Below are 62,589 nucleotides of genomic sequence, written 5' to 3' on the forward strand. Positions count from 1 at the left end.
ACTTGAAAGTCAAAAAATAAGGTGTATAATTAGACCAAGACATAAAACCAGATCCTTCGCTGGGTACCTGTATTTGTAACTTAGTTCAAATTTAAACAATAAATATATCACCAGATCAGAAAATACTATGCAGTTTTAAATGCTGCTTATTAAACATATGCTTTCTTGGAAATAAAGCTGGAACTGACAGCGCCCTGGGAAGACAGCATATCGAGGAAGCTAACGAGAGGAAACACGCCAAGTACCAGGAGCTGGTGGAGGAGTGCAGGGATAGAACTTGGCTGCAGAGGATTTGCAGGACATGGCTGGGCATAACAGGAGCGGCCAAAAGGAGGGCCATTAAATCCGCAAGCGAAGCCACAGGGAAAGTCTCTTTGGTGGCTTTGGGTAAAGGGGGAGGATCCATGGATTGCTAGTGGGATGCAAGTTGGGTATTGATCAACCCTGGCCGGGTCGCCTGAGCCAAGTGTGTATGATGTTGCGAGACCCGAAACGCCGGATGACCTCAGGATACATCACCGATGATGCATCCCAGTGCATCCAGGTGATCTAGTATAAAAAAAGTACAAATTTTGATTTGTGTCTTCCCACTGAAACCTGGCTTAGTAAAATTGAGACACTGTTCCCCTAGCTGCGGTGTCACCAGATGACTACACATCTCTTTATTATATATATATAAAAAAAATCCTTTGACACGATGAGACTTTTTAGAAGAGAGATTTTTCTCAAATCCCACGAGAAGAGACTTTTGCCTTGAAATTTTTTCAAGTCACGCCCTCCTCTTAAACATTTTCAAACACGACCACGGTCCCCTAGCACCGAGAAACAAGGAAGTCAAAAGAATTAACGCCAAAAATGATGATCGGTTACACAGCAAATTGGTTAAATGCGTATCAATAGACTATGCTAAAACTGTTGGTGGTGATCGTGCGGAAGATGAAAACAACAACTTACAATATCCCGAAGAATATCTACAACCATTTACAATGTCCGGTCTTCCAACTCACAAATTACTGGAGAAAGAAGGATGTATCCAAGAAAGGTAATGTAGTACATCTTCTGCGGATAACAGACAACAAAGGAGATCTTGATATGCTATTCATATTAAAACATTAATAGTTTCCCTGTTAGAATAGCTTTTGCAAAGACAATTAACAAATCTCAGAGCCAAACATTCTAAAAAGTTGTTTTATTTAATAGAGAGAAAGAAACGAAATTCAATCACAGGCAGTTATACGTTGCATTGATGCATATGTAACAATTCCCATGAAAATAAAAATCTGTTTAAATTGTACATCCACATCCCCATACGTGAGTGGCACAACCGCAAAGAGGCTAGCATGTAGCACAGGCCCAGGGGGTTGGCGAGTGAAGCGAGCAGGGGGCAAAGCCCCCTAGTTCCTTCATAAATCTAGAGACACATGTCGATTTGGTGGCCCTGGAATAATTGTGACAAAATGCAAACTGCTTCTAAAAATGTTGGCAACTTCACATCCTTTGAGGCTCTCATTTTAAATATTAAAATAGATTTCAGTATAATTGTAGTGCCAGTGTACAGACCACCAGGGCCATATTCATTGTTCATGACCGAATTTGGCAATCATTTATCTGATTTGGCTATAAACAGATCGTGTAGTGATGATGGGGGATTTTAATGTACACATTGATGTGGAAACTGAAACTTTTAGCAAATGTTTTACAGTACTTTGTAAGTTGCCAAAATCTTTCACACCACAGTAAAATTGTAACCGGGCAATGATGACCAAAAACAGTACAGCATGGGTAACATAGATGACTATATTAAAACACAAATGAAATATAGCTTTACTGCAATTGGTGCATGTCTTTATTCAATCTTTTTAATATATATAAACAATTTCCTTTTCTTTTAAATACACCTGGACTTGTTTTACAACAGTTATTGTACTGGTCATTTCAAACATGCCAGCTTGACATACTGTAAATGAAAATGCTGCTGCTGGATTTTCAGATACAACATAGTCTTAATGTAAGATTATGGTCTTAGAAATTATAGAGATTTATAGATTATAGTTCTATTGACTTCAATAAATAAAGAAATATGCCCATTGCTAATGCTCATCTTGTGCAAAATTCTCTATGCTTTAATAAATTTTCTCAAAATTTAGCAAACAGAAAAAATAGCTTTTTAAATTTCTCATAAGCAATTTTTAAGTATTAAAATGTTTTTCTTTGTCACCTTTACAACAAAGGCAACAATGCCTTTCCTGCTTCAAGTCACACACGTGTTGCTGCCTTTATTGTCACGGTCTTCTGTTCAATATTGCTTGAAAGCCAATTTGTGTCCTAAACTGAAACTCGTTTACACATGGAGATCTTATTACTGCGAAGTACAGTTATGTTTTCTTATGTTTATTGTGACTTCTACTTTAACTTCTTTCCAGACGTTTATTAATCTGACTTGGAGAAAAACACTTTCTGCTTTTTTCCAATGAACCAATAAACATGAAACATGTGCATGCTGTTTTTATTTTAATTTTGTGAAAAATATCTTATTTTCCACAATGGCGTTGAACGACAAGATAGAAAAGGCCTGACAAATGACAAAATGACTCTTGTTCAGGACAGTCAGTTGATTTTGGTGCTGCTGGAGATGAAGCTGCAGAGATCATGTGAGCAAACAGTACGAGGCAGTGAAGAGCAGAACATCTCCCGAACTTACCAAAAAAAAAAAAAAAAAAAAGTAGTCAAAGAAGCATGGCAAATTTGTTTTCTGAAACACTCTGTCATTTGAAGATTGGATTAAATAGCACCATTGAACAAGGAGACACTGGTGACAAAGCAAAGCTGTGTATTTTACTGCAAACTCCACGCCTCAACTTTAAGTTCTATCCTTTCTCAGCTCAGGATGACATGCACTGCACATGATCTGGGCCCATGTCGTCCTCGTCAGATGAGTCTTCAGAGGTCCAAGACTCATCCGAGTCTCCTTCAGTGCCTCCTAACTGTCCATGGCGAGTCTAGTGGGAAAACACAAAGATGAAAAAACACATCTTCAGTTTGAGTTTTGTAAACTTCAACCAGGAATAACTACAAATCATGGCTGAACAATATAAACAGCTATGTTTGGACTTGGGGCTGGGCAATGTAAGCAAAATTTTATATTAACACTAGAATCCCTGAAACATATGATTTTTTTCGAAATCCCTGATCTCCTTAAATCTTCCTGACCTACACTAAGAAGCTCGTAGTTCCTTAGCACTGCACTGTTAGCCGCTTTCGTTTTGCAAATATGTGGTTTAGCAGAATGCAGCCTGCTACACCTCTCACTCCCATTCAGTCAGATCAAGGCATCACCCTACTGCAAACCTCACAGCTCAAGTCTGTGTTGAAGTTTTTATCTGGCAATGCATTTGCAAGGAATTACACAGGTAATGAAATAGCGTGATTTGAAATACATACATTTCTTGTGTGTTCCATTTCTACAACGATCTGAGTAAATATAAAATGACATGAGGAAAAGTAGGGAAAGAAATGCAGAACAGACAGCTAAAACAGAAAATATTTTCATATGTTACAGTAGTAACAGCATAATGTTGACATGTAGGATGTTTGAAGACTGAAGCCCAAATATCCAATAAACTCTTTCATAAAAGGTGCAACAAAACAAGTATGCTTTTATTCAAGAATAAAACCGAAGGAAAAGAAATTGCTCAACTGACGTGTTACTGAAGCCCAACTATCAGTTGGTACAAAGTAAAAGACATTCGCGTGTGTATGATTGTGCGTTTCAAACACATCACCAGATAAACACTTCAACACAGACTTCAGCTGTAGGATTGCAGCAGGGCGATGCCTTCATCTGGCAGAATGGGGGGGGGGGTTTTCTATCAGGCTGCATTCTGCTAAACCACACATTTGCAAAACAAAAGCAGGCTGTTAGTGCAGTGCTAAGGAGCTACAAGCTTCTTGACGTACGTCAGGAAAGTTTAAGGAAGTCGGGGACAACAAAAATAACTTTAAGCTTCAGGGATTCTAGTGTTAAGATTATTTACGAAACTTTAGATGGTTACAGTATATTTCAGTATAGACCTAAAAATCTATCAAACAGTATTTTTTTTTTCTGTTGTATGTGAACAGTCATGTAAACTGCAAATAAACCAATCAAATGAAGAGCAAATTTAGCAAAAAATAAATACTGTTTTTGAATGAAACCTGTCTGGCAGCAGTCCAAAAATCTTTTAAATAAAAAGTCCACAACGTGCAATACAAAGTACAAGTGTGTGAGGAGTCTGTCAGCATACAAAGCATATGGCCAGCACCGGTTTGACGTGGGGAATGGAGAACACACAAGGTGGCACATTATGTGCTGAAGAGCTCAACACACATCAGACTGATACTGGTGGTCGACTGTGTGTTTGAAGGTGTGTGAAAACGTTACAGCATACACACTTCATACCCAACAGTGCACTGTACGTAAAAGCTTTCTTTACTTGGGTACGCATCTGCCCTAAAACGGTGTTTGTGAGATATTCAGTATATGCAATTCAGGAAATGCACCAGTATTTCAATATAGCTGTGCTAAAATCGATTTATTTATTTATTTTTTCTAAGAGGAACCCTCTTCCATCCGTCCTTCCATATTCACCAAGAAAGCAAACTGTTCATTCTCACATTTGCATACATCATTAGGTCCGCAGAATCACTGTAAGCTGCTTCTTTATTGTAATTTTTTTTTTTTTTTTTTTAAACCACACAAAACATGTCACCCTCTCTTGTTCTCCTTCCCTCACAGCAAACTGATGCAGACAGTGTGCTTTGTATTCCAAGAGTGTGAAAACAATGCCATGCATTTTCAGGAGAGTTAAGATATTTTTGCTAACTGAAATAATTGGAGCACTATAAGTTTTCAGATTTGCATATGATCTTTATTATTACATGTACTGAAAAAAATAAGAGTGATTATAAATGATATATTATTTCTGTGATTATTGTGTAGTTGTCTAGAGTAGAGTGAGACAGCAATTCACATTTGTGTCACATCATACAATATGTGTGAGTGTGTGTATGTGATTCAGTACATGTGCTAACATTTCAGTATAGTGGTATTCATATCTCTTTTCTAAAAAGAAAGCCAACTGTTCATTCTTCACCTTCTTTTCAGATGCTGCGTTGTGTCAGAAGGTAACAGAATGCTCATTACCGCCATGCCACAAGAACATGTGCATCACTTAAGCGACAAGTAACAAAGGCAGCTTCTTGATGTGCTAAACTCTGTTAAAAATAGCATACGAAAATTTGTCCCAGTTGACAGTTTACCGGTTCACTACTATTCAGACTATGAAAGATTTTGCTTGAGCTGTGAAGTAAAGGCACATTTCTGGCTTCACTACTCACCCTCTGTGGCCGTCTATGCCTCATGTGTCTCATAAGGAACCACAAAAGCTGTGTATCATAGTGATCACCATGTCGTATGCTGTCTTCGTCTCGTTCTCGTTTATTCTTTTTCATCATCTAAGAAAAAGAAAAAAAAAAAAAAGTACAAGCTTAAAACAATAACCGACTGCTGTTCTGCAAAGATCTCCTAAGTGAAGCCCAACAAATACTGGATTTTTGGGTATGATACTAGTGCTGGTAAATGGAGAACAAGACAAATTTACAGTTCATCTATTTTTTAGAACATTGAGTCATTTGCCATATTAATCACCCACAATTCTGACATAAACATTAGAGGTAAGTATTAAATTGTAATAAATAAAACCACTTTTAATGTTTTAAGCATAAAGATAATGCTGCAAACAAAAATATCTGTGATCCGCCAGCACAAACCTGAGCGCTTAGAGCAGTTGTCCCTGAAAAGAGCCGAGCCTGTGCTTACTAGGACATGAAAGAACGCATGCTGTACTTCAGCAATCAGATTATTTATACAACATAAGACAGACATGGACATGAGTGGCTCTGAATGTGCGAATCATGAGATGTTGAATACACTTGAGCACAGTGGACCTGCACACTTGTCTCCTCAAGTATGTGAACTGTGCCATAATTGAACTTTGAAGCTCATTTGCATAACACAAGTTCAAGCAAACCTGATACAATTTATTTTTGTAAATCCCCAAAAAAAAAAAAAAAAAAAAAAAAAAATCACACAAAGGAGTGCCATAATGGGCTTTAACAGGCCATGCTTTTTGACAGCCTCAACTCTCTAAGACAAGAAACATTCTTGCAGGGAAAAAATGGAAGAAATCTTGGGAAAGGCAATTCAGAGAGACCCCTTTCCAGGTAGGCTGGGTGTGCAGTGGGTGTCAAAAAAAAGGGGGTAAATACAACAGAATCCACAGAACAGAACACAAGTATTCCTCAATACAATATGATAGTACAATAATAATGGTACAAGTACAAAGCAAAATGCAAGAGCAGATGATATCACAGAATAGGATTCAGTAAACCTGGCATTAAAAACGGACACCATCATTTGTCATAATGTTGTCACGATATTAAAAAAATCTGATACAACTGTGCACCACACACATACACAATATTGACACGAGATATCAAAATAGACATTCAGGTCCTATCTTATGGTGGCTGGTTTTTATGTTCCAATGTAAAAGCAGAAATACCTTATTTTACACACTGTTTCACTACTTTTAAATTTGTGTTTTTATTTTACACTCATCAACAAATGCTCTTATTTCAGACTTTCCTCTAATATGCTGTAGCATGTTTATGAGCTAACAAAACAAAATTTTATTTTAACCCAGTCTAAAATGAGTATATCTATAGTACTCCAAGACAGATGGAGATGGCATGAATGGTGGTTAACTTAATGAGAATCATTCTGTATTAGAAACTCCTAAATGCTTTGTCATTAACCTTTCAACTCTTTAAGCCCGAGTACTAGACCAGGTTTTCACAGGAAGTAATATGCCATCTTGGTGGTGGTTAGTGGAACTGAAAGGACTCTCCAGAAAACAAATCACAAACTGAACAGCAGCTGAAACGATGGGGACGTGTGCTGCAAGCTCTCGAACAAAATGGTATAAGTCTCCACACACTACAAATTCAGAGGTACAAGTCAGACAATTTGGACAAAGGAAAGCTACCCAAATTGTTGTCATACAATGCTGACCTCTTACCTTAGTCAACTGTATTGAACAAAAAAATATAACCTGATCAGCCAGAAAGGCAATTTTTGTTCAAACTGCATTTAGAGCAAAGTGATACACATTTAATACTTTTAACTGTTTATTTTTGTGAAAAATGCCATTCTGACACCACTCACCATCCAGAGGGAGGACATGGAAGTGGTACAGAGCTACAAGTACCTGGGGGTTCACATAAAAAACAAACTGGATTTGTCTGACAACATAGTGGCACTGGAAAAGGAGGGCCGGAGCAGACTGGACTTGCTAAGGAGACTCCGGGCTTTTGATGTGTGTAGCAAGCTTCTGGAAATGTTCTACCAGCCCACAGTAGCCAGTGTGGTGCTCTACGCTGCAGTACCCTGGGGAAGCAATTGGAGCTCAGAAGAAGCACAATGCCTGAAGAATCTTATCAGGAAAACCTGCTCCATCACAGGGCGAACCCTGGACACTGCTGTATAAAGGAGAAAGGTGGCAAGACTGGATATCATCATAAAAAAAAAACCCTCCAACCCCTCCAGGAGGCGCTCTCAGAGCACTTTTAGCCACAGGCTCATTGCACCATGGTGTGCTAAGAGGCGCACTGGGGGTATTTACTGCTCACTACTATCAGGCAATTCAATGCTACCACCCCAGGTAACTTGTTTATTTTTATTTATTTATGACAACTGGTTGGCTGTATTATCTGACCTATATTCTTGTTTATGTTTCTGCTGCTGAATGGGTTTAAATTTCCCCGTGGGATTAATAAAGTTTTATCTAATTTATCTGAAATTGCTTTTTTGTCTTGCAGACCAAGTAACAAATGAAATCTCATATTTCCTTAAATAATCTGACTAAAGGATTGCATGAACACACTGAAATAGGAAAGTTAAACGTTACACCTGGCAGCTCCAAATACACAGCTTAAAGAGGTTTTAAAAGCAATATATGTAATATTAAGTGAGCTAGGGTCATATCGAAATCAACAAGTAATTTTTTAAAACTTGTGTTTTTTTTTTTTTTTTTTTTAAAAGCATTGATACACATTTTAATGGATGCGCATTGATTCATTTTATTACAAAATCTCAACTTTTTTGGACACATTATTTCCATTGCTCTGGTAGCTTGAAGATACCTTCATAGAAGAACTCTGTTGAGGTCATCCAAAGGTACTGATGTACAGCTTGTTGGGTTGCCTCAGTGCTCTTGAAGGGTCTGCCTTAAAATCTGGTCATTTATGAATCCAAAAAGATTGTACATCAGATGGTGCCAGATTATGACTTTAAGGAGGGCGGGTGAGAATTTCCCAATCCTTACTCTCAATTTATTCCAAGGTCAATGGGTGTTACCATGCTGCAGGATTATTTTTTTCAGCGTCTGGAAATAACAGGTGACATCTTTCTAGGCTGCAGAGATTCATACAGCACACACCTGTCTGCATCGCTAAAGATGGTACCCAATCTGTTTGCTGCTGATGGATATGTCATTGGCTCCACACACAATACAATTCCATGCTCTGGTGTTTTGTTTCAGGTTCAAAATGGTAAAAATCAACTTTTCTTGCCTGCCACAAAACTGAGCAAAATAACACATTTCCTTCCTTTAGTTATCATTCAAGTAGTTATGAAGGGATGGTTTTGGACGGTCAGTAAACATGGGACCCAGCAGGCACAAATTTTCTGATAGGCCAGCAGCTTCAATTATCTCCTGAACTGTATGGTGTCCTTTTACCTAGCTGTACTGCTACGTCTCTCACTGTTACGTCCCTATTGACTTATTGAGCACAATAACCATTTCCTTTTTTTTTTTTTTTCCATACAAGCTATTCGACGGGAACTGTAATGTGGCCGATATGAGATGTCAGTTTAACCATCTTTAAAATGCTTCACCCACCTTCTCACAGTAACGGATGCCTTACATTCAACTCTATACACATGCTAAAGAATTTAAAGAATGATAGATGCAGGATGCTCTGTTTATCAATAACTTCAGTTTCAGCATACAGATGGAATTATGTTACACCGTCGGTCACACTGTCTAATATTGGTATGGTTACATAATTTACACTAATGACATCATTAGAAACTCAAGGGTGTGACAGGGGATGCCTATCAAACAACATTCATACTTCCAAGGCTAAATGTATGTGTGTGTATTTGCTCATTAAATTACAAAATGATCCTAGTATAAAAGAACAGAGGCTAGAATGGATTGTCATGAAATGTCATATTTTACTTGAAGGATGGTTTTGCTTTACCTCTTTCAAGCCCCTGAGTACTGTTGGATTCTCAGCGATGGGCGCCCATATCTTAACATCATGGTCCAGACCACTAGTAGCTAATACTGGCAGATGTGGATGGGGTTCCAGGCAGTTTACCTGAAAAACAAGAGGAATTTTATTCATGAAGATTTAAATCTATACTAGTCTTTTCATCGCCATGCCTTCCATCTTAACTTGAATTGTATCAACGATTGACTCAAGACAAATTTAAAATAATAAAAAAATAATTTTTAGGCTGTTCCTCACCCTCAGAAAATATAGAAATATTAATTTAAAAGGTTCTTTAGGACCATCTTAATCAGATGAAGGTTATTACGGTCCATCAGAGTTTGTAGACATTTGAAGGAAAATCTTAATTGTTGCTAAGAGCATGTTATGCTAACTGATGTTTAGCTTTTGTCTTCATATTGACGTCCATTAAAAGTTAGCTGTTGTAGAGCTAGGTTGTTGCAAATGGTGTTGCAGCTAAAACCACTTTCTTTGCCAAAAGTGGCTAGGCATCTGTTCAATCAACACCTTTATAAATGTTTGTGCTCACAAATAATCTTTGTTTCAGCCGAACTTTACTCCACAAATAAAGTGGTTGTTGTGACTGCCATTATCACTCACAGGTAAGAAAATCAAATATACTGGTCGTTTTTTCTTATGTTCAAAGAATTTATCCATAGGGTTGACGAGATTTTCCATATGCTTCAAAATATGGTCTTGAAACGCCACTTAGACAAAAAAAAAAAATCAGTTCAGACCTTTGAGGTTTTTTGAACTCATTCAAATGTGTGAATGTCTCTGCAAAAGAGGCCAATAACATAACGACACCTTGGGTGTCCTATAGTGTACCACAATAACAATCAATAATTAGTATATTACTGTGAGTTATGTTTAAATTGTTCTGCATATTGGGTGTTTTGCTCCACTGACATTCAAATTTAGTTTAAAGGTTAACATCTGCTGGGAATATGGGACACGTTTTGAAATGTTGACATTCAGAGAGAAAACAGAAAACAAGATCATAGCAGAAGGCTTAGATCGGTTTTCCCCTTTCAACAAACAAAGAATATTCCCATTGCCAGAAGCCTGCTCCAAAAAGACTTGGGACTCAAATCAGAAGGTTTGAAGTTTGCCTCAGTGTAAAATTGTGTGGCATTTTGGAAAGCAAACAGAGGATACATATATGAAAAATAGTGAGAGGTGACATTCTTTGTTGAGCATAAAAAGGGATTGCCTATTCTGTCAAGTTATCTGTGATATATTAATGAACGGGTAACAGTACATCAAAACTTACATACAGTATATAAAACACAAATAAAATCTCTCCTTTAACAATCACCCCTATTTGTGGCTGAGTGGAAAGATGACCAAATTAAAGTTTTAGCGACTCACCACTCCGCCTTTGTCTCCTTCCATAAACTGTACGATCTGAGCAGAGTTTTTCTCCCACAGGTAGATGTGACCACAATCACTTCCGCTCACCACATATTCACTATGTGGGCCATAGAAATTGACGCCTTTGACTACCCCCAAGGAAAAATAAAAGAAATACATTTAAACTCGGAGCACACAAAAAATGAACATTTGTTTTGGACAGTAATGCCATGTTGATTATAAAGTGTAAGGTTCAGAAACGTACAAGAGATACTTTAATAAACTTTTAAAAGACAGTTTATGTAATAAAGCAAAAGTGCGACACAGGAGTTAAACTGGTTGCCTCATGGACCAGTGGCCTGGCTAAATCCCATGCTTAGTTACTATCAGTGTGGGGTTTACACATTCTCATCATCGGTATTCTTTTCTGGGCTTCACCCCCAAATTCCTAAAATTTCATGGGTTGGTGCTCTATCTATCCTATTTGGAAATGGCCTCTCCTTGCTGGGAAAGGCCCATTAAAACAGCTCGGACCATCCAGGTACACATGTGACCTGTTAAGCTTACCAAATCAGTGATGGTTCTAGGCTTTGGAAACAATCTCCACTATAAATTTATTTCTGGCTTTCTATTGCACAAAACTTATGTTCAGTTAAAGGTTTCTTTAGTCATCATTTTATGTATCTACTCTATCTTTCTCATATACACACAATCACACACACATATATACATACATACATACATATACACTATATTATAAAGTATTCACAGCGCATCACTTTTTCCACATTTTGTTATATTACAGCCTTATTCCAAAATGAATTAATTTTTTTCCTCAGAATTCTACACACAACACCCCATAATGACAACGTGAAAAAAGTTTACTTCAGGTTTTTGCAAATTTATTAAAAATAAAAAACTGAGAAATCCCATGTACAGAAGTATTCACAACCTTTGCTCAATACTTTGTCGATGCACCTTTGGCAGCAATTACAGCCTCAAGTCTTTTTGAATATGATGCCACAAGCTTGGCCCTCCTATCCTTGGCCAGTTTCGCCCATTCCTCTTTGCAGCACCTCTCAAGCTCCATCAGGTTGGATGAGAAGCATCGGTGCACAGCCATTTTAAGATCTGTACAGAGATGTTCAATCGGATTCAAGTCTGGGCTCTGGCTGGGCCACTCAAGGACATTCACAGAGTTGTCCTGAAGCCACTCCTTTGATATCTTGGCTGTGTGCTTAGGGTTGTTATCCTGCTGAAAGATGAACCGTCGCCCCAGTCTGAGGTCAAGAGCGCTCTGGAGCAGGTTTTCATCCAGGATGTCTCTGTACATTGCTGCAGTCATCTTTCCCTTTATCCTGACTAGTCTCCCAGTCCCTGCCATTGAAAAACATCCCCACAGCATGATGCTAACACCACCATGTTTCACTGTAGGGATGGTATTGGCCTGCTGCTGAGCGGTGCCTGGTTTCCTCCAAACGTGACACCTGGCATTCACACCAAAGAGTTCAATCTTTCTCTAATCAGACCAGAGAATTTTCTCTCTCATAGTCTGAGAGTCCTTCAGGTGCCTTTTGGCAAACTCCAGGTGGGCTGCCATGTGCCTTTTACTAAGGAGTGGCTTCCGTCTGGCCACTCTACCATACAGGCCTGATTGGTGGATTGCTGCAGAGGTGGTTGCCCTTCTGGAAGGTTCTCCTCTCTCCACAGAGGACATCTGGAGCTCTGACAGAGTGACCATCGGGTTCTTGGTCACCTCCCTGACTAAGGCCCTTCTCCCCCGAACGCTCAGTTTAGATGGCTGGCCAGCTCTAGGAAGAGTCCTGGTGATTTCGAACTTCTTCCACTTACGGATGATGGAGGCCACTGTGCTCATTGGGACCTTCAAAGCAGCAGACATTTTTCTGTAACCTTCCCCAGATTTGTGCCTCGAGACAATCCTGTCTCGGAGGTCTACAGACAATTCCTTTGACTTCATGCTTGGTTTGTGCTCTGACATGAACTGTCAACTGTGGGACCTTATATAGACAGGTGTGTGCCTTTCCAAATCATGTCCAATCAACTGAATTTACCACAGGTGGACTCCAATTAAGCTGCAGAAACATCTCAAGGATGATCAGGGGAAACGAGATGCACCTGAGCTCAATTTTGAGCTTCATGGCAAAGGCTGTGAATACTTATGTACATGTGCTTTCTCAATTTTTTTTTTATTTTTAATAAATTTGCAAAAATCTCAAGTAAACTTTTTTCACATTGTTATTATGGAGTGTTGTGTGTAGAATTCTGAGGAAAAAAATGAATTTAATCCATTTTGGAATAAGGCTGTAACATAACAAAATGTGGAAAAAGTGATGTGCTGTGAATACTAACCGGATGCACTGTATGTATGTGTGTATATTATCATATTCATATATATTATATATATAATAATAATAATAATAATAATAATAATAAATTACATTTATATAGCGCTTTTCTCAGTACTCAAAGCGCTATCCACACAGGGAGGAACCGGGAAGCGAACCCAAAAGCTTCCACAGTCTCCTTACTGCAAAGCAGCAGCACTACCACTGCGCCACCTGTGAGGATACACACACACACACACGTACACACACACCCCTTTTCTCACAAAAGTGAATACACCCCTCACATTTGTGTAGATATTTTATTATATCTTTTCATGGGACAGCACTGAAGATATGACACTTTGACACAATGTAAAGTAGTCAGTGTACAGCTTGTATAACAGTGTAAATTTGCTGTCCCCTCAAAATAACTCCGCACACAGCCATTAATGTCTAAACTGCTGGCAACAAAAGTGAGTACTCCCCTAAGTGAAAAATGTGCCCAATTAGCCATTTTCCCTCCCCGGTGTCATGTGACTCGTTAGTGTTACAAGGTCTCAGGTGTGAATGGGGAGCAGGTGTGTTAAATTTGGCGTTATCGTGCTCACACTCTCTCATACTGGTCACTGGAAGTTCAACATGGCACCTCATGGCAAAGAACTCTCTGGGGATCTGAAAAAAATTATTATTGCTCTACAGATGGCCTAGGCTTTAAGAAGATTGCCATCACCCTGAAACTGAGCTGAAGCACGGTGGCCAAGACCACAGAGCGGTTTAACAGGTCAGGTTCCACTCAGAACAGGACTCGCCATGGTCGACCAAAGAAGTTGAGTGCACGTGCTCAGCGTCATATCCAGAGGTTGTCTTTTGAAAATAGACGTACGAGTGCTGCCAGCATTGCTGCAGTATGCCACACACTGCAACAAATTGGTCTGCATGGCTGTCATCCCAGAAGGAAGCATCTTCTAAAGATGATGAACAAGAAAGCCCGCAAACAGTTTGCTGAAGACAAGCAGACTAAGGACATGGATTACTGGAACCATGTCCTGTGGTCTGATGAGACCAAGATAAACTTATTTGGTTCAGATGGTGTCAAGCGTGTGTGGCAGCAACCCGGTGAGGAGTACAAAGACAAGTGTGTCTTGCCTACAATCAAGCATGGTGGTGGGAGTGTCATGGTTTGGGGCTGCACGAGTGCTGCCGGCACTGGGGAGCTACAGTTCATTGAGGGAACCATGAATGCCAACATGTACTGTGACATACTGAAGCAGAGCATGATCCTCTCCCTTCTGAAACTGGTCCGCAGGGCAGTATTCCAACATGATAACAACCCCAAACACACCTCCAAGATGACCACTGCCTTGCTAAAGAAACGGAGGGTAAAGGTGCTGGACTGCCCAAGCATGTCTCCAGACCTAAACCCTATTGAGCATCTGTGGGGCATCCTCAAACGGAGGAGCGCAAGGTCTCTAACTTCCGCCAGCTCCGTGATGTCGTCATGGAGGAGTGGAAGAGGATTCCAGTGGCAACCTGTGAAGCTCTAGTGAACTCCATGCCCAAGAGAGTTAAGGCAGTGCTGGAAAATAATGGTGGCCACACAAAATATTGACACTTTGGGCACAATTTGGACATTTTTCACTTAGGGGTGTACTCACTTTTGTTGCCAGCGGTTTAGACATTAATGGCTGTGCGTCAAGTTATTTTGAGGGGACAGCAAATTTATACTGTTATACAAGCTGTACACTGACTACTTAACATTGTATCAAAGTGTCATATCTTCAGTGTGGTCCCATGAAAAGATATAATAAAATATTTACACAAATGTGAGGGGTGTACTCACTTTGTGAGATACTGTATATAAAATCCTTCTCCTAAAAGTGCAACGATTTTTTGTCATGCTTTAAATTGGGCTTATTTTAAAACCTACATATATATTTGGTATCATTCTTTTCAGAATTTATCGAACTTTACTGTGATGTTGTTAGATTTTCAGATTCCTATTCCATTTTTAAATTATAAACCAAAATATCAAGAAAGTCATTTTTAATATCAAGAAAGTCATGGTTTTTATTTTTGATAGTTTGTTCCTGTGAAAGAAAGTTTACTCTATTAAAAAAGAAAGTGTCTATTCATAACACCAATGTTTGTATTTAGGTGATTTAGTTAGCTGAAGGTCAAGTTATGACCCACTGCATACCACTTTAGTTTCCATGTGATTTTTCCAGTTATTTAAATGAGTATTTTTTTAAAAAAAAGTTTAACCTATAAGAATGTCAGTTAAAATGAATGGATTGTTTATTTAGTTTCTTATAAATACTCATCGAGCATAGTGGACCTCAGCTTAACAGGAATACTCCAATCGGTAAGAGAGTAAATATTTTATTCTCATTTCATGATTTTTACTCCGTTAAATAAAAATTTATTTTTCTTTTACATATTTATAGAATTTCGTGATTTTGACTCCAATAAATAATTTTTCTTTTGTACATTTACAGATTTTACTAATATTCTGGCCGCAACTGGGGGTTGGCTTGCCTCCCTAATCTTTTCTATAAAAAAAAACATTTAAAGCTTTCTATGATAACTAAAATATCATAAAAAACCCAACAAATTTCAATAGCAGTGTAACACATGCAGGTGGTTATTTTCTGGCAATGTTAAATGTTTTATCTTTTAAACAACCTTTACTTGTTAGTGGTTTACATTGTTTGAGCAAGTGACATGGCGACAAAAGGGGAACATGATGCGGTACTGTATATTACATATAGAGTATTATTTGGAATGAGTTGCCTTACTTTACATCAGAGTAGTGCTTAGAATGGCAACAATAAGTCTTCGTAGTATGGACGAGGGGGTGCTGTTCAATGAAAAAGTTTGATTCACACGCATAGTGGAAAAAAACATTTTATTGTAATTAGGGGAAGGAAGTAGAGGGAAGTGTGAGTGTTTAGCTTGAAGGTTTTTTTTTTTGTTTTTTTTCATATAAACACAATGATTGTGAATTTCCCATTGGGATTAATAAAGTATCTATCTATCTGATTGTACTGTTGTATTATTTATACAAGTTTACCTTTAAATGACCTGTGGGTTAATATATGCATTCTCATTTTATATTCTGAATTATAAGATTTAAGTACCTAAATTCTTTGCTTTTCCAACGTTTAAGTTCATGGAGGGTAGTCACAGCAGCATAGTGATTAAAGCTGCTGCCTTATAATTTTGAAAGGTAGGGTTCAAATGCCCATATTGGTTTTCTTTCCATATCTCAAAAAGAAACAAGTTGAGGTAGTTGGGAAGTGTATGACTATGTGTAATATAGGAATGCATATAACCTTGGGCCTCATGGTGCCAGGCATATAAGCCAGTCCCCACAACTGTGAAATGGATTAAGCAAGGTTGATGGTGGGTTAAGTGTTGTGTAGTCCTCAAAAGTTGTTCATGGAATGACCTTAAATACAATTATTTAAAAAAATAATGCATCCTCCAGAGAAGCATTATGTATAATAAGATAACTGTATAATAATCTGGATGATACATTTCAACTAAAGATTACAATACTATGACGAGACATCATGGTCTGAAAGTATTTTGGAAACAAACCCTTATTTGAAAAATTTGCCAGTTTCCTTCTCACTTCTTAATACTCAAACATGATAATACAGTACCTGGAAATCACAAATGGCACCCTTGTTTCACCCATTTGACAATCCAAGTTAGCCCACACTAACACATTTAGAAATCTAAACTTAGATTGTACAATACCCTTAAAGCTACCATCCATTAATTTAAATCAATTTGTGGTAAGCAGGCAGCATCTGCTTCTAGGAAGATGTGCTCTCTCACAAACCTGTAGCATTGTTCCGATGTCCTTTGTATCGGCAAATATACTCTGCTCCATCACTATGTCTTGTGTCAAATAAGTAAATGTCTTCATCATTGTAACTTGCCAGAAGTTCTACAAATAAAAAGAAAAACAAACAAAGTGTAATCCTAGCACTCTTGGTATTGGGTGGGGAAAACTTCACCACATTTTGAACAATAAAAAATAAATTGAATGAAAATGTAAAAGTATAGGCCTTGCTCTTCCTGAAGGTGCTAATCAAATTCAAACATTTGCACATATTGCCAGGAAAGGATTAGAATAGTGATAAAGTGCTCAAGTCTGCAGTCTACTTTCAATGCCAACAGACTGTGCAGGTTGGAGAATATTTTATTAATAAGGGCTATTCAGTCTCTGTATAAATCACAGTGAGAGCTGTGGCCACATACTTGCAAAAACTTCAGCACCATTTCCAATGGGTATGAGACTCTGCCAAGGCTGTACTTTCTTTCCTGTCCTGTTTGCGATTTTCATGGACAGGATATCAAGGCGCAGGTGGAATGGAGTGGGGGGTCCAGTTCAGTGGCCTTGGAACTGCCTCACTGCATTTTGCAGACAATGTGGCCCAGTAGGCTTCATCGGCTTCAACTCCAGCACGCATCAGGACAGTTTGTGCCTGACTGTATAGCAGCAGGGATGAATATTAGAGTCTCCAAATCTAAGCCCATGGTCCTTGGTAGGAAAAAGGTGAACTGTCTTCTCTAAGTGATAGATGAGTTAATGGCTCAAGTGGCAGAGCTTAACTACCTCGGGGTCTTGTTCACAAGTGAGGGGAAAAGGAATGGCGAGATCAACAGACAGATAGGGGCAGATAGCAGTCATGCAGTCACTATACCAATCTGTAGTGGTGGAAAGGAGCAGAGGCAGAAGGAGAAGCTCTTGATTTACCAGTTGATCTAGGCTCCTCACCTCTGGTCATTAGCTTTGGTTAATGATCAAATAAATGAGATTGCAGAAATAAGCTGCCAAAATTAGCTTTCTCCGCAGGGTGGCTGAACCCCCGCATTAAGAGGAGCCAACTGAGGTGATTTGGGCACCTGATATGGACGCCTCCCTGTCAAGGTTTTACAGGAATGACCAGCTGGAAGGAGACCTAGGGCTTATAGGGCACTATTCTAATATACATATACACACACACACACACACATATATATACACATACATACATGCATACATACATACATATACATACACATACATACATACATACATACATATACACACACACACACACATACATAATTATATATACACACACCCACACATACAGTTAGGTCCATAAATATTTGGACAGAGACAACTTTTTCCTAATTTTGGTTCTGTACATTACCACAGAGGCTCAAAAGTAATTGGAAAATTGATTCAAAGGCTATTTCATGGGCAGATGTGGGCAAGTCCGTCGTTATGTCATTATCAATTAAGCAAATAAAAGGCCTGGAGTTGATTTGAGGTGTGGTGCTTGCATGTGGAAGATTTTGCTGTGAACAGACAACATGCGGTCAAAGGAGCTCTCCATGCAGGTGAAAGAAGCCATCCTTAAGCTGCGAAAACAGAAAAAACCCATCCGAGAAATTGCTACAATATAACGAGTGGCAAAATCTACAGTTTGGTACATCTTGAGAAAGAAAGCAAACACTGGTGAACTCAGCAACGCAAAAAGACCTGGACGTCCACGGAAGACAACAGTGGTGGATGATCGCAGAATCATTTCCATGGTGAAGAGAAACCCCTTCACAACAGCCAACCAAGTGAACAACACTTTCCAGGGGGTAGGCGTATCGATAACCAAGTCTACCATAAAGAGAAGACTGCATGAAAGTAAATACAGAGGGTGCACTGCAAGGTGCAAGCCACTCCTAAGCCTCAAGAATAGAAAGACTAGACTGGACTTTGCTAAAGAACATCTAAAAAAGCCAGCACAGTTCTGGAAAAATATTCTTTGAACAGATGAAACCAAGATCAACCTCTACCAGAATGATGGTAAGAAAAAAAGTATGGAGAAGGCGTGTAACAGCTCATTATCCAAAGCATACCACATCATCTGTAAAACACAGTGGAAGCAGTGTGATGGCTTGGGCGTGCATGGCTGCCAGTGGCACTGGGACACTAGTGTTTATTGATGATGTGAAACAGGACAGAAGCAGCCGAATGAATTCTGAGGTGTTCAGAGACATACTGTCTGCTCAAATCCAGCTAAATGCAGTCAAATGACCCAAAATATACAGCCAAAGCAACCCAGGAGTTTATTAAAGCAAAGAAGTGGAGAATTCTGCGGTGGGCTGGCGCCCTGCCCAGGGTTTGTTTCCTGCCTTGCGCCCCATGTTGGCTGGGATTGGCTCCAGCAGACCCCCCGTGACCCTGTAATTAGGCTAAAGCAGGCTGGATAATGGATGGATGGAAGTGGAGAATTCTTGAATGGCCAAGTCAGTCACCTGATCTTAACCCAATCGAACTTGCATTTCACTTGTTGAAGACTAAACTTCGGACAGAAAGGCCCACAAACAGCCAGCAACTGAAAGCCGCTGCAGTAAAGGCCTGGCAGAGCATTGAAAAGGAGGAAACCCAGCATCTGGTGATGTCCATGAGTTCAAGACTTCAGGCCGTCATTGCCAGCAAAGGGTTTTCAACCAAGTATTAGAAATGAACATTTTATTTCCAGTTATTTAATTTGTCAAATTACTTTTGAGCCCCTGAAATGAAGGGATTGTGTTAAAAAATGCTTTAGTTGCCTCACATTTTTATGCAATCGTTTTGTTCACCCCACTGAATTAAAGCTGAAAGTCTGCACTTCAACTGCATCCGAGTTGTTTCATTTAAAATTCATTGTGGTAATGAACAGAATCAAAATTAGAAAAAAGTTGTCTCTGTCCAAACATTTATGGACCCAATTGTGTCTGTATATATTAATTATATTATATAAAAAAAAATTGTAAAATGTACAATGAAGATAACTGATCCTTAAAAAGAGAGGGGAGAGGGAAGTCTGGGCATCTCTGCTCAAGCTGCTGCCCCCGCGACCCGACCTCGGATAAGCGGGAGACAATGGATGGATGGATGGATGATCCTTAAAAAAGCAGAACCTCTGTTAAACCATGCTGCATTAATTCTGCTGCTTCAAGCATACAGTACATTAAATGTTAACTCCTGGTAGATTTTAGAAGGAAAGTAAGCTGACCTGTTCCATCATGACTGTACACAAGACACGTAATATTTGTTTTTGATTCACTATTCATCAAATGAAATGGGCAAAATTTCTTTAATACTCCATTATTTTCATTTTCATTTATCTTCCTTTGATCATATATCCTATAGCAACAAAGAGAAATTAAAATGTTAAAAAACAGTAACATTCAGGGTAGAAAGTTGTGACAATAGACTCAACTGCTATACTAAGAATATTTTAAGAAAAAGCTTTTCATTGAAAAAAGCTAATTAAGCTGAAGTTTAGCATGCAGAAAGCCAATTGGGTAAGCTATACTTTTTAGATAAAGAATAAATGATGGTGACTTCAATTCAGTTTAAAAAGATGAGTGAGCAAAATTACAACTGGAAGAACAGGCAAAATCATTGAATCCCCCATCCCTAACATTGCATTTTGGAATTTTAACAAGTGATTACTGAGAGTTTGTTTTGTGTGAGTGTGTCTTTTTATTTTTCCGAAGCATGACAAATGCTTTTTTATTTAAGAAAATCAGCAGATAGGACTGGAGTGAAGTCTGGTAGCAGAGAAACTATGAGGCATTGCAGCACGGTAGAACTGAAGCAAAGCTGAGCCTGTAGACTTGTGTCTGACTGCAAGGTTTGTTTTTTTCTCAGCTTCTGTTGTGTGTATATGTGTTCCCTCAGCTGTCACTTGAGAGTTGCTCTTGGACTGTACAATTTAAGAGCCCATAGCTACAGTCAGTAACTGATTTGATTTAGGACTACTTTATAGCCACTATTCCATAACATTTTAACTTATTTATATTTAAAAACCATTGGAGTTAATTTAAAGGTAATATTTAAAATTAGTCTTCTTTGTGGGTCTTTTTTTTTTTTTTTTTAAACAACATCAACCTTGGCAGGACTCCCACAGAATCCCAAGCACAGTATGGTGTCCCCCAGACTAAAACACCTGAATTAGACATGCAATCCTCGAAATAAGTGTGCAGGCCCACCTGATGTACTGGTCTCTGCCTCCAACTGCAAACTGGTGTGTTGAAGCTGGATTAACGTAGATAGTGTACAGACCAATTTTTTTCTCGTTCTCTTTTGCAACAACCACCTTACTGTAGAAAGATGAAAATGTTTAACAAGTAAAATAAGATGTAACAAAAAGAACCAAATGAACATCTTAAACTAGCTTATGGTTTAGGAAGGGGGGTGCAGGGGGAAATCAGAATTTTCACAGCAGGGTCACCAGTACAACACTCACACAGAGCACCTTCTAGGTGCCAGGTTTGAATCAATTATCCTGGCAAGAAGAAAATCATGAAAATGTACAGACACGGGAAGAACATACAAACTCCACACAGTGCAGCATTTCATGCTAGGGTGCTGGATCCCCAAGGGTGCAGTGTGCTAACCACTGTGTGGTCATCCAAATATTTATCTGAGAAAGGAACGGTCAACTCACAAATACAAAAATACACTCAAAATCTGCATAATCTATTTCAGGACTTCAGAGGGTTAAAGCCTTTCCCTGCAAACAAGACAGGAATACACCAGAGTGCCAGTCATGCAGACGGAGGGCTGATTTACAGTTGCCAATCCTCTTGAAATGCAGGAGGAAAAAATAAATCAATGCAGACATGTGGAGAAAAGGAGCTTTTTAAGAAGAGGGACTTTCATAAAACAGCAATTGGCCAACAGAAATGCAAAAGATTTATTGAGGAAATAGCACACAATTAGGCTGGACTACACAATGTAAAACACACTTTAATAGGTGGATACATTGTGCTTACTAAAGGTGGGTAGAAAAATGTATGCCTCCAGAATAGACACTGTCTGTATTTAACCTAGGAGTTTATGATTAACAATGTCAGTGTTTTGTAGAGATTCGTTCATGCATCAGTGCTGTGACTTGAGCACTATGTACAAAATTTATTTAATTATAAGACATACAATAACCAAAAGGGTAAAAGAAACAAACACATAAAAGCTGAAGAGCTTCATAATATAAAAGTACACAGATAGTCAACATCTCACACTGGGTCAAAGGCCAGGGAGTAAAAGTGTGTTTTTAAATAAGATTTAAGGACAGCAAGTGAAGGAGCCTGTCTAACGTCCAAAGGCAAATCGTTCCAGAGTTCTGGAGCTGCAACTGAAAAAACCCGATCACCTCGGAGTTTGCATCGTGTCTTAGGAACAAGTAAAAGCACCTGGTCTACTGACCTGAGAGAGCGAGACGATACATAAGGGTGCAGCAGTTCCGACAAATAAAATGGGGCACAACCATTAAAAGGATTTAAAAACAGATACAAAAATCTTAAAATGGATTTGAAAATGAAATGGAAGCCAGTGAAGAGAAGTCAGAATTGGGGTAATGTGCTCCTGCTTGCTTGTACCAGTTTCAAAAAAATCAAATCAATCGAGCAGTGGCAATTTGCACCAGCTGTAGGCAAGCAATGAAGGCCTAGCTAGTTCCAAAAAGAAGTGCATTGCAGTAATCTAGACAAGAGGTTATAGAAGCATGTATCACTGTTTCAAGGGTGCTATTAGACAAAACAGGTTTGAATTTTGACAGCCACCTCAACTGAAAAAAGCAACATTTTACCACTGCGTTCACTTGGCTATCAAGTTTTAAAGTAGAATCCATTTTCACACCTAAATTTGTGATTATGGATTTCTCATATTGAGCCACAGTGGAAAGGTTGATGCAGGGGGTCTGCTGGTGCCATTGGGTCTCAATAGCATGACTTCTGTCTTGTTCTCATTAAAATTTAGAAAATTTAAAGTCATCCAACTCCTGATGTCAATAAGGCAATCAAGGAGGGGCTGGACAGAGCAGAACCGGGGCACTTCAGAGGGAAATAAAGCTGTCAGTCATCCGCATAAAGATGAAAGGAATTACCATGTTTCCGGAAAATAGTGCCAAGTGGCAGCAGGTACAAGAAGAACAGAAGAGGTCCCAAGATGGAGAAATATGGTACCCCCAGGGGAGGTAAAATCATCGATTCGGACACAAAAGGACCTAAACCATTGGAGAGCTGAACCTGTGATGCCCACCCACTGCTCCAGCCTAGAGATGAGGACCTCATGGTCTAGAGCAGAGTTTCCCAACCTCAGTCCTGTGGCCCCAGGTTTTTGTTCCAACCAGATTCCTAATCAGTGACACCTGATAACAACACTGAATAATCAATGGCTGCAAGTACTTTAGCATCAGACCCACTAATTAGTAAATAATGGATGAATTAAACAATTAGAACACCTAGAAAAGCAGAATGAAAATCAAGATGAAAATACTGTTAAAAAGAAAAAAGAAAAAAAACATTCCCATATAACTGCTTGGTACATTTTAATTTATATGTTTATAATATATTTACCAAAACCTTAGTTTAATTTCTATATTTTCCCAAAACACAGAACTTGGGAAATATCAGTCCACTTAATTAGCCCAGGAGTCCAATTAAAAACAGAAGCTGGTTGGCACAAAAAAACCTGCAGCCACAGAGCGGGGCCCACAGGACCGAGGTTGGGAAACACTGGTCTGTAGAAGCATAAGTAGTACACAGTCACCAGAGTCCACTGTTAAAAGAGTATCATTAAAAAAAAAAAAACCTTAGTGTGAGAGACAATGACATCAAGAAACAAATTTTGCTCTAACAGCTTTCAAAACTTTCTGATAACACCAACTCTCTCTCAAAATTAAAAAAAAAAAAAAAAAAACACAACCTGCAACTTGTCCTTTTCCCACCTCCGTTCAGCTCTCCTGCACACCCATCTAAAGGCACAGGTATTAGCATTTAACCATGGCTCTGAGCAGGGCTTTAGTTGTCTGCTTTTTAATGGAGCAAAACAGTCCAGAACAGTTTGGCAAGCAGAATTAAATTGAAGTGTTAGCTCCTTAGTATTGGATAACACCAAGGGCTGTGAGGTCACTTGATAATTAAAAACAGCAGAAAATTATACATGTTAACAGCTCCTACTAAGAAAACAATAACCTTTACCATAACACACACACACACACACACACACACACAGAGAGGTACCTTAGAATATGAAAAATATGAAGGCTACATATAAGCACATAGATCACTATTAACTACAGAGACCGTCTTCAGTTCTGTCACACCAAGCATTGCTATTTAAAAGAAAGCTTATTCACTAAATGAGTGGAAAAAAAACCAAAAATAAAACGAAAAACAGTTCAACACCCCCTGACCTATCTGTCTGCCAAAAACAAACATTATCTCTAGCATATGCTTAAAGCACAGGAAATTATTAAGATTAGCAGCTTGTTATAATGCACGTTTAAAATCGGGAGTGGTCTCCCCTCGACTTTCTCATATATTCAGATATCCATCCCCATATTTGAGGAGTAAATGCAAGACATTTTTATATTACGTATATTAAAGAACCATCAACCACAAATCAAATCAAATTAATAATATATTGAACAATTATTATAAAAGTAAAGTTGAAAAAAATTGGACTCTGCAGCTGCATGAACAAAATGTAAAGTACCACTTCCGGTTAGCGGAAACAGCCCAAAAGTTGACAGAAATCTGTATTTTTTTACCTAATATTTGTATGCAAAATTTGGTTGACCCAAGTGAAAGCATACTCAAGTTATTGTGTGTGTATTATTTTATATATATATATATATATATATATATATATATATATATATATATATATATATATATATATATATATATATATATATATATATATATATATATATATATATATATATATATATATATAAATAAAAACACAATACTTTCTCGTATACGAAGTAAAGGGAAAGTAAAAAAAAATTTAAAAAAAACCCAAACTACATGTAAAGATCTACAATAAACTGCTGCTCACAAGCACAGATACATATTTCAATTTTGAATTGTTTTGCTCTGCCCCTGTTCTTCCTCAAAGTATCTATTTTGTGAACCTACTGAATCCAATTCAGGATCACAAAGAGCCAACATGTCTTTTGGCAGTATCAAACATGTGATGGTAGAAACCAACCCTGGAACCCTGTGTATTTAATTTTGTTCTCTACCAGGAGTACACTCAGTCAGAGTTCAGTTCAAATTCAGTTTCATGTAATGAAGTACAAAATACTAAATTCTGGCCAAAGCATTATTAATTCCCAATACAAGATGTGTAATACCGACCTATAAAAACCAATTTAAAAAAAGCAAATTAAATATTATTTTATATTGAAAGAAAAAAATTGGTGAAGACACTATTGAGATCATGACAGGTGTGTTATGTGCCAAGTATATCCTAGGGCTGACGGAGACATCAAACTCTTACAGTACATGCCACATGAATGAAAAGAATCACGTTTTTCAGGATACTGGCAGGACTATGAAAATTATTATGGAAATCTGGGAAATTACAAAGTCGTGTAGCCTGAAGAACAAACTTTAAACAGGTAAGTGGATAAGATATTAGCATCATCAAGTGAAAAATACAGGCTTCAATCAAAGACCAAGAAGTCAAGAACATTAAGAATTTTTAAATAAATTACAGCATATCAGATGTCAATTTTCCTGTCTGGTTTTAATGTGCAGTTTTACAGTTTGTGGGTGGTGATGAGCATACTAAGAGGTGGTGTGCTTCTTTTTTTTGTTATTTCTGGTATGAACTGCCTAGTATGTTGTCTACAGCACATCAATGACACTGCCCACATTATTAGAGTGGCTGTGCAATGCCACCCGGTTCTATGGAATTTTGAATAGTGCTAATAGGGGTGAATGATGTGTCTTTTGAAATGGGCATGATAAAATTGAAATTATGTCCAAAAAGTAAAAACATCTATGAAGCAGCCAAACCAGCATACCCCTCTTACCATCCCACACCATATTGGTTCTCAGAAAAATCTTCTCACCATATTTAAAATGTACAGTATGAAACCAAATACAGTACGTAAAGGGCCGCGCGTGACTGACATTTTAATTCTGCTTCCATGAAGAACCAACGTCAGTCTTGCCTGCTGCACTAAAATTACAAAAGTATCATGTCACATCCATTGGTACTCCTGCCAGCATGCAGGCCTGCAAGCATCAACAGGCACGTGTACATGCTCCTCAATGACCACATTATTCACAGAAACCTGGTTTCTAAAATGCCATGTAAATCCTTATTCCAATCTTGTTAACAGAGGTATATTTCTACAGAAATTACCCAATTATGTGGCCATGTAAATCCTTAAATCAGGTTACCATTAAGGATTTTGTAGCCTGCGCATGTCTGTTGCACTCGGTTTGCCTGCACACATATTTGTTTTGCACATGCATCCACAAAATAAATTTCCAGAGGCAAATATTCAGGCGATTGCACTATTCCTTCTACTGGCCAAAATAATATGTCACAATATTTCATAAATTGCTAAATTTATGTTGATGAGCTAAACATACAGGATTATGTAAACACTTTAATAAATTACAGAGACAGAACCATTATAACAGATAGCACAATATATGCCTTAAACACTGAACTTTGTTGGCCACATCTAAGAAGGTACTCCTAAAAGAACAAGCAATGGAGGATCTTGAGCCTCAGTCTTTAGACTGGGGATTAATTCTGCAGTTGAAATATTTGTTAATGTTTATGTTGCTTTGAGCCACATTTCCAAGAGAATCATAAATGTTAACTCTGATACCGTGCAAATTTGATGAAAGCTTTTAAATATTACTGGAAAAAACACTGCGTTTAACGTAGATTGATACTCGACAGCAAGGCTGATTAACCCGAAAAACACAACAGTGACAAAACCTGGAGAGTCAAAACTACAAAGTGAATAAGCCACTGAAATTCTGAATGTTTGCTCAAGTTGTTTTTTTTCTCTTGAATATATATTTTTTTAAGTAAATTGCTTTGTGCATTTCTTGTAAGCACTAGAGAACAAAGTGAATTAAAAGTCAAAACAGCTCATTATTAAAAAAAAAAAAAAAAAGGGTTTTGGGGAGGAATCAGAAGTTCCATCGGTTATCAAGAAAAACTACACAGTGCAGTGAGATTTGGGGACTAAGCTTCCATAATACTGCCAATTCTACAGGCCATTTACACCATTTATACAAAATATGCATGAAGCATTCATTACAACATTTATTTCTGGAATAGAAAATTCAGCTTACGTTGCAGGGCGATCTAGTCGTAGATCAATGCCAAACACAACAGCATCTTCACCCGCTGACAGAAAAGAGCAAGGAGAATCTGGTTCCAGGGCCAGCTGTAAGGTGACGACAAATAACAAAAAATCACCTAATTGTGACTCCCAATGGTTATGTAATGCATCATTTTATTTATGTTTGTGCTACTTTTATAATTAAAATGATTTGATTTTTTTGGATTTGTATTTTGTATCTATTGCATCAACTTCAAAACTGACCAAAGGTTTTATTTAATTTGAAAAAGAATTTAGATATTCAGACTAGATTTTGTGGTGCTATTTATTTTAAAAAGTTATTTTTGCAGTTTCTCAAAGGTTATATTAACCATCACTGGTCATCAGTGGATGTGTGTTAAATTCTAAATACTTAATTAAATGTACTGAAATAAAATCAGAAATTCAAATTCAAAAGACCTGATATTAAGCAGGAGCACCACTCTAGTGGTGCCCCTACCTGGGGTACAGGCATTACTACACAAAGCTTATAAAGACGCACCTTATGTGCAGCTCCCTTGTGCTGAGCAACTCTCTTAGTAGATTTGCATCGCTGCGTGGCAGAGAGTTCAGCCACACGAATTTGACCATCACGGGCACACATTGCAAGAGTTGAGTCACCACTGTGGGGCAGGAACTTGGCCTGTCGGTAAAGAGAGAGAAGGCGGCTAAGAAATGGCTTTAAGTCTGTCAGTCAATGTGGAAGCAGAGTTTTCACAAACACAGGGTTAACACAAAAAAGAGCATTAAAATAAAACACTGCATATTTTGGATATAAACTTTATTATATGAAAGGCAACAATGATTGTATTGGAGTGGTTTTAAATGTCTACTTTGCTTGTTTGTGGTTTCTTTGGTCCATCTTGTTTAGATGAAACACAGTTCTTTTTAAATTACCAAGAGCAATGAATGTTTTTAAATTTTATAATTTAAAAAAAACAAAAAAAAAAACAAAACAAAACACATTACTCTGTCAAATATGGATACTTGCATTGAAATGCTTACGATTTATAAATACAGTGATAACATTACTAAGTGCAAACATTAAATACCTTTTTGATACACTAATTTCATCAGTTGTCTTGTCATAATACAATTAAAAATAAAAACATACATTTTTCCCTAGATTACCTCTGCATTTGGTAAGAATTCCTGTTTGTCAACTTTAGTACAATATGTTACGTATTACGGTATTTTTGAAAAGGATTTTTGCAATAAATACTCCAGTAATCAAAAATGTTTTACTGATGAAGAAATTACAGACAACCAGTTATTATTAAAATGTACTTTCTAGGTTTTATGAAGAAGTACAACTGCAAACACCAAATTTTGACCCTAGCATTAATTCCACTTAAGGTCTTCAAACATGCATGGTGTGACTGACAAGCCACTGTTTCAAAGGATTATTCCAAACACTGCCAACCGCTTTCATTTCCAGTTCCAATTTTTATATTAGGTCTATACATTTTCTACGTTGTATACAGTAGATTCAGAAAAGATTCAGAGCCCTTCACTTTCTGCATACTAGATAGATACTTTATTAATCCCAAGGGGAAATTCACAATATTTTCACATATACTACATCTCCTTGTATAATTTTAAATGAATTTATTTTGCTTTTTTTGCCCATCAGCTTAAATTCATTAACACGTTTTGACAAAGTGAATGCATGTTTTCAAAAATGTTTGCCAATTTATTAAAAAACTGAGAAGTCTCATAAGTAAAACTATTCAGAAGCCTAATTCAGGATTGAATAGAAGCCCCTCTGGTAGCACACCCAGATTTGATCAGTTTATCTCATTCTTCCTGGCAGATCCTCTCAAGCTCCATTGGATTGGATAGGAATCACCTCTACACCACAACTTTCAGGTTTTTCCACAGATGTTCTATTGGGGTTTAAGCCTGGGCTTTGGCTTAGCAAGTCAAGGACAATTTCAGACTTGTCCCAAAGCCACTCCAGCATTGACTTGGCTGTCTGCTTCTGGTCATTAACATGAGGAAAGGTGAAGTCACCACCGTCTGTGGTTGCTTGTACTCTGCTGCAGGCATTCATGAAGGTCCTCACTACATTTGGCTGCATCTATTCTTTCCTCAGTTCTGACCAGTCTCTCTGCCTCCATAGCACGATACTGCCACCACAATGATACACTGCAGGGTTGATACTGGGCAGGTGATGAGCAGTGCCTGGTCTTCACCAGACATAGTGCTTGAAGTTCTGCCCAAATAATTCAGTTCTTGTTGCAACAGACCAGAGCAAAGTCTGGGCAGGTCGTCCTATGTCTTTTACTCAAGAGTAGCTTCCGTGTAGTCACTCTACCATAAATGCCCAATTAATGGAGTCCTGCCAAGATGGTTGTACTTCTGGCAGGTTTTCCCCATCTTAAGAGAGGGCTATGAAGCTCTGTTAGAATGACCACTGGGTTCTTGGTGACCTACCTGACCAAGACCCTTCTTGCCCAATTACTCAAATTTGGCTTCTAAGAAAAGTCCTGGTAGTTCCAAACTTCTCCCATCTTGCAATTACTGAGGCCACTGTGTTCTTGGTAACACCCATATCTTAAAAATGGTGACCTATGCCTCCCCATAATTTATTTGTGGAGGTCTACAGAGAGTTCCTTGGACTTCACGGCTTGGTTTTTCTCCTGACTGGCAGTTTGAATTGTGAGACCAAGGACAAATGCGCCTATTCAAATGTTGTCCAATCCGTTCAATTTGCCACAGGTGGACTCTAATCAACTTCTGGACACATCTCTAGGAGAATTAAAGCAAATAGGATGGACCAGAGCACAATATTAAGCGCCACAGTAACATGTCTGAATACTTCTAAATATATCTGAATGAAAGATTAATTGTTTATATTTAATACGTTTACCAAACTTTCTAAAAACATTTTCAACCTTATCATTATGGGTTATTGAGTGTAGACTGGTAGTAAAAATGCCAAATATATTAATTTAAAATGAAATCTACAACACAATAAAAAGTGTTCAGAAAGAGAGGGGGGTTTGAATGCAGTGTACACACACACACACACACACACACACACAATTAAGTTTCATATTATACAAAAGATGTTTAGAAACCCGACACTAGCCTTTTTAGGACAGAAGGATTACACTTATAATCTGATTAAACATTTGTTTTGTTAAACTTCCCTATAACATTCTCTCTCCCAGTACCTTAGCAGATGGACACCAAATTGAAAAAGTGGAGAATATGGCCTTCTTAATTCAAAGCATTCTTTTTTTTTCCCCCAGCTTAACTGTTCCTACACCCAAGAACAGCCTCAAGTTCAATATTTCAAGACATGTGTTGTTCTCAATGACCCTGGGAAACCAACGTGTTCATTAAGTTCTCTTTCAAGCACTTTTAGCCAGAAGCATTACAGTTATTCACAGGTACTTCAGATTGTTTCTTTTTTTGCCTCACTATGCATCAAAATTCTGCTGAAGGATTCTTCCTATAGTTCTGAACTATGATCATATAAATCCTCCTTTTGATATGTGAATGATAAAAGAATCTGGCCCCCTTTACACAAACAGTACGTATTAATACCCACACTCAAGGGGTAAATAACACTGGCTAGTCTTGTTGCAAAGTAGCATTGGGACACACAAGCTCCCCAAGTTAATTTTCTCAAGAAATATTAACCTTTTCTTTCATCTTCTCCATTAACAACAATGCATTTTCTTTTATTAAAGCAGTGTTCCATGTTACATGAATTACTCCTTCAGGAGTAGTTAAGAAAAACTTCAGCTGTCTTTTTATGAGTTTATTATTATACATTATGTTTGTACGGGTGTAAATACTACATGGCTTTTTATGGTAGCTCAATAGGTAACCAGTAATTTGTGTCTAACCTACAGTAGCTAATGCAGGTACTAGGTGAAACATGTTCATTAATTAAAAGTTAGCCTGTGTCAAGCCATTTACAACAGTTGCTCGAGTACACAAGGTCTTATAAGTAAAATTATACTCAAATTTGAATTCAAGAGTTAAAACATAAACCCTCCCATGTTCTGATTCCACATTTTCCACTGTGCAGTGACTAAGAGCCAGTGTCTATCCTGACCATATCTGGAATAAGACTACTACTCAATAGCAAATCACATTATCATAAATATACTATACAAGTCCAGTTTTGAGTTATTATATCTAAAACACACATCAGGGGCAGAAGGTAGATACACCACACAGACAATGGTGGACCGAGAATCAATGCCTGATCATCTAAGGTGAGCAACAGACACATTAGATAACACCAGCAAAAGAACACAGTTATATGAAAAGGAGTACTTCATAAAAGAAGTGGTGAGGGAGCCTTCTGCTGTTATGCACCTAAAATCTAGAATAGTTTACCAATAGAAATTTGCCAGGCTAATACGGTGGAGCACTTTAAAAAAACTGCTAAAAACTCATTTTAACATGGCTTTCTCATAGCTTCATTTTAGTTTAATCCTGATATTCTGGATATGCATTTAATTATCATTATCATTCATGGTGGCTCCGAAATCTGTACTAACTCCTACTTTCTCTGCTGTTCTTTTTCCATTTTTCTGTGGTGATCTGCACCACCACCACCACCTGATCAAAGCACCATGAAGTCCCTACATCGATGGATTAAAGGCCAGATGTCCATATGAAGTCAACAGGACCGTCATCATCAAGTTCTTCCATGTGAATCTTGAATACCATGAGGGCTGATTGAGGTCATTTATGTTAGTTAGAATAAATGGGTGGTCTTGGGGCCCCTGCAGGTTTTATTTTTTTTCTCCAGCCATCTCGAGTAATCCCCTGTCCTCCCTGGCCATCGGACCTTACTTTTATTCTATGCCAATTAGTATTGCCTAATTTTATTTCTTATATATTTTGTCTATTCCCCCCCCACCCCCTTCTTCATCCTGTAAAGCACTTTGAGCTACATCATTTGTATGAAAATGTGCTATATACTGTAAATAAATGTTGTTGTTCTGACAATGGAAGTCCAAATGAAACATACAGCTTCCTTCTTTATAAATTTTCATTCGACACATCATGCCTATGACTATGTCCTGACCAGTACAACTGTAGCTACACTTTACTGGTACCCACAAAACTTTAACTTTAATGGCAACATTTTATAATTGAACACTTGCAAAACAACACAGCTCTGTTATAAGAATCTGGTAATGCTGTATACAATCTTTTTCTTGATTGTAATAAGAATATGTGTTCAAAATAATTACTAATATACTCTTACGTTTCCTTACACTTAGCAACGCATGGCATTGGCAGGCAAGGTAAACTGAATCATAATAACTAAATAATTTTCGTTATTCTATTCCACAGACAGTTAGCAATTCAAATGATACACACAAGAACACCAGATTAAATTAAACAGAAAAAAGGGTAAATGCACCTATTAGTTCTAAAACCTGGAATAGTTTTTATATTTTATGACTCTATGAACCTATGAAAGCTAGGGCTGGCAAACAGTGGTGAAATAATGGGATTATAAATAAACACTGAACGCATGCTTTCCTAATTCTGATACCAAAGGTCACGTTTAGCAGTACAAATATGCTGTCAAAACCTTTTGAGAGCAGTAGTGTAGTGTAAATTAGCCAAACCTGATGTGCTCCTCTATTACTAGAAGAAAACAAGTAGTTTTAAAATACAAATAATAAAAAAAAAAAAACAAATTGCAGTTTTCTATAAATCATCCTAATGCAAGATTTCAAGTAATACCCCCACTCCCCCACGTCTATTCAACAGAGACATCGCATAGGTGGTCTTTGATAATAGTCGTCAATGGTTAGTCTAAATTACCTGAAAGACGTTACTTTTATGTCCACTATCAAATTCCAGTTCTGCTTTTTTTCTTGCCCAGTCCCAAATGATTACTTTCAAATCATCACTGCCAGAAGCTAATCTTGTTCCTGACTGATTAAAATGAAGTGTATTCACACATCCCGTGTGACTTTCAAGGGTGCCCTGCATTTGAAATCGCTGGACTAGACCTCTGGCTCCACAGGCCCGGCGTGGAAAGTGTGGCACACCTTTTCCAATTTCTCTAGCCCTAAGTGCATCAACTGCTTTCCAGTCAGGAGTCCCCATTTCCTTAACCTCTGACCTCAGCCATTCTTCTAGTGCCTGATCATCATCTTCAGCATCACCATCTTCCACTTCATTATCATCATCTCCAGAGCTAGAAGTACTGTGACCCCTACTTCTATCCCGTCTGCGTTTCCTCTGCCGTCTATGATCACCACCTCCACCATCACTGTCTCCTGCTTCATCAGTCAAAGCATAATGTCCAGTTTCATCCATACTGTCAGAATCCTCTTCTTCATCCTCATCATCTTCAGTGTGTTCTTGATCTTCTTGTGAAGTATTTTCTGCCTCTCCTCCACCTAAAATAAGCAAGAACGACAACTGAAAACATTAATTTTTGAATGTCATTTCACATACAGGATCACTAAGTGCAAGACATAGTCCTTCAAACCAGCAAACACAATAATATATAACAGTCAAGTTAGGGACACCATAGCATACAGTTTTGGGATGTGGGGCAAAGAAAGCAGCATACCCAGAGGAAATCAGAACAGACCTGTAACGTTTACAAAGAGGACTGGACATGAATCATGTGTCACTGGAGCTTTGAGACAGTAATGTTAACCAATCCAGGCACCCCTCATCATAATTGCAAGTGACCATGGCATTTTAGCGTAATCAGGTATAATTTTTCCAGAAACACACTGTACAGTTTTTTTTTTTTTTTTTAAACAAACTGAAAACAGAAGGACACACTTCTCCAATTTGTAGTCATTACAGTACAAAGTACACCATGTCTCATTCATTCTGTTAACAAGCCAATTAATTTAAACATGTACCTGTGAAAGGATCATTGGAACCATCTTTACTTAAGTGAGAGTCACTCTCAGTAGGCTCATTCATTACAGGTGCAGAAGTACCTTCTTCTTCATCTTGACGAGGAGCCAATTCTAAGTGATCCTGGGTACCTAAAAACATAGACAAAAAAAAAAAAAAAAAAAAACAAAAACAAAAAGGATATTCCCACTATGGAAGCATTGTTACGGTTAACAGTCCAGACATTTTCAACTGCAATGTACCATTACTTTTAAGACAGTCTTCATTCCTTGATTATGCTGCAAGTACAACAATTCTGAAAAAAGAAATTCTAGTTTCAACTGCAACAATTCAAAATAAAAAATCTAAAAACAGATTGCTGTTGAATATTTTTCTGCAACCATGAGCAACAGCCTTCAGAGAGACCATTTAAACTTTCCAGCAAAGTTAACCATTTATTAAAATCAAAAAATACCTTTGACATTTCTGAACCTGTCTCAGACGCTTCATTTTACGGAAAATAAGCTCATTAGATATCCTAGCCAGACTCTATAACCACTACAGACCTCACCAGGGTCAAGGTGCATGCGGTTTCATATCTCAGTCAAGGTGCCAACTCTGGGAGTGCAACTTGGAGTCGTACTTTATGGAGGTGCACTCGTGTAACACCTAGAGCCTGCTGAAGTGAAAGAATTTACTTTTTTTTTTTGTTGGATTTATAACATCATGCTGTAAAGTGGTGAGACAGTGGTTGGGCAATAGTTTACAGAGATATTTATTAAAATATGATCGATTATATGTCAGTCAGTCATTTCCCAACCCACTATATCCTAACACAGGGTCACGGGGGTCTGCTGAAGCCAATCCCAGCTAGCATAGGGCGCAAGACAGGAACAAATCCCAGGCAGGGTGCCAGCCCACCACAGATCAATTATATGTTTTACCTTTTACTTATATAGTACACACACATTTATAAAAACATCTACAGAAAATTCTTTAACAAGTGTGTATATAGTAAAAATAAAGTTATGGAAAAATCAAAGTACAATCTCATCTTTATGTTATGCATTTCTCCAGTTACTATAAACAAACATATGCCATAATTTGAGCTGTTTTGAAGCACAAATTATAAAATACTGAGTCGCAACTACTTAGTATTTCAAGAGAACAAAATGTATACATTTAAGAGCATTAGGATGAAGATTAATGGGCATTTTTTTTAACTTTTATTAATCAACACTACTGGGATGTATCCATTGTGTTGCCATATCAGGTGACATGAATTAATGGCTAACAGTTAAAATAATTTCAGTAGCGTGAATTCGGTTTTAACTATAACTGGAAATCAACTAAAGACAGGTATATACAGATATGTAGGATTTGTAATCAAGAAACTTTCATCAGTAACTCCTATACACTTTTTATTCTCCTTCACTATTTACTATAAATTTTGATATTTTATTTCCCCATTTACTCACTACCATCTTAACTCTCTTATTGTTAAAGTTGAGGGCTTCCACAGAAATCTGATATTGCAGCAGGGGCACCCAGGGAGTGGATGGATTCCCTTCGGAAAATGTCACTGGTTCGGCCAGCTAATTGTTTACATTATATTTTTGTATTTACAATTACATTTTCATTTAATGGTTTAACATTTTTAAATCAAGTGCTTAAAGTTTTGGATGATTATCACTACTTTGCATGAAGCAACTGTAATTACAAAATAATTTTAAAAAGACAGAATATTAAACTGTACCATTCATTTCTAATAACATTAATAAACAATTTAAATAAACTGTCAAATAAACACAAAAATTGAAATTTTCAATTAAAAAAAGTTAATCTTCTCTCATTTCACTGTAGAACAGAACACATTAGATAGAAGACTATTTATTCCTACTGCTGTGAGATTTTATAACGCTGTTCACAATACAAATGATTCATGACCTGGTCACCACTCTACCTTCCAACACTGTGACAATCAACCCATTTGTACATTTTACTATTTAGTTATGTTTGTTCTCCTTGCTTTTATAATATTTTTAACAATTTTTACTGACACGTTTCAGATACTGGACATCTGAATTTCTCTGAGAGGATTAATAAAGTATTTATCTATTAAAGTTATAGTCACAATGGCACAGAAACTGTGCAGCAGAGCTACCATATATACTCGCGTTTAAGTTCTCCCGCGGATAAGTCAGGGCTTGATTTTACCGTATAATTTCCGGTATTTTATAATTTCAGTCGTACAAGTCAAATGTGGAAAACTATTGGTCCAAGAGATTATGATATGCCAACGCCCAACTGAGAGAGTAACCATGGAGCACACTGCCTCCCCCCCACCCCCCCCAAATGTATTGTGCCTATATGACCACACCCTTATTTGTAAGAGCATCCCTTATCTACGATGGACCGTTCGATCAGAAGAAAATATGAAGCTGGTTTTGAATTAAAAGTCATTGAAATGGCAAAAGAAACTGGTAACTGCACTGCTGCAACAAAATTTGATGCGTCTGAGAAACTAAAGCAAGATTAGAGGAAGCAATATTTAAGCGTCGCATTTTTGAACAGGCGTATAAGTCAGGGTCTGATTTTATGATCCATTTTTCGTGTTTCAAGACCCGACTTATACGTGAGTATATATGGTAAATAAAAATAGTCTTCGCCATATATGTTGGCGATTTAATGAAATAAAAGTAGCCTTCGGTGCATGTGATGTTTCAAATACTAGGTTGTCTTTCTCTTCTTCATAAAATATATTAAGAGACTCATGCTAATTTTTAGTACTGTTTCTATGAAGAAATCAATTCACCTAGAAACCAAATGGCCATCCAAGCTGCACTTTTTTTCATAGCATGAATAAAATTAAAAAAAAAAGTTAATCACTGCTTCATAAATGGTAATAGATTTTCAATGTTTATATAATTTTGTAGCAGCAGAGTTGGAAAATATTGTCATTTTTTTCTTTGTTTGGAGAAACCCATGTTTTTTAGAACAATGGTTGACTAGCACAAACAAGCAATAATTTCACTATACTCTGTACACATGACAATAAATGACCCTATAAACCATAGTTAGTAGTGAAGGAAACAGACATTGTTTATGGTTTTTGTGTTTAGTTTCCTCAACAATTCAACAAGTCCATAGCTCAAGTTAAATTTACCAAGACAAAATAACTTTGAGAGTCAATAAAATGAGTCAGTGTTCAAGAGATTATGGCTGGTAAGAGGCTACTGGGCAGTGGCTTAGGGAGTTAACGAAAGTGGCAAGAGATGACCAGGGTGTAAGTAGACAATAGTTCTACAGAATGCTAGAGAGTGGAAAACTAAGCAGTGGCCAGGGATACTTTGTCCTCTGTGCAGAGACAGTCACAGAAGACAGGGAAGGGCTAGCAGAGGTGTCATCATCAGGCTCAGGGATGCAGAGACACAACACAGAGTTCTAGCCTCATTTCTATAAAGAAGACACTGGGCAGACCCAGACTTGAAAAATTACCCAAGGATGGGAGTTTAAAGGTGCATTATAACCAAATATTAAAAAAAAACCCACTTACTATTTACTACATCTGAATTTCTTTCTTCGTATGCCATCAAGTATTTTGTTTTATTAACTCAGAAGTAGTGAGTCTAGAAAGAGATGGAATAACATGCATTAGAAGACAAACAGTTAATATTATGGTCAAATCTTTAATTTGTGCTGACAAATAATACTGGATTATAATTTATTTTTGTCTTAGGTGCCTAATGCAGAGAACACTGATGAAGATGATAAATTCTATGGTTCTTGAAAAACAATTAAATGATTCCTGAGACACATTTTGATATCAAACTGCCTGCATCACTCCAAGACACTCTATAACAGGCATGTCAAACTCACTACCATTGGTGGGCCGGTTCGACTGCCATACGTGCGTCAGCGGGCCGCACTGTAACAAATACTATTATACAAAGTTACTGTAGCTTTCTTTCCAATACTGAAAACTTTAAAAAAAATGTAACACTTAAAGTTTAAAGAAAAGCAAATTTATTTCCATACAATCTCTGTACAACAGCGTACAATTAGAGTCTTAGTTCTCTTAGCTAGGTCCTTATATTATTATATTATATTATATTCATTGCTTATATAGGAGTCTTACAGTGTGAGATCTATTTATTTTGTCCCGACACTTGGCATCTCTTGTTAGTAACCAGCTTGTCAATATCAGGCTTGAAATCTTGTGCAGCTGCAACTTTTATGAGGGATGAAAGGTGCTCGACAGTAAGTCTTGAGCGATGTGGGGTTTTGGTAGCTTTCATTAACGAAAACAATTGCTCATAAAGTCAAGTGCTTCCGAACATAGACAGTACTCTCGATGCCAACTTATGGATCTGCACATACAAGGGTGGCAGGTAAGCATACAAGCCTGGCACACCACCTTCATTGTATTTTGCCTTCAGAATAGAATTTGACTGCAGTTCAATCAATTCCATTTGGATATTCTCAGGCACATTCTCAACATTGTAAGAGTATGGTGACGTAAACAGCATAAAGTCCTGTTCGTGTGAAATGAAATTACGAAAACGCTCACTGAATTCATTGCTCAGTAATTCAAGTTGGAGAACAAATCCTCCAAAAATCAAATTTTACTTTACCAAGTTTACTTCAAAGTTTATATTGTAAAATAAGCCGATATGCAAAAAGCATCCTGACCTACACTAATTTTACAAACTCAAAAAAATCACAAAAATTTGTTAATAAACAACTCACCAACTTCTCGCATCCACTTCAGATCTTCAGCTGTAGTCTGCACTAACTGTTTGTTACAATACTAGCACAAAATTACATAAAACTAGAGAAAAAAAAAAGTCAAAATATGCGAGCTATTACTACTTGTGATGATCAGTTCTGCCCAGTGGCCAGTCTCAGCAGCCAAGCCAGTAGTGTAGCCTGCCATGGGCGGCTCTAGGCGGCCCTGGGCAGAGAAAGAATCTGTGGCCCCTTTGCCCGCCAATGTCAATATGGTATCTTATGCACAGCAGATGGCCACGTCTGTTGCGGACACTGCATAGCCACCTCATGCTCATGACACGCTTCTATATGCACGTGTCCATAACTTGAAAACCAAGTGGTGGCCCATGATATTCTCATTACGGCAGAACGTTATAATACTACATATAGCTTACTGCTCCGACTCAAGCGACATTAGTAAATACAGCGTACTAATTAACAAGAAACACAATTTTTTTCAGCCACATTGCCGTCAGCTGTGTCGTTATTTTCTCTGTTTTATATTCAATATATATTGGTGTGGCAGCCCTGTGCAGGTGCACAGTTTGCACATGCCTAAGGCTGCCCCTGCTGCCAGGCTGCTGTAGCCTAGCACTTCAGTTGCGACATTGCGGCTCATTAACTTTGGACAAGGCTCATGGCTATATTAGCCGATGACGTTTCCGGTACCGTAATGCCATGGGAAAACGCGCTTTTGTCAGAAGGCAGAAGTAAGAAAAGTCAATAAGTAATGCCGAAGATGCAGAATGATTCAATCACAAACGATAGTAATCATTTTGTACAAGTTTAGTGCTAACTAGGATCTGTCATGTGGGCCGCATACGGCCCGGGGGCCACGTGTTTGACATGCCTGCTCTATAATGACCTCAGATATATAGGTAAAAAGTAAATAATCATTTATCAACACACTTCTTAAGCAGGTTTATTAATAACAAAAAAAGGGCGAGGGTTTTATCTTAAAAGACAGTTATAAATGCACATAAACATTACATGAATGCATAATATATTGGCCAGACATGTTAGTAAGAATTTCACTGCACCCTGTATGTGGGTATATACACTACACACTCATTAACGCATCAAATTCCAAATTGACAAAAGGTTCATGTTTCTGGACAATATTGTAAAATCAGGGTGTTATTTGTTAATAAGTAAACCTCATAATAAAAATGCATTTACTCTGAAATTCCCCAACTTGCAGGTGGCAGTCATTAATAATAATAATAAGTTGATTATATAATAATAATATAATAATAATTGATTACATCTTGCCTGAAGAAGGGGCCTGAGTTGCCTCGAAAGCTTGCATATTGTAATCTTTCTAGTTAGCCAATAAAAGGTGTCATTTTGCTTGGCTTTTCTCTACATTCATAATGGCTAACACGGTACAACACCCTAGTACTACATAATAATAATAATAATTCTTTGCATTTATATAGCGCTTTTCTCACTACTCAAAGTGCTCTGCAATTGCAGGTTAAGGGCCCTGCTCAAGGGCCCAACAGAGCAGAGTCCCTTTTGGCATTTTACAGGATTCGAACCGGCAACCTTCCGATTGCCAGTGCAGATCCCTAGCCTCAGAGCCACAACTCCGCTCCATCATAATTTGAACATTTACACACAAAGCAAATTAAACTTTTAGTTAGTCACAATTTTCTTCTAAGGTTGCAAAAAAATGTAAAAAATCTCAGCAATTAAGAAGCACAGATTTTCTGTAACGTTTTGAGAACTTCATGTCTATAACTGGTATGAGCTTAGGCAGGATTTCCCTGTGAATTCCTCTCGTAACTATTACTGCTTCAACCTGAAATACAAGAGGCGAGACTCAGTCTGTGAGCAAATGCCAATGCAGAAAAAGTGACCTACTTGTGTAGATTTGGGCAGACTTGTAAGAAACCTGAATACCTTGAAGATACACAACTTATTATCCTTTAAATGCTGTCACTTCTGTTCCAAGTACTTGGTGACAAACTACAGGATTTTCAGGATCCCTCACTTAAGCTTTTGTTTGATTGAGAGTTTTACAAGATAAGCTTTTGTAGACTTACTTCCAGCCAGCATAAATGACCATTGATGGCTGATATAGTCCTAAAGCTGTTGGCAAAACGTACTGTAGTCAAGTTCTTGATTTACTTGTTGCTGTTCACTTGATAGGACCTGAAATCACCAGAAAGTATTTGAAGTTTTATAAACTGTTTGCAGAGATCACAGAGAACACCAAGAAAACCTGCAGATTGTAAACTATTCAAAGGTTATTTATAGCAGTAAAATAAAGAGAACACTGATAAAATTATAAACACCATCACTGCTCCAAGAGAAACATATGCTGTAGTTTTTATAGACAGTAAGGACCACCAGCTGAGATGTTGCTAGGTCAGTAATATTCAATATATCACCTATGTGTAAGTAATATGCTATCTCTCTATTACATAAAAAAAATCTTGGGACGAGACAAGACTTTTTCAGAGAGATAATTTCAAATCCCGCAAGACAAGACTTTGTACCAAGAGATGAATTGAAAACCTAACAGATCCCTGAGGGGGCAGAAACAAGAGACAAAACAGTAGAATAATGAAAATGAAAGTACTAAAATTCGAAAGTCTCAAAAAAACGATAGTAAAGATCGCATTAGTGCTAACAAATGGAAATTATTACTCGGTGAAATAATGGAACAGCGAAAAGAGATTGAATATATTGTTCAGATTTAAACAAATAAATTGAATATATTGATCAAATATATTGTTCGGAGACTTGTAGATCATCTAATTCACGTTGCCATCAGGGGAAAAAACGTAGTGTTTCCACGAGGATTAAAAGATTTGTTGTTTGGTGAAAGTGAAATCCCGCGAGAGAAATCATTTCTCATTTGTGTAAATGCTATTGTCAGACACATTTCTTGTAGAGAGAAAGAAATGATACTCACTCACAGGCAGTTATATGTTGCGTTGTCACGATGTAATTCCAAACATGGAATCAAAATTTAATGAGATATTGATGAAAAGGTAAAATCGAAAAGAGGTCGAATATATGGACATAGGTAATATGACAGTGCGCTGCGTGAGATGCAGATCACGTGGCAGGGCAGCAGCGGCAAGACAGCAGCTGGTCGAGCAAAGAGGAGGTTTAAAAAAAAAAAAAAAAAAAGTACCGTTTAAGAGGGGGTTTCGGAGGAATGACCGCGTCTCCTTGGGGTATGTTCAGCCCCCCGCTTCACAACACGAGCAGCTGAGACAAAGTGGCTGGCACATAGCACAGGCTGGGGATTGGCGAGCAAAGCGAGTATTGCACAAAATTATATCAAGAAACTGAAATGAGCTCCATAAATCAAGAGATTTAAGTAGATTCTGTGTTTTCTATGAACCACCATACATACCAGAACACTATACACACTTTCCAGTCAGCCGATCAGTTCCCAGTTTCTTTCTCCCCCCCCCCCCGCCTGAAAGAGATTTCAACACTGGTAAGAGTAGTCTGGTGGCATTGGCAACTCTTTCATTGTACAACCCAGAGTGAATCACAAATACACCAACCATGGGGGGGAAAAAATATAAAGGACTGTGTTACATCACTATAGAAGTAAAAATGGCTAACAAGTAAGCAATCAGAATTTTGTATCACATCCCAAAGACTGGGATGGGTTGTCTAGTGCAGGGGTCGTCAACTCCGGTCCTGGAGGACCTCTGTGGCTGCAGGTTTTCATTCTGACCCTTTTTTTAATGAGTGCCCTGTTTGTGCTGCGAATTAACTTCTTGTGAATTATTTTTAATTGCTTTATTAAGATTTGTTCCCCTGAATTGCTTAATTTCTTTCCTTAAAATGGCACCCAAAGAGAAATGAAATGTGAAGTGAGGGAGCCAGTAGAAGACCAGCTAAGTCAGGGCCTCAAACTCCAACCAATTTCACTCCAACCAGTTGCTTAATTAGGCTCTGATTCTTGGCATTAATTAAACCTGTTCTTTAATTCTGTGCCTTGTTGCTGCTCTCATGGTGCAAAAGCAGACATTTCTGAAACTTGATTTTCTCTTTTCTAAAAGCACTGTTGAAATGTTTTGTGGACCTGAGCAGATCAACATTCCTGAGACCTTCACCTTTCTTTATTTTCAGATATTGTATGGTGGACACCAGTTGTTTTGGCTCATTTTTGTATCTCATTATTGTTTGGTTGCTAATTAAGGAAAAAAAACAATCAAGGGGCCTGAGTCTTCAAGAGCAAGACAATTAAAATGAATTCAAAAGAAGTTAATTAGCAGCAAAAACTGGTCACTCATTAAGAAAAGGGTTAGAATGAAAACCTGCAGCCACGGTAGTCCTCCAGGACTGAAGTTGGTGACCCCTGGTCTAGTGAGTAAGGTTGTTACACAAGACAGGACTCATTAGATGTTCAGGAAGTTTGAAGAAGACAGGAACTGTCCGAGTAAAAAATCTACATATGTGTACAAGTCACCAAAAATTGGGATGGGGGTTCAGGGGTTGGGGTGTAAGGGGAGTTGTGACCTGGGTGAAAATACTGTACTCACCCCAGGGTACCAGGGAGCAGTCAAACTGAAAGGATCCAGGATGCTTGAAGCTCCTCTGAAAGACATGATGAAGAGACACAAAGATGGCAGGAGATTTAACACAACACCTGGTAGGTAGAATTCAGCATACAGTGCTGACTTACAACAGGGACTGTGCCTTCCATTTAATGGTGGGCACTGGGAGGAGTGGCAAGCAGTCAATCAAGAGTCAATGACAACAACATTTATTTCTTTAGCAAATTTTCATATAAAGTATAAAACTCATAGTGCCTTACAACATGCCAGGAATTAAGTCAGTCAGGTGGTGGAAAACAATTCTTGAGGAAAAGGGTTACCTTTTTTTAAAGAAGGCAGACCTTTACTATCTATTCTAGACATGTGTGTGCAATTAACTCAGTGTTTGTGTGGCCTACACCCCTCAGAGGCACAGAGTGCAGCTCTAAGGTCAGAAGTCAGCTGGCGGCAAGGACAGGACCAGCCAGGACAGACCATCACTGATGGGAAGACTGAGTGGAATGCTGTGTTGGCACACATTACAAGCCTGTGGACTTGTACATAGAGGGTTATCAACTATGAAAGCAGCCAGAGAAAGGCTCCTGATACGCGCACACATAATAATACTTTACACAGCAGCCTCCTTGGTGTGGAGTGTTGTTTTATGAGAACCCCCTCCCACAGAATGATGTTTTTAGTTTAACTGGTGACTGTCTTGCTTTGGCAAGATTCAGTGTGCCCCCATAATGTGTAGGCTTCCTAGCTACAGCTGGTCTCTTCATCGAGCCTCAATGCTGCCAGGATTTGAAACTGATCTACAATTATCAAAGGGTGGGGAAAAAGGCTTCAAAAATTAGATGGAGAGTATTAAATACTGTAAAGACTACCTAAATGAGACTGGCAAGACAAAAAGGAACTCAAGCCATTGGACCTCTGCATGAAAAGGCCAGTTGAGCTGACAAACAGGACTATCAAGGAACCCATGTAACTTGGATAGGAGACCACCTAGCAAAAGACTGGCTTGCTGCTGATGGAAGGGGTGCTGGTGAAATCAACTGGGGGCACTTACCCTGTGGTCTTTGCCTGTATCCCAATGACCCAAAGGAGGTAGTGTGGACACTTCCATAAATGTGTGCTGTCATTCGAATGAGACATAAATTTTAGGTTCCGACTGTGCACATACAAAAATTAAACATACCTGGGCATATTTTGCAAAGAGCAGGGTACCCTTTGATGTCCCGGTTAAATTGCCCACCAAAACAGTGTCCATTCTGCCCCCTCCCTAATCATTCCCTCTGTATCTCCATCACCCCTTCACCTTTTAATAACTAATGTGTGGTGAGCATACTGGCATAAAAATGGCTGCTGTCACTTCATCCTGGTGCATCTTACACATTAGTGGTGGTTCAAGTGGCACTCTATATGAAGTATTATATGAAGATAATTAATAAATGAATAATATTAGAAAGAGCATGTTAACATAATTAAGGCAAGTAAAGAAACCTGTGCTTGCTTTGAGTGATACTAAGAAGATGGAAACAAATTAACAATGTTTGCAAGTCACTTTGAACAAAACCATAAAACAAAAGAAAATTAAAGCAAAAAAACTGAATATGTTGTTACCCCTCAGTATACCCAATGTAATAACACAGAAACGTAAACTTGCAAGCGTATCTGAATGCGTATTAACAAGTGAGTTCTATAATTCAGCACTGTTATTAGATGAAGGAGGCTCAATGGATGGACAACCCAAACTAGGTCGAGATGAAATCACAGCATGGGGACTCCGCATGTCCTCCCCGTGTCTAACTGCCTTATCCAGTTTCCAGACGAACCTCAGAGTCGTGTTTGCTAGATTAGTCGGCAACTCCAAACTGATCAAATGTCAGCAACGTGCATTATTTAATAATAAAAATTAAAAAGCCTACCGTGTCCAAGTACGAGGCGCCTACTGCCCAAAGGAACTGAAGTCAGTGACGTCATGAGATGTGCGCAGCACAGAACCAAGGGGTTAAAGCGGGGGGGGTATTATTGGGGGTCTTTCAACTTTGACATTTCCCATTTTGTATGTGCAAAACTCGCAATGACCAGCGACAGCCTGGGCCACACTGCACCTCCGACGATCGAGATCATCCGGAACGACACTGAACAAGCCCTACTCCATTTTTGATATTTATAAAAATGACAGTTGTAAAAATACAAAAATAAAATAAAGAGCCCCTTCTAACAGTGTCTAGTCCTACTCGGCATTTCACACTGCCCATTCCTACTGTCGCCCACCGACATGCCACACGCCGCAAGTCCGATCGCCGGCTCTGTTTACATTTGTCCACCGCTCGTCTTTCTCCCGTGAACTGCGTCAAGCATCCGCGTACACAAAGCTCGATCTCCCCTCCTTGATGCGCTCGTCTCGGCAGCGCAAAGTGCACACTACGCCGCTGCCGGACACGTCTTACCAATCATCAAATCTGCATCAAAAACAACACCAGAGGTTTCTTGCCTGGCACTGCAGCTGAGTGTTTGACAACAGCCGAGATTAAGTCCGGTGGGCCATCGGGCCTCGGAGAGAAGGACGCAGTTTACAGCAACGCCAGCCTGCCACCCAACTTCGTCGCAGTCGCCGTCACCGTCACCGTCGCTACGGAGACCAAAAGCCTCCGACAGATTCGGATCGAGCCTTAACGACTTTCAACTTTTTGTTTCAAGTAGTTGTTTCCTCCGCACATACCTTTTTTATAGCACTTTCGACTTCCGGAAAACAAACCCTGCCGGAAGTGCGTTTGTAAAACTTTATTTGCACGCATGTGTGACACTCGGCGCCGACAGACCTAAACAAGGAGAGGGGGCTGACAGGCAGGCGGGGGCATGAGTAGGGCAGTACGGGAGTACGCCGACGCGTTACTGAGGCACGGATCTCCCGGCAGCCAAGGGACTTACACGGGAGTGGCGACCCGTCAGCCACCTTACACAAGATCTCCGTACACTTCGATTGACTTCATTTCTTTAAGATCAACCCTATTGTGATCTTGGAGATTTTATGTTATGTTCACCTTACAACAGCCAATCGCAAATTTGCGTTATACTTGTAATTTACTGCAGGGATATTAATTTAGAAGGACTGGCCCATATTTAGCCATCGAGTGTTTTATACGAGTCCTTTGATTATTTCTTGCCAACTAACTTAAAAAGAAAAAAAGTGGAATTTTTATTTTTGTAGATAGTTATCGGCCCCCGTGACCCTGTGTTCGGATTCAGCGGGTTGGAAAATGGATGGATGGATAGTTGTCGGGCCTATAAAATGTGTCGGTTATTTTTACTTGTCCCAGCCTATCAGTGCTAACGGTCCCCAAAAAAGAAACAACATAATCCAGATGACAACAAAAAGACGCATCTGTTTGGAGGTATTTCAAGACCACCCACTCAGGCTTTGATAACAGCTTAATGGATTCATTGATTAATATATTTCTGCAGTCTAAATTACATTGATAGGCACGCCACAAGACATCCTGATCATTTCAATACACTTAGGATTTGACAGCAGTTGTTGAGCTGTCAGATTTGCAGATGATGCCACTTTGACTGACACCTCTAACAATGTGGCACATTTTGAGGAAGCATCCAAGAGGGTGCAGATGTGGTTCTAGGAGCAGAGCCTCCAACTGAATATGAGGAAGACAAAAGAGCTGCTCATTGACTTTAAGAAGAATACTGAACTAGTATAGCCACGGATCCTTAATAGAGAACAAATTGAGAGACAGCCATAAAGTATAATAATCCATCCATCCATCATCCAACCCGCTATATGCTAACTACAGGGTCACAGGGGTCTGCTGGAGCCAAACCAAGCCAACACAGGGCACAAGGCAGGGCGCGCACACACACACACACACACACCAAGCACAAACTAGGGACAATTTAGACTTGCCAATGCACCTAACCTGCATGTCTTTGGACTGTGGGAGGAAACTGGAGTACCAGGAGGAAACCCACGCAGACAACGGGGAGAATATGCAAACTCCACGCAGGGAGGACCTGGGAAGCGAGCCCAGGTCTAAAGGATAATAACTTAAATTTTATTGAAAACACTATACATTATAAATGCTAACAGTGCAACTCTTATGAAGTCTAAGGAAAATGAATATCGCAACGAGCATCCTATGGAACATGCCATATTGAGAGCATACTGACTTTTTCATTCTTAGTCTGGTCTGGCGGACTGTCTGTGACTAATAAAAATAAACTTAAGAAAATATTGGGATCTGCTCTCTGTGAACATTCGCAATTCGGTCTTCAAGAATTGTATAACAAAAGAGCCAAAAGAAAAGTGGATCAGATTGTAAAGGACCAGATTAATAACAGTTAAATAACTGTTTCCAAATTTTACCTTCTGGGATGTGATAGTTGCTGACCAAATTGAAAACACATTGAAGTAGAAATAGTTCTACACCAAAGGCAATAAAACGTCTAAAACCAGCCGAATACAATTTGTTGAAATAAGTATCTATTCTGGAATTCAATGAGCAGGGTGGTGGCTCTGAGGCTAGGGATCTATGACAGCAATTAGAAGGTTGCTGCTTCGAATCCTGTAAACGCCAGAAGTGACTCTACTCAGTTGGGGCCTTGAGCAAAGCCCTACACCTGCAATTGCTTTGTCCTGGGTATGATATCAATCTGCATCCATCCCTGCAAGCCGGTCCTCCAACGTACCAGAAAACTTGGGGGTTGGTGGCAGGATTGGCACTCCAGGCACTATAAAAAGCCCACACTGTTTCAGTATGGTGCTGAGGTGTCACCTGCTGCATTTGGGTCCCAATCCAGCTGGTTTGTCGTATGTTGGGTGCGGCAACGGGCTATCAGTACACGCTTATTTTGCAAGTTTATTGCATGTCTTGTACAGTATGTAGGGTTGTGCTCTTGCATGTTGCTGACTGGTTTAAAACACATTTCCACTTATGGACAATAAAGGTGAACTAAACTAAACTAAATTTGGCAGTGTGCTGTCATGCTCGCCATCAGAAACATTTGAGGCTATTATTGCCTCATTCAAGGAAGCATACACCATTTATTTTAATGCATGCACCACGTTCACCTGAACGTATACATGCAAGTCAACATTCTTTAATATGAATTCCATTAAGACAAGTAATTGAGCATCCATCACTGGCCAGCACCCGTATCATTGCCTGTGCGTTGCGCTTACAACAAATGTGTCTGATTTAACTGCTGTTGTTAGATCAACAAAATCTCATTTCCCTCATTGAGTGACAAATGCAGCCAGTGTTATGAAATGTGTGTGAGGGTATGCAGTGCCATTTGAAAATGTGATAGTGTGCCATGCAAGCATGTTTATTGGTACATTCATGTGCCTTTCCATGCATTTATACAGTAATATGTGCTCAGCAGTGCAGTTTACAAATGTGAGATTCAAAGGACACGGTGAATTGTTTACATGTTTTCTTATTTGTGAAATGATAAACACTGACAGAGCGTAAGTGCAAAATAATTTTGGAATCCAAATCTCCTTCTAATGATTTTAAATCCTTTGTAATTACAAAAGCATCTAAAAATACTGAAAAGATAAGTTACAATTTTTTGTATGTTCTGCAAAAAAGGGGCTTTGATTGCTATTATTTTCCTAATCTGGCCTCTACTCAGAAGTAACCGAAAAGCCCTGATTTGCCAACCCCAGCTGTGGGCTGAATATCCAATTGACAGAGACTAAATAAATGAATAAATAAACTTCATGAGATCAAATTCAAATCTCAGTCTCATCATTGTGAAAGTGGAATTTGCTTGTCCTTCCAATGCCTATTGGCTCTCTGCTTGAAGATTCATTTTCTCAAGAAAGGTTGTCCTCTGTAATTTAAGCCTAGCTGTATTTGTATAAACGCTTCACTCAACGGTATGAAGTCCAGCTATTTGAGCATTAAAATTCTGGGATTTTTTTTTTTTAACTTCAGTGTAAAAGCCTAATACCAAATACGAATATACTACTGGGTGATATTGCTGTACTTTCCTTGCCTCCTGTTTATGAAAATCTAATTAAATAGTAAATTGACACACCCTGTTACTTTGCAGTAGCCTTACAGTCAAAATTTTAAATTTCCATAGTTTTGTGGGCAACACGGTGGCACAGTGGTAGTGCTGCTGCCTCGCAGTTAGAAGACCTGGGTTTGCTTCCCGGGTCCTCCCTGTGTGGAGTTTGCATGTTCTCCCCCCGTGTCTGCGTGGGTTTCCTCCCACAGTTCAAAGACATGCAGGTTAGGTGCATTGGCGATTCTAAATTGTCCCTAGTGTGTGCTTGGTGTGTGTGTGCGTGCTCTGCGGTGGGCTGGCACCCTGACTGGGGTTTGTTTCCTGCCTTGCGCCCTGTGTTGGCTGGGATTGGCTCCAGCAGACCCCTGTGACCCTGTAGTTAAGATATAGCAGGTTGGATAATGGATGGATGGATAGTTTTGTGTGTGAGAAATCACTTTTATTAGTGTTGTTCTAAACTTGAAAATAAAAATAGTGACTGTGCTTTATTGGAAAATGAACCAACAGTGAATACAGTTTAGGATGAAATGCTGTGCATTGGATAAGTAAACATTTTCATGTGACACTTGCTATATCATTGTCACTTATGTTTGCCATAACCAGCATATACAGTACAGTATTTTACATTTTAAATGCACCTGGGCCACACTGGGTATTTCTGGTAGTTATAGTTCAATAGCAGTCATGGACCAGTCCTCCTCTGTGATTTGCTCTTGCCTTAACAGCTGAAGTTGATGCCATAGACTGTGGTACCCTGAAGCCCTGGACTGGATTAAGCATATCTGAAAATAATATTGTCATGTTTCAGCCAGCATTTCCCCCCAGCTGGGGTTCAATGTCATGTTTCAGGTCTGTTGTGTCTGATTCTATGTCATTTGTTTGTATTAATGATTTTTTTTTTTGGTTTATTATATACATTTTCTTTGTATTGATTTGTTAAGTAATAATGTCCGAGATTATGTCCCTTGTGTTTTGTGGGTGCTCCCCCAAGGGTTGGGGCCACCTGCCAATCACCAACCCTCTTTATGGGATGGCCTTCCATAGTTCCTGGCGGTTCATTTCAAACGCGCTAGGGAGTGGAGAGTTTCTTGTGATTACTGTGCCTTTACTGTTCCCTTTGTGTTTTCTGGATTTTTTAAACCTGTGCTCCGTTTTTGACTATGACATTGGATTCTGTTTTGGGGATTTGTTTACTGTGGATTGCCTTGCCTATTCAGGCAATTCCTTTGTGCTCTTCGGATCTCCACGTACTGCAAACCCTTTTGTGAAAATAAACCTTTTATTTTATAAAGATTTTTCACAGCCCTTTGGGTTTCTAGTCTGGGTTTTCATTTGTGTTTTCTCTCCTTCAGGGCAATTTTTGAAAATGTTTTGGGACTCCCTCAAATATGTGCTCATTGTGGCTTCCTAAAATGACAGGGCAGTCTAAGCTCTTTAAGGCTTTATGTTACTTTTTTTATAGATGGACAGCATTTTCTAAAAAAATGGAAATAAGAAAATAAATAATTTTTTTTACTTTCTCGTATATGTAGTATAGAGAAACTATAGTAATGGGAAAAAAATTCAACCTCAAGATTTTGATGAATCTCCACATTTCATGCACTTCTGAACACGTTTTAACCATTTTTGCAATTATGTCTGTGTGTGTGTCTCTGTGTATGTATGGAATCACGATAACTTGAGAACACTTTGAGTGAGATAAATTAAATTTGACATATGGGTGTTATATCAAAATGTTAGTTTTTAATCAACTTTTGGGCAACATACGTTAACTGGAAGTGGTACTTTAACTAAACACATTTCAAAATTTTTCAAATAAACTGGTACATAGTTTAAATAAACAGTTAACTGAAATTTTGTATAGTAGTTTTTCATGTGAAATTGCATTATAAGAAGAGAAAAATAACTGACATTTTATATTTTCGTTAGTTAAGGTAAGAAACACATAGATATAAACTTTCATTTGAATCAGATAACCTGAAATTATACCTTAACAGGTATCAGCGCTATTATATATGCATTACTACCATTATGTAAATAAATAGAGATAAATAATTTAAATTTTGTATGATCATTATTTATTGTTAGGTTTAAAATTTGGCCTTGATCAGGTAACTGGAAGTGGTATATTACTGACCACAAAAAAAATTCAGATTTGAAATTTCAGTTTGATCGGATTACCAGAAGTAGTTCTTTGCCACATAAACTTGCATTATAAAACTGTAAGTAAGTGGATGCTGGGTGGCATTGTTGCCCACCTTTTTACCAACAGACAGACACAGGACACAGGTTAAAAGCACTAAGAAGACTTTTTCTTCTTTAAAATAGTGCCTCAAAAGAACCACAGCCACAATAAACACAAGCAGTCCTTTAAATAGTCCTTGACCCGGTAGTGCTTCTGTCCTTCAGTCCACGTGACTCGTCAGCACTTCCGGGTCAAATGGAGAACTTGTAATTTCTTCAGCCCAGGAGTATTTCTGTGCTTCCGTTCCCGTGACTTTGAAGTACGCCTGGGCTATGTAAATAGTAGGGAATCCCCAGTCTCCCTGCAGCATCTCCTGGCAGCACCCACGGTACCCAGCAGGGCTGTGTTGCTGAACTCCAAGTACCATAGTGTCGGGGCACCACTGCAGTCCAGGGAAGCTGCCATTTATCGCCCTGGGGAGGCAGTGTCCTTGATAAGCTGCCTTCCCCCGTTATCCTGTTACTGGGGTGTCCCGGCCGGGATAAACTGCCGGCCATCCCTTACAAAACAAGAATAAGTGATTGAAATTTTGTAAGAAACACACAGATATGAAGTTTCATAATAATTGGATAACCGTAAGTGGTATCTACTTTAACTGAACAGGTGTAAGTAAAGTTGAGTGGAGAACAATCCAGCTTTTTTATGCTTTACATGTGGTGCTTTGCAAAAGACTGGGAAATTGGCACTCATCAATGCCCTTAACAAAATAACTAACTACAGTTAATATATGGAAGTTTACTTCCGACGTTTGGTATGGAGTATTGTGACACACCTGATATAATAAAAGTTTATTGTCTTATAGGATTGACATTTTTATGGGCATCAAATTTGTGCCTACCCTTTATACCCAGAACTAGGGTTTTTCTAGAATTTACCCCACCACTTTGATTGACTGACAACATTTCAATATGCTTTCTTGACAGTTGATTCTGGGTTGTTGTTGAATCGGGTTTATCTGTTAAACAAGTTATCATATTTTGACATTTAGGTACTGTCTTTCTTAAGGCAAATTTTGTTCCACAATTTTTCGGAGCCGTGGTTTTTTGAAATTTACTTTTTGTTTTTTTTGGTTTTGTGCTTAAAATACAGTACTTTTAGTTATTTAATAGTGTTACATTTTCTTCATTGTGCTGGTTCCGAAATTCCACAACAGGTTATTAAGTCATTGGTGAAATTACACAACTTAGTATGAGTAAGTATTTGTGTTCGATGCTTATCACGTATGCTTAGCTACATATGAACACTAACAGTTAGTAAGTTTGTTATTCATTCTTACACATAATTTTGTCAAAGAAAGAAATTTGTTTTATCGGTAGTTATGGTGATTGCTTGAACTAATTTAATAAATTGTATTACGATCAATGAAATCATTGTTTTATAATTTTTCTGGTAAGAGATCATTTTTAATTAAAGTATAGATATTCTTTAAAATTTTGAAATGTACATACCATACCTTTCTGATTTGCGCTACACTTTTGTCTTTACATTTAATTCCATGAATTGTATTTGATATACTGTATTATGTTTTGGTCTTTCATCAGTTTTGTACTGTTTGTGAATTAATTGACATTTCCATATTTTTTTGGATTGTCTGAACTTTTTTTTATTACCTACATTTAATTTTTTATTTGAGAGTGAGAGTTAAAAAGCAAACAGCATCACAAAGGCAGAAGAAAATTAATCAGTTACAGAAACATTTCTGGTCTGATTTTTCATATAAACAAAATGAAAGAGTTAAAGACAGGCCTAGTATAATGTATAATTTTGTGAATATCTAATTATTCATCTTATTTAGTGACAGTTTATTAACTACATTGCACAAATATTATTTTTAATTGTTATTTAACTTATCAACAATGCAAAGAAATTACTTGGTACAAACACAGAATAACACTGTAAGTGGAAATTTTTCTAATCAGGTAAAAGAACTATCAAATAAACTAGAAATTTGAATAGGTATTTGTTTCACAAGTTGACATATTCAGAAAATTATTGTATAATCTCTACATATATCAGAAAGTCGACTGGAGAACATTCCAGATTTTTTAAAAACATACATTTTTTTAGCATAGCAGCTTTTCCATGGCCCAGATGACCTATTGGGGCATTCCATTTGTTTATGTTGTTGTAAATATATCCACAAGAGGGAGTACCACACATTTGTTTTGGGATAACTTTGGAAAATAAAGCAGGAAAGGAAAATCTCACGGTTCTTCACAAGTCTTTTTTGAATAAGTTTTAAAATGGTCATTCAATAGTAATACGGTATTAAAAATAAATCAGATACTTTCAGTTCTGACTGCTTATTGCAGGAAGATAAGCCTTTAAACAGGAATTACATTATGTAGGTCATTAAACTAAGTGCATACCATATGGTTTTTATTTAAGAAAATGGCAACAATTACAAATTGCAAGCAGAAAGTTACATGAAAGTTTACAACTGAATTGCAGTGAAGGAAACAGCTGTGTTTGTTATACATTGTAAAGATTACTATGCACTTTGTCACTCTAAAGTATTGAACATATTGACTACCCTTTGAAACGCCAGTCCCTACAATGGACCCTGTGACAACATGGTGGAGTTTAAAGTACAGGGATGTAACGTCAGTGTCTCTCCCTGATTTACAGTCAGATCCTCAGTGAGTTACCTAACTGTCTACACCCATTTTAAAGTGCTTAAGTGGTCATAGGCCTGGTCAACAGAAGGACCATGGAAGCAAGGGAAGCATGTCCTGCCAGTGCAAAGTGATGGGTACAGCCAGGAAGAGGCTTGTGGTAGGGACCAAGAGAGTGAGGGGGTGGTGGAAGTTCTCAGCCTGAAAGAAGGAATAGAGACAGAGGGCAGAGAACTCACCAGGTGCTAAAGAAGTTTGACCATTCTCATAAAGAAAGAATCAGGTAAGAGGAGAGGTGGCAGTGTGGCAGTACCTCCTGGCCATAGAATGCAAATGGTTGCAAGCCAAGCAGGCTGCCCTGAGATGTGACCCTCCAAAAGCTACTGAAGGGTCAACACAGGAAGCATTAGCCAGAGATCTCTGCAAAAGTCAGGCCAACTCCTGATGCCATAAAAATGTTCAAGGCTTGGCTGAAAGCATCTATGGGGCTGGTCGTAAAGTCCTTCTCAAGCCTTATAGCATCTCTGAGGCTGGAATTGGGAAATGGGAAACTGGAGCTTTATGGTACTTTGGTAGGACAGGCTTCACTACTAGGAATATGGGGATAAAGGGTTATTTTTGTTAGACCCTAAAAGATAACAAGATTTATTTTCTTTTCTGTTTATTTACTTCTTTGTGTTATCACTTGCTAGTGTTTAGTTATTTAATGTCATATGTTTTTTCTATACTTTAGTCATATGACAAAGAACAGAAGTTTAGAGGAATTAGGTTACAGTTGAAAACAAAGGAGGAAGGATTCCTGACCATGGGTTCATTTTGGCATTTACATTATTTTTCACTTTGTGATGAAGTGTAAAACCAGAGAGACAACATTTCTGTCAACTTATTAAAGAACAGCACCCTGAGCTCAGACAGCCAGGTGTGTTCTGGTCCTTTGCTTCACTTCTCATGAGATGGGTGACATCATTGAGTTCCTGCTCTCCACTCTCAGAATGCCATTACTGTGCAGTATGATGTCACTTCAGCTTCTCTTATGTCCCAGCAGGTCCCTTGAAGCCATTGGTCCCAGTTCTCAGTACTGCACTTCCGTCTGGTCTGCTGGTCATGTTTGACATGGACAGCTGAACACTACAATGAATTAAAATACTAGAACGCGAATGGGCCATTTTGTAGAGTGGGAGAAGTTAGCAACCCTACAACCCTCACAGAAAGAACAACATTATTAAGAATTGTATGGATGATTTATGTGATAAGGCCTCTAGTGCATCACATTGGATGGTGGCTGTGTTCACTGAGCAGCAACTAATGCCCCGACATTAGGAAAAGAAGCTGAAGATTAGAATAGATAGGGAGTCAGTTGTAGGGAGTCGAGTGGCTTCAAGTGGCAGCAGATGTTGAGATGAGCACCAGTGGCACCACAGCTTGCGTATGGAGGAGGTTCTTTTATTCTTGTTTTTTAATATTCGTACAAGTTAATAATTTTGGAGGTCCATAGAATTATGTGAGGGTAAAGAAACAGGACAGGATTTGCCTTTAACTCTGCCACTTGTGTGAATGTGACGTCGCAGCAGAAGTGCTGATAGATAGATAGATAGATAGATAGATAGATAGATAGATAGATAGATAGATAGATAGATAGATAGATAGATAGATAGATAGATAGATCTTTAATTGTCCCCAGGGTGAGATTGGGCTTTTTACAGAAATTCTTAATTTTTGGACTGTTCGAGTTAACATTTCTTTAATATATGAATTTGCTTACTTACTTATTCATTAATTTTGAGCTTCCACTGACAACTATTTTGCCCATCGATTAGTTGGATGATTGTTTTTAGATTAAATAATGAATGCACTTTCTGCAAAAGAGAAAGTGTCTTATCTAATTATGAATGAGTTTTATTACTTGCATAATTGTGTCTCAAGGTTATTATAGTTTTGCCTTTTTATATTAGTTTTTATTTCTATATTTTTTCTGACCATACTTGGAAATTCAGTTTAGTTTTAGTTTTCCTTCATCGTGTATTTTTAGTTTTAGTTTAGTATGTATTTTACAAAGACTTTTCTATTTTATTTTTATATATATTAGTTTTAGTTGGGATTCTCCCAGAAGAGCTAGAAGAAGTGGCCGGGGAGAGGGAAGTCTGGGCATCTCTGCTCAAGCTGCTGCCCCCGCGACCCGACCTCGGATAAGCGGGAGACAATGGATGGATGGATGGATGGATATATTAGTTTTAGTTTTAGTTACAGTAATTATAGTACGGTTAAAGAGCTACTATGGAGTTTAGTTTTTGTGTCACAATAAGATAGAACTATACACTTAATGGGTTTGGATATAATATTTTATTTAATTTAGTGGAAGCTTACTACACTACACAAGACACTTTACTATTTGGTTTTGTTTTTGTCTGATAAAAACAAGTACAGTATAATCAAAACCAGGTACTGAATATGAACAATTTTACACAATTTTATAATTTTAAAAATATTTTCTATGTCATTTGTGCTGAACAAATCTGCGCTGTTGGCACTTTTTTTCTTTCCTTTCAATGCCCAGAATGGGCCAATCTGTAATGAAAACTAGGTGAATTTTAAGGTTTTAGGGTTTTTTACTCTAAATGTCTACAGCACACAACATATCCTGCTCCAAAAACAATGTGCTTATAATGAATGTCTTCAATATTGCATTCAAAAATCTCAAACACTGGGCTTTGTTATTTTCTACCAGCCATATTGATCTCTGATTCCATCTCAGGCACAAACAATTTATAGACAGAATTTTGCACCTGCAGGCCTGAAAAGATATTAAAAAATAAAAAGAGATTCTACTGTGTTCTGATAGGTGTGACCATGAAAATCACGGGGGTTAAGGAAGAACAGGGGTCTTAGGCTTGAATGAGTGTGCAGACCCTACATAGCTGTATTGAGGGAAACAAAGACAAACAAGCATGTAGTGTGAAGGTTAGGGGCAGTGAGATTTGAATAACCCACCCATAAGAACAGTAAACCCATAATGAGCAGAGCAATAACAAGTAATAACAGTATGGACAGGCACAAAATGGCGGAGACAGCATCTGAGATTAGGAACAATTTATACATTATCTAAACCTGTTTATCCAGAGCAGGATCACAGGAACCTGGAGCCTACCTCAGCAGGTTTGGATGCAAGGCAGGAAAAATCCCTGGTATGCAATATGTATGATATGGCTGATGTTAAGAACAAAAAGAATATGATGTTACAACTATCTGTTTTGAGAGAGAGAGAAACATTGAAAAAATGGGGACAGATATTTTAAAGAATAATTCTGCTACTGGATTATTTTCACAATATCAGGTATTTTGAGCTGTGAATATGAACAAAAAAATAAAATTAATAAATTTAGAATAAATACAAAAACAAATTAATATGTTTAGCTTTTCACCACTTGGCAGACTCTCTTCCCCCACTTACCTGTAGTTCAAGAGAAATATTCAGTGCAGGATTTACGTATAAGCTACACAAGCTATAGCTTAGGGCCCCCGCCTTCTTGGGGGCCCCCAAAACAAATTGTCCGAGTGAGCAATTGTCATATATACTTAAATATACTACAGCATTATTTGTCCCAATCAGGCCCGGCCCCGGATCGACTCCTTGGTCTAACTTTCACGCATTTCACAGAGCTTCTGGGGGGTTCTGCCCCCCTCAGGGGGCCCTTGGACCCCCTTTCGCCTAGGGTCCCATAATACCTAAGACCGGGCCTGGAGATATTGCCAACTCAGGAATTTTACAAGGTTTATATCGCTTCGTTGTTAAATGACATTTTTAAAGCAAAAGTGGTTGGTCAGCAACAATATGCTGATCTTGTATGATGACCTTGTCAGTCTCTCGATCAGTTCCATTTTATTTTCAAAAATCGGGAGTGGTCTCCCCAGACTTTCTCGTGTACTCAGATATGGGGAAGGATATTTGAGGAGTAAACCGCAAGACGATGATTATATTATGTACATTAAAGAACCATTAACAACAAATCAAATAAAATTAATAATATATTGAACAATTATTATAAAAGTAAAGTTGAATAAATTGGACTCTGCAGCGGCATGAATAAAAAAAATCGAGTATGTGTTCAGGTAAAGTACAACTTCTGGGTGATGGATTTGGCCCAAAAGTTAATACACATCTACAATTCTGGTATAACAACCACATACCAAATTTCATCCATCTATCTAGTTGCGTTTTTTCGATGTCGTGTTTATACACAGACACACCCACACACACACACAGACATAATTCCAAAAAACGTTATTTTTGGACTCTAAAACGTTAAGATTTATCAAAATGTTGAGGTCGATTTTTTTTCATGATTACTATACTTTCTCTATACTTTGTATACTTCATGTGTAAAGTGGCAGGTGAATTACGGTCAACAAAAAGCAGGCACCTGAGAAATAAACTGAAACGTTACACACTCGTGATTTTTCTGTCCATACGGTAAAGTTTTTGTTGAGCAGCACATTCCGATTTCAGGCGTTTTAATTACATCTTGATATACAACAAGTGCAAAGAAAGGGGCGACACGTAAATCGCTATGTTAACAGCCGCCACCAGCCACCGATCGATCACTGGATGAATACGTGCGGGCGACTCGTGGTGGATGGCTTTCAGTTTTAGAGTTAAATGTTATAAGAGTTAAAAACTAACAGCAAGAAAATTCATTCAAAAGCGAAAACTTAAGTTATGTTTAGTAAATTATTATTTTATTTCAGTTAGTCTTTCCAGCTACTTTAATAGTTTAATTTAGTTTTTAGTTTTTCATTTCAGTTTTGTTAATTATTTTATTTCAGTTTACGAAAATGTTTTTTTAATAATATTTTCAGTTTTGATTTTAGTTTTCGTTAACTATAATAACCTTGGTGTCTATTTGGTTTTATGTTATTTTTTCCGAATACAAATAAATGGTTAAAATTCGCACGAAACAAATATTCGTAAAAATCCACTATTTGTACTTATCCGAATACCGTATGCGGATGCGTCTCTACCCTTACATTACAGGGTAAGGCAAAACGTTTAATCTGGACCTAAACCTGTTCCAGAATGTCACATAAAACTGAACTAGCTCATGTTCAAGATCTTCACTTGCAAATACGTTACGTTAAGTTCACCGTTCTTAGAAAAACGAGCTTGTTCAATGAACGTGCTCTCATGCACAACACTGCATGCTGATGAGGTGCTGTATCATCATCATTGTTCTGCCTTTTTCATATGTAGTTTTTACTCACATTTTTCTCACATATTATTGTGCCATCCGAAGTTATTCGTACATTTGCGGTCACACAAGAGTGCAGTAACCTTATTATCGAAGTGACATGTCTACTAGCACACATAAAATAAACCGACAACCTTGACGCATTAGTATTAGGAGGGTGAATGAGAGCCAGAGGTAATGGTATTGGCGTCGGGCAAGTCGCCATCTAAATAACATTACATACTGTCTCATTGTCCAGTTATCCGTTTGTAAAATTTTTGTTTTCATTAGTTTTTGTTAACAACGATCGATTTTAAAAGCATTAGTCTTAGTTTTTGTCATTAATGGTACATATTTATTTAGTTTTTGTTACGTTTTTGTCACAGGAAAATGGCGTTGATGAGTATTTTTCATCTTAGTTTTTATCCACAAAAATAACACTGATTTATTATTTTGTTTATTTAGTATGGAATTTAGTGTGTTTGGGTTACGTGTGAAAGTAAGCCATTGGTCACGTCTAAACCCCAACAGAGAAAATGAAAGTGTTAATGTAGACTTTCGCAGGTACAGATCTCTTCATATTTCCTGGTGTCCCAGGCGGGTTGTGAAACAGATATCCCTTACTCAATCAAAATTTAACTTGGTGTGTCATGAGGGGCATCTTGTTGATTGGTTTAATTATTTACCTGCATTGCAGAAGGTAAAACTGATAATTAATTGACAGTGATCATACACCTGGCACTACATTCATTTGTCATCCTTAGCGTGGACAAGTTAAGTCACTCTTTTTCCTACACTGATCTAGTCATTATTCACTACATGTTTCTTAAACAGGTTTCATCGTACGCTGACCATAGCCACAGGCAAAGGTCACCACCTGGACTATATTAAATTCAGCTGTGAAAGCTCTCCAGACATTTGGAAAACTACTATTAAAACTACAGATTATATCATTTTTATGCATTAAAGCATGTCTAGTATGACATTCAATAGATCCATCCATCCATCCATTTTCCAACCCGCTGAATCCGAACACAGGGTCACGGAGGTCTGCCGGAGCCAATCCCAGGGCACAAGGCAGGAAACAATCCTGGGCAGGGTGCCAACCCACCGCAGGACACACACAAGCACACCCACACACCAAGCACACACTAGGGACAATTTAGAATCGCCAATCCACCTAACCTGCATGTCTTTGGACTGTGGGAGGAAACCGCAGCGCCCGGAGGAAACCCACGCAGACACGGAGAGAACATGCAAACTCCACTCAGGGAGGACCCGGGAAGCGAACCCAGGTCCCCAGATCACCCAACTGCGAGGCAGCAGCGCTACCCACTGCGCCACTGTGCCGCCCCATTCAATAGATTCTTAAATTAAATGAAATTCATTTGATTTAATGACTATAAATGTATAGTCTCATGGTTTGATGATATTTCTATGTTCCTTGCAAGTTTTGAAGACTCAGTGTTCCAAGATTGTAGCTCATATTATTTGCAATGAAATGTTTTCTGCATTGCAGTTGGTTATATGAAGAAGCTGGAAGAAAGAAAAGGAAACTAAGGGAGATATGTTAGGATATACAGTGCATGGCTGTATTAAAGAAAGCCCATCCAGAAGAACCTCCATTACTTTCTGTGTATCTGACCAGCAGCTCACAAACCCAACACTCACAAGTTATTTAAATTCTAACAGTGGGCTGTTACATATCCAAATTCATACTACCAGCCTCTTGGAGCCTCGTCACGTCTGTTGTAAAGGTTCTTGGCATTCATTCTCTGCACTCTGGGCCCTTATGAAGATTGTGGCAATGTTTGCTGGAAGTACCCACAATGTCATTCCTGAGTCAATTCGACAGTGTGCGAACTGCCACTGGGTTTTAATAGGTGACTCCCTTATGCGCACCTGTTGACAACTTGAACTTACCCTCAGGTGGCTGCTAAAGAACAAAACAATACAACACAGTACATGTGCAAACCCACAATATGGTGAAAAGTGAGGTATTGGCATAGCCATATGGAAAATGTGCAGGCACTGTCTTCATGTGGGTAACCTAAATAGAACATAATAGAAAAGAATAGAATAGAATATGTGATGTGTCAATGCATCCGCTGGATGCTCTGAGATGCATCACCTTTGATGTACCCTGGGTTCAGGGGGTGTTTTGTGGTCTTACAACATCAGACACTCTTGTCCAGGTGACCCAGCAAGGGTTGATCAGGCTCCGACTTGCATTCCAGTACCATAAGTCCACAGATCACCCCATCTAGAGGCTCTTTCTGCAGCCTCGGTTATGGCATATCAGCAGGATGGTGGGATTGTGACAACAGGAGGCATGGACGAAGTAGAAGAATGCGATGAAACAGAAAATCTCACGGTCTGATATTTGGTAGGCAGATCGCCAGTGCATAAAGGTCTTGTTCCAGGCCCTCCTACCTAACACAGCAAAACTCCAGTGCTGGTGCTGGCTGGCATCTAACAACAGATGTTCATTTATACAAAAGTGTGCTCTTCTGTAATTACATGCCTGTTATTTCTCTTTTACTTGTCTTACAAACACTATTTATCTAATTTTGTGCTTCTTTATGCTATTTGTCCTGTTTGGTCATAAAATGATGGTGTTTCACTTACTTCACATTTCTTTTTAAAAGTTTTTTTCACTCCGCTGATGGACCAAAAACTACAACATTTAATATAATGATATTCTTATCATTTGGCTGCTTTTCAATCGAGTTTTGGTGTTTTTTTGGTTTTTTTTTATTTGTTTTTTTGTTTTGTAGGAGAGTTAAAGCCAGTGTTAAAAAAGTAGGATTTTAAACTCACTCATAAATTGGCTGCTTGTGAAGGGTTTGAGAACACACACAGAAAAGTAGCTCATACATTAAATATGTGCATTGTAAAGTTGCTCATCAAATATTTGCTAAACTTCATTGTTTTCAGGATATGCAGCCCTGAGCTAAATTATGGAAGGTCCCTGATTAATGTTTGTGACATTGATTCAACTTTTTCATTGTATTTTTCTGTGTTTTAAATGTAAACGCTTCCAAACATGGTTTGT

General features: G+C 38.3%; 1 protein-coding gene across 2 annotated transcripts; it reads right to left on the reverse strand.

Moving 5' to 3' along the window:
• Positions 1 to 1,823: 1,823 nt before the first annotated feature.
• On the reverse strand, positions 1,824 to 46,247 carry dcaf8 (DDB1 and CUL4 associated factor 8). 2 transcript variants are annotated; one of them, XM_028822233.2, is made up of 15 exons: positions 46,145 to 46,213; positions 43,423 to 43,477; positions 40,954 to 41,062; positions 37,692 to 37,764; positions 34,159 to 34,287; positions 33,095 to 33,678; positions 27,789 to 27,929; positions 27,258 to 27,352; positions 21,132 to 21,242; positions 20,150 to 20,280; positions 16,942 to 17,049; positions 10,768 to 10,898; positions 9,364 to 9,483; positions 5,377 to 5,493; positions 1,824 to 2,999 (listed from the first exon to the last, which is right to left on the reverse strand). In XM_028822233.2, the coding sequence occupies exons 4-15, from the start codon at positions 37,726 to 37,728 to the stop codon at positions 2,883 to 2,885; spliced, it is 1,821 nt and encodes a 606-aa protein (XP_028678066.1). In that variant the 5' UTR covers positions 37,729 to 37,764; positions 40,954 to 41,062; positions 43,423 to 43,477; positions 46,145 to 46,213; the 3' UTR covers positions 1,824 to 2,882. The 2 variants fall into 2 exon arrangements, with proteins under 2 accessions (XP_028678066.1, XP_028678067.1); XM_028822234.2 differs by lacking the exon at positions 43,423 to 43,477 and having other exon boundaries at positions 46,145 to 46,247.
• Between the last annotated feature and the right edge of the window lie 16,342 nt (positions 46,248 to 62,589).

Source organism: Erpetoichthys calabaricus, chromosome 16 (assembly GCF_900747795.2).
Source record: "Erpetoichthys calabaricus chromosome 16, fErpCal1.3, whole genome shotgun sequence".
NCBI classification, from domain to species: domain Eukaryota; kingdom Metazoa; phylum Chordata; class Cladistia; order Polypteriformes; family Polypteridae; genus Erpetoichthys; species Erpetoichthys calabaricus.

Bases quoted from the DNA above. Each gene is read 5' to 3' on its own strand.
- dcaf8 (XM_028822234.2), bottom strand. From the start codon at position 37,728: ATGGCATACGAAGAAAGAAATTCAGATGTAGTAAATA. The intron at 20,281-21,131 runs GTGGGCCTGCAC...TTGTTGCTATAG, and splicing joins GGCAGAGACCAGTACATCAG to GATATATGATCAAAGGAAGA. The intron at 17,050-20,149 runs GTCAGCTTACTT...TTTTATTTGTAG, and splicing joins GTACAGTCATGATGGAACAG to AACTTCTGGCAAGTTACAAT.